General features: G+C 37.9%; 1 protein-coding gene and 2 pseudogenes across 1 annotated transcript; 2 read left to right on the plus strand and 1 right to left on the minus strand.

Annotated features, from left to right (window-relative positions):
• The first annotated feature begins 27343 nt into the window (after positions 1-27343).
• On the plus strand, positions 27344-34096 carry LOC144996992 (ATP-dependent 6-phosphofructokinase 5, chloroplastic-like). The gene is made up of 13 exons (XM_078956806.1): positions 27344-27797; positions 28498-28588; positions 28920-28993; positions 30566-30677; positions 31304-31396; positions 31550-31651; positions 31979-32053; positions 32158-32298; positions 32395-32511; positions 32600-32704; positions 33189-33269; positions 33443-33571; positions 33660-34096. Exons 1-13 carry the CDS (start codon positions 27484-27486, stop codon positions 33825-33827), a joined length of 1602 nt encoding a protein of 533 aa, XP_078812932.1. The 5' UTR covers positions 27344-27483; the 3' UTR covers positions 33828-34096.
• Positions 34097-35546: 1450 nt separating this feature from the next.
• On the plus strand, positions 35547-36542 carry LOC145045508 (uncharacterized; annotated as a pseudogene).
• A 33004-nt stretch (positions 36543-69546) lies between these two features.
• LOC144999342 (18S ribosomal RNA) lies at positions 69547-69949 on the minus strand (annotated as a pseudogene).
• Positions 69950-72089: the final 2140 nt, after the last annotated feature.

Here is a 72089-nt window from a genome sequence, read left to right on the forward strand (position 1 = left end):
TCAATCCTTTGAGTGTGTAAAAATATTATCTTTGAAACCATCAACTGTATAAGTGTAGTAATAGTCCTCAAGTGAGTAATATGGTTAAAGAAATGTTATGTCTGCTAACAGTAGTAGTGTTGTAACTTTAGTTAGTAATAGATCTTTAATTACCTCGGGATATTAGTTTAGACTTTAAGTCTTAGTGTTTTTATTTGGATATAAGTGTAACTTCTCATGTGACCAACTGTAACGTAGTAGAGTGCCCGATGACCTTCCCAGTCATGCGTAGTGAAGTAATGTAGTGCCACCCCTAGGCCTAGATGGCTCGAACTGTAGTTGACAGTCGGGATGTAATAGTGTCAGTTCCGTATAGATCTATACATATAGTGTTGCTTTCCTTTCGGGAAGACCTGGTCACATGATGTAAGTGCAATAGAGTACCATATAGAGAGACAGTGTGATTTACTTTGTATTAGTGAATTCTCTTATGCTTTAGTATGGTAGACTTTTAGTATAGTAAGTAGAGTGTTCTCTTATACTCGCATTAGCGTGTAGTATTAACAGATATATTGAGTATAGTAGTAGTAGAGGTAACGAGCAGTAGCCTTAACTATACCTATTATAGTTAACTAGAGTATGTGAATTCCTGCCTCTGATCAACAAAGGTAATGAATAAAATGAAAACTTTCATATCTAACATAAATATATATGATATATAACTAAGAATTCAACGATAGTTGAACGGACAACCAGTACCCTAAGACCACATCAAACAAGAACTGGAAATAAGGCGAGCTATCGATCCTAAGTCCTTCAAGTCTTACTTATATAAATATATTTGTGTGTGTGTGTATATATATATATATATAAAGGAAAGTAGTATAAACGTAGTTTGAAAATAGTTTTAACAACAATTTAACCTTAAAAACGCATTTGATAATTAGTTAAAACAGTTTTATCGATAAATATCTAAAAGTGTAGAGAGATCTCTTTTTGATGAAATGTTGTAAATCACATATGATTTGATAATAAAACATGTAGTATTGTACTTGTATCCCCCCCCCCCCCCTAAAACATGTAAAAAAATTTAAAAAGGTTCATTAAGGGGTATGAACTCACCTGCAATGAGTAGATCGGGTGGAAGTGTTGGGTGAACGTTTGGTGTCAAGTAGAGACTTGTACACCCTTTATGACCCTAGTAACATATGAAGACATATGTTTACAAATAATTAGTGATTTAAACCCTAATTAAACACATATAGGCATCCCAATGTGATTAAAGGTCTTATGGTTGAGTGCTAGAAGGCTAAAGGGTTGCAAGGAAAGAGTATAAGACCTCACCATGGAGTTTACTCTTCTAAAACTCACCTTAAGTGAGTTTACGGTTAGGGGACCTCATCCCCCATGAGTTTACGGCCGTAAACTCATGGGAGGAGTGTTAGTGATTGGTTTCAAGCCTTTGGTGGTTCTAGAAGTGGTTTTAAGGTAGTATACAAGGGTATAGGGGTGTTTAAGGTTCCAAGAGTGTACTCCCTTGGAGTTTACGGTCCAAAGACCACTCCTTGGGAGTTTACAGCCATAAACCCCATGGTTTACGGTAGTAAACTCTTGTACACCTCCAATCTTTGATTCTAAGGCTCTTGGCTCAATCCTAACATCTTCTAGTAAGGGTATAAGGCTCTTTAGGGGACTTAAACTCTCATTTGACATGGTTTAGGGGAGTTTATGGTCTAAGCATATGATTGGGCCGTAAACTCTAGTTTACCCCTCAAATGTTGATGTTTAGGTGTTCCAAGTCCGAAATAGCAAGTCCTTAAGCCATATCTTAAGTCTAAATGGGGTTTGGAAGTGTTTTGGGCTTGATTTATAAGCTTAGAGGGTGTTTACGGTCTAAGCATGTGATTGGACCGTAAAACCTCTTTCAATCCCTAAAAATGGATGATTCAAGGTCCAAACACTTCTAGGTTAAGTCCAAGGCTAGTTTCTAGGCTTAAGGGGAAGAAATTTGACACTTTTGGCCATTTTTGAGGGGTTTACGGCCTAAGGATGTTTTTAGGCCGTAAACTCCTTCTTTACAGCCTTTATGTTCGATTTTTGGGTTAATACTACAATAATTGATGTCTAGAACAAGTTAGGGTAAGAGATCTTATGTTTTGGAGACAGAAACTCGCGGTTTTGAGGCGAAAATGACTTGAAGAGAGAGAGTAGAGAGAGAAAGTGGGTCTAGAGTGGTAAAAGGTTCTTATGGAGTGTCCACCCTCCTTTATATAAGGCTTGGGTGTTGTACCCGGTATACGACTACCCGATACTTATGTTTAACGAGGTTTAAACTTTTTACCCGGTTAAATGGTCATAATTAAAAATAAACTTTTTCCATTTAAATGGAAATGTAAATTATGTGTTTTTATTTATTTTATTATGACGATAATAACACAAAATACAAATAAATAAAACATTTATTTATTTGTCGACCCCAATTTAACGGAACTTTTATCAAATAGATTATTCTATTAGCGGAAACGGGTTGTAAATGATGGAAAATTTTTTGGGTTGTCACATCATCCCCCCGTTAAGGAAATTTCGTCCCGAAATTTAGAATACAAGCAGTTAAGTTATTACAGTACTACTAATCAAAGAGATGGGGATATTTGAGTTTCATTTGATCTTCGCGCTCCCAAGTGAATTCTGGTCCTCATTTGGCGTTCCATCGAACCTTCACAATTGGGATGCGGCTTTGTTTCGTTCGTTTGACCTCCCTGTCCATAATCTCCACAGGCTCTTCCACGAAGTTGAGGCTCTCGTTGACTTCGATCTCGTCGGGTGGGATAACGAGAGTCTCGTCGGACAAGCATTTCTTCAAGTTTGAGACATGGAAGGTAGGATGTATGTTACTTAGCTCGTGGGGTAGGTTGAGTTTGTAAGCTACGGGGCCGATTCTAGCGAGAATCTCGAAAGGTCCTATGTACTTTGGGTTCAACTTTCCACGCTTTCCAAAGCGTATCGTGCCCTTCCAGTGTAAGATCTTCAACAGTACTCGGTCTCCCACCTAGAATTCCAAAGGTTTTCTTTGTTTGTCTGCATAGCTTTTCTGTTGATCCCTAACAGCTTTAATCGATCTCGAATCTGTACAATCTTCTCGATCGTTTCTCGAATGATCTCCGGACCCATGAGAGTGCTATCAGGAACTCGTTCTTTAGCTAACTGAGTGTCACCCACCTCAGCCCAGCACAGAGGGGATCTGCACTTCCGACCGTAGAGGGCTTCAAATGGAGCTGCCTTGATGCTCGTATGATAACTGTTGTTGTAGGAAAACTCCACAAGGGGTAAGTGTGTATCCCACGCCTTACCAAAGTTAATCGCACAGGCTCGCATCATATCCTCTAAGGTTTGGATCGTCCTCTCTCTTTGTCGATCAGTCTGCGGATGGTAGGTTGTACTCATGTCCAGCCTCGTCCCTAATGCTTTTTGCAGTGATTACCAAAATCTCAAAGTAAACCTACTATCTCTATCCGAGATAATAGATTTAGGGACACCATGCAGCCGAACTATCTCCTTAATGTATGTTCTTGTGAGTTTCTCCATCTTATATGTTTCCTTGATAGGTAGGAAGTGCGCGGACTTAGTTAATCTGTCGACGATGACCCATATGGTATCCAACCCACTCGTTGTCTTGGGTAGCTTAGTTATGAAGTCCATAGTGATCCGCTTCTACTTCCAGTCCGGTATCTCCGGTTGCTGTAAAAGACCTGATGGTTTCTGGTATTCGACCTTGACCTTCGCATTGGTAAGGCATTTACTCACGAAGGTAGCAATCTCTACTTTCATATTAGGCCACCAGTATAGCTTTTTGAGATCCAGATACATCTTATCTGAACCTGGGTGAACGGAGTATCGAGTGTTGTGTGATTCCTTCATGACCAAGTCTCTGAAACCTCCATGGTGCGGGGTCCAGATTCGGTCCATGAGATAATAGGCTCCATCACCCTTGACCTCCAAGTTCTTATCCATTCCATGCATGGATTCTCCCGCCACATTCTCAGGCTTTAAGGCTTCGAGCTGAGCCTCCTTAATCTGTGCGGATAGATGTGAATGGATAGTCATTGTTAATAACTTGACTCTTCGACCAGAATACTCTTTTCTACTTAGCGCGTCTGCTACTACATTGGCTTTCCCCGAGTGATAACGAATCTCGCAGTCATAATCATTGAGTAGTTCGACCCACCGTCTTTGTCTCATGTTAAGCTCTTTCAGGTTCAGTATGTGTTGGAGGCTTTTATGATCAGTGTATATTATGCTCTTGGTATCATACAGGTAATGTCTCCAGATCTTTAGAGCGAATACAACCGCTCCTAATTCGAGGTCGTGCGTGGTGTAGTTAACCTCATGTGTCTTCTGTTGTCTTGAGGCATAGGCGATGACCTTTCCTCGTTGCATCAAGACACAACCGAGCCCTTGGTTCGATGCGTTGCAGTATACCACAAAATGTTCGGTTCCTTCGGGAAGGGATAACACCGGTGCGGTGCATAGGGCTCGCTTCAGGGTCTGGAATGCCTTCTCCTGTTTCTCTTCCCACTCAAATGGTACGCCTTTCTGTGTTAACGTAGTGAGAGGTTTCGCAATCCGAGAGAAGTTCTGAATGAACCTGCGGTAGTAGCCAGCGAGGCCTAGAAATTGGCAAATTTCCGTAGGCGTCTTTGGTGCCGATCAGTTCTCGATAGCTTTAATCTTGGATGGGTCCACGTGGATTCCTTCCTTACTAACCACGTGTCCTTGGAATTCAACTCTTCGGATCCAAAATTCGCACTTAGAGAACTTTGCGTATAACTTCTCCGATCGTAGGGTTTCCAAGACTCATCGTAGATGATTCTTGTGCTCTTCCTCACTCCTAGAGTAGACGAGTATGTCATCAATAAAGATGATGACGAACTGATCTAAGTATGGACGACACACCCTATTCATCAAGTCCATGAACACTGCGGGTGCGTTAGTCAGCCCGAAGGGCATCACTACGAACTCGTAGTGCCCGTAACGAGTTCGGAAGGCTATCTGCGGAACATCCTCCTCAAGGACTCGTAACTGGTGATACCCGGACCTAAGATCAATCTTGGAAAAGTAACTAGCCCCTTTTAGTTGGTCGAATAGATCGTCTATACGAGGAAGAGGGTAGCGATTCTTGACCGTGAGTTTGTAGAGCTCCCTATAATCGATGCACATATGGAACGATCCGTCTTTCTTCTTCACAAACAAGACCGGAGCTCCCCAGGGTGAGAGGCTCGGTCTTATAAAGCCCTTGCTGAGCAGTTCGTTAAGTTGACCGGGTAGTTCTTGCATCTCGGCAGGCACTAAACGATAGGGCGACTTAGCTACGGGGGTAGCTCCTGGGACTAGGTCGATTCTGAACTCAACCTGACGTTTGGGAGGTAAACCTGGAAGCTCTTCTGGAAAGACATCCGGGAAATCGCATACAACAGGGATGTCTTTTGGATCTCTCGTCTTCTGGCTGGTATCGACGACGTGTGCAAGGAAGGCGCGATATTCCTTGCGCAAGTACTTCTGGGCTTGAATACTTGAAATGATACGAAGGTTCGTACCGGGTTTGTCTCCGTAGATTAACAGAGTTTCGCAATTCGGTGGATTTAGGCGGACGACTTTGTCGAAGCATAGAATATCAGCGTGATGAAGACTCAACCAGTTCATGCCAACAATGGCATCGAAACTCTTGATCGAGACCGGTATGAGATCAATTGGGAATGAATGATCGTCTAACGTGAGGGTACAACCTATGTAAATTTCGTTAGAGCTTTCGGTCTTTCCATTAGCCATTTCTATGATGAATGTTTCTTTTAGTGCTTGCGGGGATTGTTTAAGTAAGTGTTTAAAGTTTTGGTTTATGAAGCTTCTTTCTGCACCACTATAGAATAAGACACATGCATAAGAGTTGTTGAGAAGGAACGTACCCGTGACTACTGTAGGGTCCGCTACTGCTTCATTGTGGCCAATAGCGAGTAATCTTCTTGTTCCTCCTGTATTCCTGGCCTTCGGATAGTTTTTCTTGAAATGGCCAACTTCACCGCAGCCATAGCAGGCCTGGCTCACTCCCGAGCTAGAAACTTGAGAAATTGGTTTGGGTTGGGATTTGCAAAACCGGACGGTATGGCCCTTCCGGCCGCAGATGGTGCATTGCAATTCACGGCAGGGGCCGTTGTGATGGAAGGGGCACTTGGGGCACGTGGGCAGATTCCCAATATAAGTTTTGGTTGGTGCAGGGGTAGTAGGAGTGGTGGCAGCATGGACAGCCACGATTTGTTGGTCTTTGGAGGAGGTTTGAGTTTTCTTGCCCTTCTTTTGATCCCAACGCTTCCTCTTTTTGTCAATTGATTTGGGTGGTGCAGTGGCAGTTGTGGTTGCTGTTGCTGGAGTAGAAGGAGTCTCATGATCAATCAACCTGTGGGCCAACTCCTTGGCACTGTCGAAAGTTGCAGGATGTGAAGATAGGACGTTTCCTTGATACGGGGGCACTAAACCCCAGATGTATCGTTCGATTTTCTTACTTTTAGAAGGGATCATGTTAGGGCACATAGCCACCAGGTCGCAGAACCTGGCCGTATAAGCCACTATATCTTTTCCCTTCATATTGAGGTTCCAGAGTTCCTCTTCAAGCTTTTGAACCTCACCTCTAGGTCAGTGCTCCTTTCTCAATAGGTCCTTTAGTGTATCCCAGCCCATGGCGTTGGCTGTTACTAAGGAGAGTGCATTGACATGGCCATTCCACCATGTCAGGGCCCTTTCAGTGAAGGTGGCAGTAGCAAACTTGATTTTGCTCTCTTCGGGGCATGAGCACATTTTGAAAACAGCTTCCATTCTTTCGATCCATTGGGATAGAGCAAGGATTCCTCCGGTCCCAATGAAGAATGTTGGTTTACAGCTCATGAAGTCTTTATAAGTACAGCCCTGTGCACGTGGGGGATTTTCACCATGTCTGGAGTTGGTGCCCATTCCGGCTCCACTAGCATCGCCGGAATTCATTTGGGCCAACGCGGCTGTTACGGCTGCGATTACAGCCATTTGGAATACCACATGATCAATCTGTGGAGGAGGGGGTGGTGGAGGTGGAGTTTGAGCTGCAGGTCTGCCTCTGCTCGGGTGCTTGCGGGGAGGCATCTTTTATTGAAAGTTCATAGAGATAGTGACAATAGTAAGAGTCTATTGCAAGTATGATAAGAGTGTTTTATGGACTAAATCAACATAGTCCAAAATCAAATAGAGAGTCATAGCAATAGAGTAGTTAACTGCCAACATTACTGATATTAATGATGTAATATGAGTTTGGGTAGGGCTGGCAATTCTCGACACGACCCGCGACACGACACGAAATAAATGGGTTTGGGTTGAGTTTTTCAACCCACCAACCCGCTAACCCGCCAACCTGCCAACACGTTTATTAAACGGGTCATATATGGGTTTCTCAAAAAATAAACGGGTTGACCTGCCAACCCGTTTATATACTCAATAAAAAAATTATTTTATTTTTAAATGTATTTATATATCAAGTATTAATATTTAATAAGTATTATATAATATATACCATTGATTCATAGACCATTTGACTATTTTGACATTTTGACTCGTGGTGGATGGTCTAAGGTCGTAGGTCGTCACCTCTAAGGCTAAGTCTGTAACATGTTTCTATAAATGTTTTTAATTTTCATTTGGATGTTTAAGACTTAAATGTCTAAATTTGGACTCACGAACCCGCCAACCTGTGAACCCGTATAAATAAATGGGTTGGTGGGTCATATATGGGTTTATGTTCCAAACCCGCCAACCCGTGACCCGCCAACCCGTGACCTGTATATTTAAATGGGTCGTGTTTGGGTTGACATATTTTGACCCGACAACCCGCCAACCCGCGACACGCCAACCCGAACACGACACGATTACCAGACCTAAGTTTGGGAGAAGTGACCTAATAGTAGGTATTACATCAAATCATAAGGAAAATGTTGGCAGCCTAGAGGTCTAATTAGAGTACTTTCAAAGTCAGGAACGTTTACAAACAAGTGCTCTACCGAGCATAGAAAAAGAAAGGCTATTCCTTAACAAAAGAGAAAGACAAGTAGATATCTTCTACTGGTGACGAGTATTCGTTGGGCGAACCCTAAGATCATCCAATAGGCGAACAACTTCCTAAAGGTGTCTCTCCTGAACCCGCTGACGTGCTCGGAGTTCCCTAATTTCGGCTTGGGATGCAGCTAGTTGTTGCTGTAGAGCCTCGTTGGTCCTCCTTGTCCTATCCATAACTTTTTCCAGTTAGCGAATGCGAGCGGTGTTGAGGTTAGAGTTGGCATCAACCTCCACAACTCAGCCAATTGCTGCTTGACCTTGCTCGACATTCCTATGAATCCTTTAGACCATAATGGGCAAGAATCGGTCCGCTGATCCTTCTTCGCTTATGTTGTAGAATCTTCGGTCTCCGTCGTAAGGTACCGACTGACCCTGCTCATTGCTCCATCGGTTTAGGGTTATTGCCCACATGGGAGTAAGGCCTTGAAACAGTAGACGGGGGTTAGGGTTTGGAGCTACAGGGGGTAGGTTGTTAACTTCTGGCTCGGAGCTAGAGCTATCCGAGAAGCCTTCAGCATGGTGATCATCCAAAGGGCTCGAGTGATCATCTTCTGGCTCCTCGTCGAGCCATCCTCCATTGCCCTGGTTTGGATAATACAGATCGTCGGGATGGTGGAAGCCAGCCATGCTATCTACACGAGAAAGGGGGAAAGAAAGGTTAATAGACGTACTAATCTAGGATACTTCTAAGATGGATCGTTATTAGTCGACCCAATACTCGCGTAGTGCATACCAATTACATGTAACTGAAGCAAGATAGTCCTTCGAATAAGCAACCCTAACTTCAGATCCCCAATCAAACAAGAACAGGAAATGAAGCAAAGGCCACATATTCTGAGTCTATAGCGCCATAGTCACATGTAACCGTGATGTATCCACTTAGCAACTATTGTCCTACCAGTAACGACCCTTTTAGCTATCACATATGTAGTTAGTAGAGTGCAGAATACTCCTATAGTATTCTTGTTCTAACGAGCTTGTGGTAGTGTTGGTAAGTTTTTAGACTTGTTGCAACACCACAATCATTCTTAGGCATGCTACTCACTCCTAGAGAGATGTAGTTGATCAGGCTACATCCACCCAGATGTGACTATATGTCTCTAAGCCTAATTGTGCTGTTCAAAAATCTTTAACACTTATGTTATGTTCTAGAATGATATTGACCCTTTGTATTGGTGAACGTATATGTATGTACTTAATTAAGTATTTTAGTATTTAAAAGTATATATTCTTGGTCAGAGTGTTTTAGTCCCGAAGTGTTTATAGTTCGTATATCTTTTTATAGGTTGATATACTTGATTCACTATAAACAATGCTCTGATACCAATTTGTCACACCCCAAAACCGAGAACGGCGGAATACGTTCTGGGTTGGAGGACGTCATGTATAGTATCATTACAATTGCATAATAGTAAAAACAAGAAACCACAACCATTTCATATATATATATATATATATATATATATATATAGTGATAATAATTACAATTGTGTTTTGCACAATTAATAGACACCAAAAGTATAACAAAAATAAAAGATGAGTCTTGTATATGCTCCATCTTCTCCAAAAGTTGCCCTGACCATGTCTATCTTTGACCTGAGGACACAAGTTATTTTGAAAACGAGTATCAGCATAAAGCTGGTGAGTTCATAAGAATTTAGTGTCATTATAGTATAAAAGTGTTTGCAAACATATAGTATAAGAGCTAAAATTTGTATTTATGAGTAGTAGAAATCCCTAGAAAATCCTATATTTTCCAAAAAAGTACATTTGTAAGTCCATCCTTTGAGTGTGTAAAAATATTATCTTTGAAACCATCAATTGTATAAGTGTAGTAATAGTCCTCAAGTGAGTAATATGGTTAAAGAAAAGTTATGTCTGCTAACAGTAGTAGTGTTGTAACTTTAGTTAGTAATAGATCTTTGATTACTTCGGGATATTAGTTTAGACTTTAAGTCTTAGTGTTTTTATTTGGATATAAGTGTAACTTCTCATGTGACCAACTGTAACGTATTAGAGTGCCCGATGACCTTCCCAGTCATGCGTAGTGAAGTAATGTAGTGTCATCCCTAGGCCTAGACGGCTCGTACTGTAGTTAACAGTTGGGATGTAATAGTGTCAGTTCCGTATAGATCTATACATATAGTGTTGCTTTCCTTTCGGGAAGCCCTGGTCACATGATGTAAGTGCAGTAAAGTACCATATAGAGAGATAGTGTGATTTACTTTGTATTAGTGAATTCTCTTATGCTTTAGTATGCTAGACTTTTAGTATAGTAAGTAGAGTGTTCTCTTATACTCGCATTAGCTTGTAGTATTAACAGATATAGTGAGTATAGTAGTAGTAGAGGTAACGAGCAGTAGCCTTAACTATACCTATTATAGTTAACTAGAGTATGTGAAATCCTGCATTTGATCAACAAAGGTAATGAATAAAATGAAAACTTTCATATTTAACACAATATATATATATATATATATATATATATATATATATATATATATATATATATATATATATATATATATATAACTAAGAATTCAACGACAGTCGAACGGACAACCAGTACCCTAAGACCACATCAAACAAGAACCGGAAATAAGGCGAGCTATCGATCCTAAGTCCTTCAAGTTTTATTTATATGATGCATGTCTTGTGATATGATGCATGTCTTGTGATATGATGCATGTCTTGTGATACTAAACATAACATAAGTATTAAGGCGAGCTATCGATCCTAAGTCCTTCAAGTCTTACTTATATAAATATATTAGTGTGTGTGTATATATATATATATATATATATATATATATATATATATATATATATATATATATATATTTATAAAGGAAAGTAGTATAAACGTAGTTTGAAAATAGTTTAACAACAATTTAACCTTAAAAACGCATTTGATAATTAGTTAAAACAGTTTTATCGATAAATATCTAAAAGTGTAGAGAGATCTCTTTTTGATGAAATATTGTAAATCACATATGATTTGATAATAAAACATGTAGTATTGTACTTGTATCCCCCCTAAAACATGTAAAAACATTTAAAAAGGTTCATTAAGGGGTATGAACTCACCTGCAATGAGTAGATCGGGTGGAAGTGTCGGGTGAACGTTTGGTGTCAAGTAGAGACTTGTACACCCTTTATGACCCTAGTAACATATGAAGACATATGTTTACAAATAATTAGTGATTTAAACCCTAATTAAACACATATAGGCATCCCAATGTGATTAAAGGTCTTATGGTTGAGTGCTAGAAGGCTAAAGGGTTGCAAGGAAAGAGTATAAGACCTCACCATGGAGTTTACTCTTCTAAAACTCACCTTAAGTGAGTTTACGGTTAGGGGACCTCATCCCCCATGAGTTTATGGCCGTAAACTCATGGGAGGAGTGTTAGTGATTGGTTTCAAGCCTTTGGTGGTTCTAGAAGTGGTTCTAAGGTAGTATACAAGGGTATAGGGGTGTTTAAGGTTCCAAGAGTGTACTCCCTTGGAGTTTACGGTCCAAAGACCACTCCTTGGGAGTTTACGGCCGTAAACCCCATGGTTTACGGTAGTAAACTCTTGTACACCTCCAATCTTTGATTCTAAGGCTCTTGGCTCAATCCTAACATGTTCTAGTAAGGGTATACGGCTCTTTAGGGGACTTAAACTCTCATTTGACATGGTTTAGCGGAGTTTACGGTCTAAGCATATGCTTGGGCCGTAAACTCTAGTTTACCCCTCAAATGTTGATGTTTAGGTGTTCCAAGTCCGAAATAGCAAGTCCCTAAGCCATATATTAAATCTAAATGGGGTTTGGAAGTGTTTTGGGCTTGATTTATAAGCTTAGAGGGTGTTTACGGTCTAAGCATGTGATTGGACTGTAAACCCTCTTTCAATCCCTAAAAATGGATGATTCAAGGTCCAAACACTTCTAGGTTAAGTCCAAGGCTAGTTTCTAGGCTTAAGGGGAAGAAATTTGACACTTTTGGCCACTTTTTAGGGGTTTACAGCCTAAGGATGTTCTTAGGCCGTAAACTCCTTCTTTACAGCCTTTATGTTTGATTTTTGGGTTAATACTACAATAATTGATGTCTAGAACAAGTTAGGGTAAGAGATCTTACGTTTTGGAGGCGGAAAGTTGCGGTTTTGAGGCGAAAACGACTTGAAGAGAGAGAGAGAGAGAGTAGAGAGAGAAAGTGGGTCTAGAGTGGTAAAAGGTTCTTATGGAGTGTCCACCCTCCTTTATATACGGCTTGGGTGTTGTACCCGATATACGACTACCCAATACTTATGTTTGACGAGGTTTAAACTTTTTACCCGGTTAAATGGTTGTAATTAAAAATAAACTTTTTCCAATTAAATGGAAATGTAAATTAAGTGTTTTTATTTATTTTATTACGACGATAATAACATAAAATACAAATAAATAAAACATTTAGTTATTTGCCGACCCCAATTTAACGAAAGTTATATCGAATAGATTATTCTATTAACGGAAACAGGTTGTAAATGACAGGATTTTTTTTGGGTTGTCACACTATTGGGCCCACAGCTCACATTTGGCTTGCTCCTGAGCCCACAACATAAGTCTTTCTTGCCCTTGGGGCCCATAGCTTATGTCTCGCTTGATCCCTGTACCGATCAGTCATCAGACTGAATTATAAATGTTCAACCCTCAACTCGGGTCCTCAACTCGTATCTGGAATGCTATTGAGCTCTTAGTATGAGTATGTCATGCCCCAACCGACCCTCAACTCATACCTGGATTGCTCCAATACCCTCAAGCCCTGAGTACGAGTCAGGCATACATACCAAGTCCTTGGCTCGTATCTGGAATCCTATTGAGCCCTCAGTGTGAGTCTGGCATGCCCTACCCGACCCTCAGCTCATATCTGGAATGCCCCAGGGTTTGTTGGCTATAGCACGGAGCACTACAACCTCAACCCAACACAACATGCCGATATATAACAGATAAACATATAAACAATCTACAGGCAGACAGGCCGATCTACAGATCACTACTCATAGCATCATCTTATTGTAACAATTGGTAAAAATAGGAACAATCATACGATGCTATGTTTTGATTATTAAACAATGTGAGTATTTTATCAAGAATGGTTGAAAGAATTTAACCTCTTTTATTTAAATAAGTTCTTGTGAAATATAAAACAAGTAACTAACGATAATTTCGTTATGATGTATGACTACGAACCATCACCGGTTTGTGAAATTAGCTTATAACATCATTTAAACGCAACAAACTTAATTTTTGTATCAACATGTCTCTAGTTGATAAGTAAGTTAGGTTCTATGTAAAACGTTTGCTTAATAGATGTGAAGGATCTAAATTTGACAAATATACGAACCAAAGTGACAAAACGTGTTTAACGATATGGTTAACCGGTTAAATGTCACGAAGTTATACATTGCTCAATAAATTTTATATTTAAATAAATTAAAATATAAAACGAATTATTATAAGGTATAATTAAAATGTATTTAAGTGTTTTTGAATAAAAAGAATAAAACATAAACATTAAAGTTCAAATACACAAAAACTACATTGTTATTTTATACTAAGGCCCTGTTTGATATGGCATCTGACTGAGTCAGGTCAGACATTTTTGCTGACTCGGTCAGACAAAGGTGTTTGATAGATAAAATCTTGTCGTCTGACTCGGAAAGCAATGTCTGACCGAGAAAGAAGTTGGGAGTTGGCTGACTGAGAAAGAAAACAAGGCTTTCCAATAGTACCCTTGGCTTGGATAAAAATTCACAACTAATGAAGGCTACAAGAATAGAACTTGGGTCTCCCTTGTAAAAGCAATGGTGTTTACCAGCAAGCTGAAAGGTTTTTTGTGTTTTATCTTTAAAATAATATATTTAATGTCTATTATGGTGGAGGATTTTGTATAAATTATTATTATTATTATTACTACTACTACTACTATTATTATTATTATTATTATTATTAATGTCTATTATTATTATTATTATTATTATTATTATTATTATTATTAATGTCTATTATTATTATTATTATTATTATTATTATTATTATTATCATTATAATATTGCATAGAAACGTGTATAGCATCAGGGTAAAATGGTCATTTTACACCAGTCAGCACATTCGGTCAGATTTTCAATCAAACAACATGATTTCTTACTCAGTCAGAATTTCTTACTCAGACAGACCTTTCTCAGTCAGCACTTTCTCAGTCAGCAACTATCAAACGGGGCCTAAGTATACATGTATGTATTTGTATATATGTATTATTATCTAGTGAATGACTAGTTATGAGTCATGAATTAAAGTGATTTCATGTAAGTTTTATGATGTCTAAATCAGTTAAGATAAGAGAATTGGTGGAGATAAGTGCCAACTTAACTAATAAGTGCTTAATCACTTAAGACATTTTACTAAGAATGCTTATTAATCCCTCTTCTAATTTTCGAGATTAAGACCTTCCCTCTCCTTAACTAGAACTCCTAACTAACTAAATAACTAGTAGTTAGTTAGTTAACTAACTCTATCTCTAAACAACCACCCAAGCAAGTGGCTAGACAAGATCACATCACTTAAACTCACATCCCATCACAAGCTAGTCTAGGTTTTGCCCCTTATCCTCTTCCACTCTCTTCTCCTTCATAATCACGAAATTTCATCTTCATTTTACCCTCATTTGACCAGCAAATACTCCATGGAATTTCTCTCAACCTTCATCTCATTTTCAAGCACAAGAACTTCCTTCCAAAGCCATCAAAACCATGAACTAAAGGGCTGCTATCCCTTTTGTGTTTCAGCCACCATTTCATCCATCTACACCTTCCTTTTGCTTGATATTTTTACCACCAAATACCCCTGGAAGTTACTTGTTTTGATACTCAAAATTATTGATTCAAAACAGTGAGTAAACTACCCTTTTTCTTGCTCTTTTGCTGTGAAATTTTCGTGACAGCAACATAGCCAAAAGAGTGGCTGTTTTGGAGCATCAAACCAACAACCAAAAGTTCATCTTCAACCTTCCATTCTTCAAGTATTCACATAAGGTGAGTTCATACCCCTACATTTTCATGTTTTCTTCAAGTTTTAAGGGGGGGGGGGGGGGAATACAAGTTAGAACACTAAACATAACTTAAATTTTAATGATAGCTTTCTATAGAAAAGTTGAGTCCTGTTCACGGACTGTTTTGACCATATTAAACTTAATATCTTTCAAAACTGTACAATATGCAAATAGTTCAAGTTTATACCTTTCTAATGACTACTCGCATGCGTTCATACGATTTTTCTACAATTTATGGCGATTTTTATAAAACTGCCTGTCATTTCAGAAGTGATTTCGGACCAGTCTGTGAAGATGTTCATTTTCACACTAGTTTGAGACCACTAAAAATCATAATAAAAATTAGGAACAAAGTACACTCATTTTATAAACTCTCAGAGGTGATGGATTCAGTTTTTGACTTACGAGGATTTTTCTATGAGCTTTCTAAAAACAGGGACAGTAAAGGGTAAAACTGTCAAAAGTGGTTTATAGATTTATTAACACCTTCTAACATTTTTGAGCAATGTTTATACATTAAGGAAGTTAAAACACAATCATTTATATATGTTTAATTACCATTTTTACAAAAGTGATAAGTACAAAAAGGTCTTTAGTATCAAACTTAAGGATTATTTCATGCAAAGTTTCTAATAAAAACGTAAGAATACGAACAACAATTACGAAACATACCAAATCATCTTTTAAAACTTATACATATATATATATATATAACCATATACATATATAGGTTTTGTTTACAAACTTGTCTTCTACATCAAAAATTTCACTTTACTCGTTTTTATCAAATGAATCACTTGTGATTTATTACTACTATGTGAAAACTCTTGTCATACTTTGTGTGCATTAGACTTACGCAAAGTATATAATGATTTCAAAGTACCTTTCATTGTTAAGTTGTTTTATACATTCTAAAAACTTATGATTTATGCTTTGTCAAACATTGTGAAAAAGGATAAACTTTGCATACAAAAACTATTACTTTAATACAGGCTTAGTTGAGAATCCATGAGACGTGTATATCTTCAAACGTTACTTTTCTTTATTAGAAAGTAATGCTGCAAGTCCTGTCTATAACCAGAGTCTCCCGTTCGGAGAACGTGTCAAATGTGTATAGATCTATACGGGAAGTCATGATCCCGCGCCCTGACTGTTAGCTACAGTCCGTCCTTTGGGGTGACAGTTTGTCATAACGCTACGACGCCTGAAGAACGTCACTACAGGCATATTATGTTTAGTATGGTTATAAAACTCACCGGATATACAATTAATACGGTATTATGCTTTTATGAACGAGTAGCTATTAAAACTATGCTACAACTTTTAAGCATGTCGGTTGCTTGCGATTTTCGGTCTTAGAGACTGCTAGTTATGTTAGGAAAATAAGGGTTTTTCCTGGATACAAACCAAACAACTAATAGGAAAATAAGGAATTTTCCTGGTGCAATTAGTTACAACTTATAACACGAACATTCATATACATTTCATACTTTTATAAGAAAATAAGGGTTTTTCTTGGAAAACACAACAGTTCGTATCTCAACCATTAGGGAAAATATGGGATTTTCTGGATCTAATACATTCATTGTCAACACAACGAATCATAACTCTTTACATTTGAAATACTGCGTTTTCTGGAAAACATACACGAACTTTCGAATGGCGTACATTTTCTCAAACCACTACTTATGAACTCGCCAACTTAATTGTTGACACTTTTTCTTTGAAATAACTTGTATTCTCAGGGAACCGCTAAGCAGGTTTGGAGATCAACTTTTGGGGATTAACGTGCTGACGTTAATTACTTCTTTTGAAAGATGTTTATGTATTTATCTTTTGATCGTGTAATGAATACAATTATGTAAACATTTTGAAAAACTTAATATATATGGTGGTGTGTACTTTCCTTTCTATGAACTGTTATGATACTGAATATGACGTCCTCCGTCCTCGAACGTTTCCGCCGTTCTGGTTTGGGGGTGTGACACTTATAAACCAGAATACCGATCTAACAGATCATTACTGCACAATAACATACTATCACATAATAGGATATCTAATCCAATGGGTCGGCCTTGGTGCCTTTGACCCAAAAGTACAGTGAGAAAAACTCACCTTGACTGCAGAAACTCAGTGAAGAAATCCATAGTTGTTGTCTTACCGGCTTCAAGCTATCAATACCAATCAACACACCAAATTAGCAATTGGGTTCCATGCCAAAATCCATAATCCATACTTGGGGTAAAATGACCATTTTACCCCTGACCCAACATGCACCAAAACTAAGGCACAAACCAAAAGATCCACAAAGGCCCACAAATGGCCCAATTTTCCAAATTGGTCCCAACCCCATATAAATCTTATTGTAAGCCCATATTTTCCTTAAATCCAAATCAGGTCACCACAAACACCCCTTGGGACAAACTTGGTCAAAGACATAAGTCCAAAAGTCAAAGTCAATGGTCCCGGTTGACCCACCTCGCCGAGTTGTCCTTTAACTCGTCGAGTTTTCCCGTCAATCTGCACAGATCGAGAAAACCCAAGTCAACTCACCGAGTTTACCCACCAACTCGTCGAGTTCCTCTATTCATCTAAAAATATTGAGGAAAATTGAGTCAATTCGTTGAGTTCATCCATAAACTCGCCGAGTTCACTCAAAGCCCAACAACTTAATTCATTAAGCACCTAATCTATAAAGGCATGGCAACAAAGCATAGATCTGACTTCCTTGAGCTGGAAAACCATGTAAAGTTTCTAACTTTACGTACATATATGTCTAGATGAAGCTCTTAGGCTTCAAATGAACTTAACACTCGACTTAATGCATGGCATGGCATCAATATCCTCCTAAAGCTTGCACCTTTTAGCTAAAGGGTAGCAAAACAAACTTAGATTTGAAAGGATGAACCTTTACACCACCTATCTTATCCATAAAATCAAAACGGAGGCCAAAATCACAATAAAACCCAAATGAGAAGATCTAAGCTGTTAATCACCAAGTTCCAGACTTTTTACCTCAAACGGTTACCAAAAGTGTGATAGATTCTAGATTCCAAAACTTCCCTCCAAGCTAAACAACTTCAAGCTCTTCCAAACCTTCACCAAGCACCAAAAACACACAAAAATCCACTTAAAACCGCAAGATTCCTAACAAGAGGCTCACAACTCGATTTAGGGTTTCAGGAGGTCAAGGAGGCTGATAAAGAGGCTGATCAAGGAAGTTTAAGGTCTTTAAATAGGGTGCAAAACCTTGGAAATTAGTATTTCCTTCCTAACTGCCAACTTGTCAAGTTGGGGCTCCTTAACTCATCGAGTTGGTTCATTAAACCCTCACGATCCATCCATCTTTAATGCGACGAGTTGTTCCCTCCAACTCATCAAGTTGACCTAGAATTAGGGTTTTTTCTCAACAATTACTCTTCAAGATTTCAGATGTTACAGGGGCAATCTAGTCTTTTTGTTGCGGACCCCATACATGTTGCTATTTTAAATATGTTATTTATTCTTGTGTTGGTATTTTGGAGGAACTCACTAAGCTTCGTACTTACAGTTTTGGTTTATGGTTTCAGGTACGTCAGTGGACCTTGGCAAGGCGAATACGTGACCCTACACATCCTTGGTTTTACAACTAACTGGATCTTGGAAGACTCAGATTTTAAATAATGTCTTGAAATAATGCTTTTGTAACACTTCTATTAGACAAAAGGGTTGTTTTGAAAAGTTTTAAATTTATTGAATTTTTGGGATGTTACAAAAAAAAATTATGGATCATCATATGTTTTGAATCATTTAATTTTAAATCATACAATATATAATTAAGGATTATAAAATATTTGATTATATATATTTTTAGATCATAACAAAGTTAATGATCATAAACAAGTTGAATCAAAAGTTTTTTTTTTAATCATAAATATTTTGAATCAAATTAGTTCATATTACGTCCAACATTTAAAAAAACTAATATTACTTAAAATTAAAAATAAATACTTCAAAAAATTATTTTTGAAAAACTATTTTCACAAAGTCACTAGCATATTAAGTAGAAGTTTACCTTAAATTTTTATGATTTTTGAAGAATTTTCTTTTTCTGGGTTTTGTATAAATTTTTTTTTTTCAAAATTTCATGATTGTGCTCATTATGTAGAGAAATTTTAAGAACTTTGATTTCTTCATTTTATAAATAGTTAGATTTTTTTTCAAACATATTATGTGTGTGTGTGTGTGTGTGTGTGTATATATATATATATATATATATATATATATATATATATATATATAGGGTTTTAAACGGTATGGATAGTACAATACCCGTTTCGGGTAAGATATGTAATACCCATCCCAATCCGTTACCGGCTAAGGCAAAGAATCACTGTTCCGTGACGGTCGGGTCCCCATAGGTAGCGGGGAATCCCCGATCCTTTTTGCATCCCTAGTTAATGCTAAGGTGTTTCATGAACATACCACTCATATGTTCGTTATCATAAATGATACCTTGGTTTAGCGGGTGTCCTCAGGTATTTTGTGTTTTATATCTGAAAAATATGTAACAAAAATTTGCAAAATAACCTCATGATATCTTTTATCATTGTCCTGAATTCAATAACTTGCAATATTTATATTGTGAAAAGAATTGACCTCTTTTTGTAGCCATGATTTTCATAGATGATATTTGAGAAAATGATAAGCGGCACACGAAACTCATTTTAGTACCCAAGGTTCATATAAATGGGAGAATTTCACATATAACATCTATAAAATTCTTTCCTATCCATCTACAAAGAAATGGATTTCTTCAAATGCCATTTGCGAAAAAATGAATCCTCATTTTGCAATCTGCGAAAAACTAGATGGTTTTTTTGTTAAGCTGTACGGTGGTATGAAAGTTTCACCGACAGTAAACATCGTGTCGGACGTGTTTTTTCACCACCAATATAATACCGAAGATTGGCTTCCACCGATGGCAAAATTCGAAAAATTGGACCATTGGGAAGAAATGGAATGTTAGCATACGGCTTTTTGACCGTTTTCTTTTTTTATTCTTATATATATATATATATATATATATATATATATATATATATATATATATATATTAATTTAATGTAATTAGAGTGAAAATTTCGAAATTTGAAATGGAGAATCAATAGGTTGACAAGTTGCATGACATTATTGAGGAGCCTAATAGGGGACAAATAATAAAAAGGGAATAAACATATTCTTTTATTAGAATAGGAAATGAATCACATAAACCCCATATCAACTTCAGATTGAATAAACCCTAATCCCAAATCGTACATGGTAGCCGGTAAGTCCTTAATTTCATTAATCTTTCTCCCTCTTTGCGTATATATTGCAAGGTCTTCACTTTCCAATGATAGCTACATATCCACATGACATATTTCTTCTGTGATTTGCTAAAGTTCTTACAATTTTGACCTAAAATTACATCATCTCTTACTCAAATAACACACACAATCAAAATGTCTTCCAGTAGTCTCAACTCTTCCAACCAAAATGCTTCTAACCTATTTGCACTTTTCGGTTACGATCCGACATCACCACCACCTTATCGGCCAAAATGGATCCATCAAGTTTATCTCCAAACCAAATGTTTTTAGGTGGTGTTCCTAGCTATTATTCACAATTCCAAATCCCACGACAATTCCAATTCCAATCCCCACCATCCCGAACAACATCCCAAACCCAAACGCAAACCCAATTCCAATTTCAATGCCAACCACCTTTCACACCCGCAATCGAAAATCTTTCCGATTTCAAGCCTGAAGAACAACCTAAAAAAAGGAAGGTCAATTCGAGAAGATGGAGTAGAAAAGAAGAGACAAAATTATCGAAGGCATGGGTTGACATATTCAAAGATAGCAACATAGGAAACGGTTAATCGTATGATCAATTTTCGTTACGTGTTACAGGGCAGTTTTGTAAGGGTATGAGTTGAGATCTAGATTACTGGACTTCCGACCAATGTAACTCGAAATGGAATCTTGTAAATAAACCCATGACACATCGAAATGAAATTTACACAAACTTTGAAAAGCAATGGGCCAGCGGAGAACGTGAAGTGAGTTTGTTGAAAAAAACACATGCGGGCATTCCAAGATGACATGTTACTTTGAAAACAATGGGTTAGTGGAGAAAGTGAAGCGAGTTTGTTGAAAAACGCACGTGTCATTCCAAGATGACATTTTAAAGCCTTTTAAGTTCATTCATGTGTGAGAAGTTGTCAAAAAGGTATTACGTGGAAGGAGCATGTAACACATGAAGACATTGCTAATCTGCCAAAAAGAAGCCATACATCTTCATATTCGAGATCACAACAAATGTCATCAGATGGTCACATAGGCGTTGATCTTAATGATAATAACGACGACATCGAAGAAATATGCTTGCCTCCGCTTCCCATAGGAAGGGGAAAGCAAAAGCCTAATCAAAAGCAAAAGAAAAAGGAAAAGCGAAATCGTCAAATTCGTTGGTTGGAACAGAGAGGTTTACTAGATCATAGGATGGAAATTATGGCACAAATGACATGATTGAATACAAATTTGGAGAAACATATGGCTGAAACCCTTTGACTCACAAAATATTCGTTAATGCAAGACGTGAGACACCTCGACCCCGAAGATCGAGAGGTGGCTAAAGTGGTGAAGACGTCGATTCAAGAAAAGTTGTAATGCCCCGTTTATTTAAATAAATTAATAAATGTAAGTCCCAGACTAATTTGTGAATAATTTAGAAGTTGGAGGTTAAAAGTGTAAAATCCAGATTTAATTTATAAGTATTATGGAAGGCAGGGACTAAATGGTAATTATTGGGACTTCATTAAAGAGATTTTGGAGGCCTAGGGGATGTTTGGTAAATCAGGTATTAAATTTGAAGGGAATTTCCGAAGCTGGGGTATAAAAGGTAAATTAAGGATCTATTTTGAAAGAAATAGGGAAAAGTGGGACTGATGTTGTTAATATGGATGGAAGTTTCATAGGGACGGGATATATAAACTCGCATCCCCGATTGCCCTAACCCTAACCAACTATGCAGTCGCTATCCTCTCTACCCATAACCTTCAGCCGCCTCCTCCTTTTGCTGCTATGTCCGGCCGCCTCCTTGACAACCGGTGTCGCCGATCGAAGCCAACCATCGGTTTAGCCACGACAACGATGAAGACCTTTTGGCGCCGCTGCTGTCGAGTCGAACTCCGGTAAAGGTGCATCATCCATCTCTTGCTGCAACAACCTCCTTCTACGACTCATGCCACCGCTATGGATGTTCCAAACCACGAAGCTTGTTGCCATGCTGAGAAGACGGGACTACCGACTGGACTCGAGCGGGTGCCTCTCTTCCGCTGCTGTTGCTCATGGGTGGTCTACCGCCTTACCTTGAAGCGTCATCGCCCACCGCCGGTCGGAACACCGTTGTTGCTGTCATCACTAGATGGTGGCAGCATTCGCGGTTCGTGGTGCAAACAAGAAAGCATGTGGGTATTTGTTTTTGTTGTGGTATGTGTTGTGTGTGTAGTTTGTTTAGCTAGAAAAACTAAGAACCATCACCACCACCGTAAGGTGGTGGCTGCTACCATGCACCACAGTGTGTATGTGTGTGTGTTCGTAGGTGTGTGTGTTCGTAGGTGTGTGTGTGTGTGTTCGATTCTTCATTCCCTTTGGTGGTGAGTGGTGCCCCTCTTGGTGGCCCACCAGGCATTCCTGATCTATCTCGTCGGGTTACCCTCTATCTATTTGTCGGTTAAAAAAAAGTAGGTGTGTATGTGTATTTGAGTTTTAGCATTTTAAAGTGTAATTACAATTGGAATAATGAAAGGAAAACTAAAAACCACCACCATGAGGTGGTGGCTGCCGCCTCCTGTTGTCACTGGCCGCCGTGTCGGGTGGCGGTGTGCTTTGAAGGTGTTTTGACTCGCTTGGATGGTTGGACAAAGGGACTAAGAAACCGTAATGGGACCAATGAGACTAAATGGGCTTAATAAATCCTAATGGGCCTAATGATATTCTAGTCGGCCTAATAGACCCAATAAAGCCCTAATTGACCTAAAAGCCCAACAAATTGATAAATGGGCTAGTATTTGGGTTGGAAAACCCTAATGCCAATAAAACCCTATTATGGGGAATTAATCAGGACACACGGGAATTATTTAATAACTTGATATATTAAATAATAATCATTGGTAAAAAATTATTCTAAGCAATATTAGACTTAATGGATTAAGTCCTTAATGGTTTAAGTGGGAAACACTTAACCCTAATCGTGATTTTATGTGAAACCCTAATTTCACTTAGTTTTATTATTGGGACTCTCTATTGGGCTTTGATGATTGGGATAATAATAGGCCATCCAAGAACAAGCTAAGGGGTTAATAATTTAATGGGCCCAGGGTAAGGCCCATGTAAGGGGTTTGGGCCCAATTTGGAAAATTAGGCCATAATTTGGGCCTTTATGATTATATGATATTGGGCCATTAGAATGTTAAATATTAGACTGGACCAAACGGTTGGGCCTAATGGTAAGACCTTATAAAGGTTTGGGCCCAATTTGGAAAATTGGGCCATGTGTTGGGCTTTGATTTCCTACTTGACTTTGGGCCTATGGATTGGTCCTTGGGCTTGCGTAAAGCCAAGTTTGGGGTAATATAGTAATTATCCAAAGTATGTACTGATGGTTATGTAGTGGAACCCAATTATTAATTTGGTGTTATTTTGGTGTTGATAGTTCGGTAATCTGTCATCCAACAGCTGGGGTTGAGTCTGCGGGACTTCAGCAGTGTCGGATTGTGTCTACGAGACTTCAGCAGTGAGAGGTGAGTTACCTTCCAATAGGGGTGGGTCTAAGGCCACAATGCCGATCCACCAACAGGAGTTATTGGTAGATAATTGTCTTTGTGATAATTATCTTGGTATGCTTATGTGATATGCTTATGAGATATGCTTATGTGATATGCTTATGAGATATGCTTATGGATATGCTATGTGTGTTAGTGGTAGTAGCAGAGAATAGCTTTTCCCTGACTCGGTCGTTAAGATCGAAGGGTAGGTTAGTACCCAATATATGCCTGACCGTATGATTATTTTTGTTATTGTATGATAGAGGTATGGTGAAATAGTCCACGTTGCCGGTTGAGATAGACCGGAGGGTAGTCGGTACCCCAGAACGGCCTGACATGGGTAGGTCATCACCCCAGAATGGCCTGACATGGGTAGGTCAACACCCTAGAATGACTTGACATGGGTAGGTCGGGCACCCCAAAATTGTCTGGAAGTACGTATGTTGTTTGTTATGTGGTATGATGGGGGAACTCACTAAGCTATGTGCTTACGGTTTTAGTTTTGGTTTCAGGTACCTCGTTTTCAAAAGGAAGGAGACGGCTTGATCGCAGCGCATCACACCATGTTTTCCACACACGGGATCATTGGGATTACACTCTGGTATGGTTTTATGATTCTATATTTTGATTATTGACACTCTGGTTTTGATATGAGATATTATTATGAACATTTTTATACTGGTGGTTTCATGTAATAACTTAATTGAAAACGAAAATTTTGCCCTTTTGGATGTTACAAAAATATAATCTAAAAGGCAAATGAAATTTCTATTTTATGTTTTTCGTCTAAGTTTTTGAATTTTTGACTTCATGTTTTTTTAGGCTTTTAATGTAATTTTTAATTTCATGTTCTTTTAGGATTTCTAAAATGTAATTTTTAGTTTCAGTATAGTTTTTATTTAAAAAGTTCGTATTTTTTTTATTGAAATTAAAAAAGTTCATAGGTAAAATCATCACCACACCCTAATTCAGAAGTAAAAATTATTAAAAATGTAAAAACTGATGTGACGTCTATGCGGCATAGTTTTACTATTTACTAAAACATCGCGATACCCCTTAGCCTTAGAACACTTCAAAAACCATTTCAACACCAAAAGAAAACTTAATATTGTAATTCTAACCAACAAAATTATCAAAAAAAAAAAAAAAATTGACTTTTCACACAAATGTAACACAATGATTTTTCACCTCATTTTTTTAAACAATATTTAAAATATTTAAGCAACGAAAGTCTTAATATTTTAATGATCACCAATATTACTTTAAAAAAAATCCATCAAAAGTTCAAAGTTGCAAAACAATATCAAAACAAATAACGCAAACCAATATCAAAACAAATAATTAAAACCAAGTACAAATGAAACATCACAAAAACCCTCAAACTAATATCATTTGTAAATAACACAAAGAAAACTACCCCAAAAAGTCTCAACCTCACAAAGCCATTAATATCAAGTTACTTATACCAATGAAAGCCACAACAACAAGCAAGAAACAAGTATCAACATCAGCACAGTAAATCAATCCAAAACACATGGATAGAAAAATAAACATAATTTATACAAGATGTTTAATCAAACAATCAAAATCACTTCAATCAACATTCATTGCTAATTATTTTTAATATATGTAGTATATATTATGAGAAAATTCATCAAATAACCAAAATTGAGAGAGGGGGGGGGGGGGGTTGTTAAGCATTTAACCATGAAAATATGAGTTTTGAAGAATGACCACGAGATCCACTGAGGGGGCTCTCCGGATCTCTTTAACCCTCTGCAAAAAGATGAATAGTAATGAGGAAATGATGTGGCATCACTAAAAGACAAAAAATATGGTGGGTATCATGGTTCCGCAAATGTGACTATGCGGATCCATTTAACTCTCTGCTGAAGTTTAAATTCTCTCAGGAAATGGTAGTTGTTTATCTCCGACAGATCCACAGAGCCGTCTCCACGGATCCGTTCAACACCTTTACGGAATTGTTGATTTCTTTGCGGATCCCACAATATTTTGTGTCTTTTAGTGATACCACGTCATTTTCTCGTTACTATTTATCTTTCCACAGAGGGTTAAAGGGATTCGGAAGCCTTCTATGTGGATCTCGTGGTCATTTTCCAAAACTCACATTTTCATGGTTAAATGCTTACCCCCCTTCCCCCTCTTTCCCCTTCTCAATTTTGATTATTTGAAGAATTTTCTCATATATTATTATGAACATTCTTTCACCGTAGTAGTGTTATTTTATAGAAAATCATAACAATTATAAAAATGTTATATTTAATTGAATTTATCACTGTATACGACTTTTATATTTATCATTTTACCCTATCTTTTTGTTGTTGTTATTATTGTATATAAGTTTTTATATATTTTGAATGAAAACTAAACGTGTGTTTAGTTGCGGAAAAATGAGTCGTTTTTCGGAAATTTCCCAATAAAAATGAGAATTTTGAAAACGCGTTTAGTTCGTCTATTTTTCTAAATTTTTCATGGAAAATGAAAATTTTCTGTTTTTTAAAATTACAAAGAAGTTGGAAATTTTTGGAAAATAGATAATCATTGTTTTCCACATTTTTTTGATTCCAAATTTTTTCTAAAGTATAAACACTCACTCCCACCCCATCCACCTCTACCTACCCTCACTTTAATACCCCCAACCCACTACACCCGTACCTACTTACACACACTCCCCACGAACACACACACCCCAACCCAAACCCCACAAACACACACACACACACACACTAACCCCCACAAACACACACACGCACACACATACTCACACCCACTTACATCCACACAAACACACAGACCCACACCTATAAACGGGCACACACACATACACAAGCTCACACCTATAAACACATACACACCCAACACCACTATCACAATCACCGACATACCATCACCATCACCACCACCACTACCCCATCACCAGCACTACCACCGTCGCCATCACCACTACTGCCACAATTGTCACCACCACCACCATCGCGACCACCTCGCTGCCATCGCTACCACCACCACCACCACCGTCACCATCATCGACACTACCACTGCCCGGCCGTTCCCCCACTCAATAGAAAAATAAACATCTAAACACGTTTTCTAATTTTCTAAAACTGAAAATAAAAAATAAATAAATTTTAACTAAAAGCATTTTTAAAATTTTTCAATGAAAACTGAAAACAGGAAACAAAAACTGAAAAGAAAAAAACGAAAAGCAAAAAAGAAACTGTTTTCCTACAACTATTTGAATGGAAAACTAAATATTGAAGATACAATCCTACTTATATTCCGATATCGACAACCATGAGTCAAGTTCAATAAAAGAAAGCGGCTTTTAGGAGTACGCTGAAGCTGAGACGGAAGAAAACCCCCCTCTGACTATTTCGCCCAAAGGTCATTTTCCTTGCGATCTCTCCATTTTCTCTGTCCCGACAACTGTTCAACAATGGGATCGTTGTCGCCGGCGATCAGCTCCAAGCTGCTTCTTCCGACGACAACCAGTGATCGAACTTCTTTTCATGCATTGATCCGGTCAAGTTTCCCGTGTCGCGGAGAGAGACCAAACATGATCGGAGTTTACAAGAGAACTCGTTGCGTAGCATCTGCGGAGAAGAATTCAAAGTCCGCCATCGATTTTAGCGATCCCGAGTGGAAAACGAAATTCGAAGAAGACTTTGAGAAGCGATTCAACATCCCTCACATGCGCGATTTCTTCCCTGACGCCGTTTCATACCCCTCCACTTTTTGTCTCAGAATGAGGTACTTGAAAGTTAATTGTTTTTGTACTCTTTTTATTTATATCCGTTTAGTTCATTTTTCCTTGAATTCGAATTATAGTTACCTAGTTCCGTTTCTACTGTTGCACCGGCTAAGATGACCTTTGGGCGAAGTAGAGGAGTTCCTCTAATGACTTTTTCGCCTACTTAAACAGATCGTTCATGCATCAAGATTCTGCATCATTGAATTTAGTTATGACTAGTGATTTCCTGATTCCTCACTTTCATTTTTTTAGGGTACTAGTTTTATGGGTTACATTGACGCAGTGAATTACACTATAATTCCAAAACTGATAAATAATTTTTTAGCTTATTGGACTATGAAAATATAGCTGCATTGAATTACAAAGAAGTATATAATGCTAGATTAATTTGGAACAAAATGCTAATGACATCCATCTTTAATTTTAAAATAGAAAAGCACGAGTCACAAACTCTCAAAATCACTTGTGGAACGGAGAGACCATGGGAGTAGTAGTTCAGGACCAATTTGCTGTATAAAAACTTTGTATGAATTATATACACAATTGCTTTAATCTTAGCACATGATTGATTTAATCTTAGTCCACACACAATCAATATATGATACTATTTTATAACCTTGACATTTAGATGACACTTGTTTGAAAGTGCAATATGAATTTTGCTCCACCTCCACTCATTTGTTATATTTTGGGATATAGGACTCCAGTGAGTGAAGAATTTGCACAAGGGTATCCTTCTGATGAGGAGTGGCATGGATACATCAATAATAACGATAGAGTTCTACTTAAGGTATATGAGTTACAACTTACAACTTACAACACTCTTTGATGGTTGGTTACCACATACTAATCATGTTCATGGATCATAAGTATCTGTGTCTCCCCATAAGCATATGTATATAATATATATATTGCATGCAGTTTATGTATGCTAAAATATGAATAATTTGTGGTCATTGCTAGCATAAATTAGTGGGCATATTATGTAAGCACAACATCACTTAAACTATGTGATATGACTTGATTAACATTATTATTTGATGCATTTAACTTCATTAGATAGCATGCATCATCAATTTTTTATTTATTTATAGTGATTAACTTGTATGGCGACATTACAGGTTATTCGGTATTCTTCCCCTACATCTGCTGGGGCTGAGTGTATTGATCCTAATTGTACATGGGTGGAACAATGGTAAGCACTAAGCACTAAACCTTGTCTTGTTATTTACTTACTCAAGACAGATAGCAAAGCAACCTGGAATTTTTTGGTTAATACATCCAATGATAATGATATAACAGCCACAAAACTCTAAATGTAATTGTTTGCAGCAAAAAAATTGTCTCAACAATCATTATACCATACCATCCACTTAATTCTCATCTATCCTATATATAGAATGCCTCTGTATCTATCAAATGCTGCTATCTTTCACATCCTTTTACCAAAGGTATATCCTCAGAATTCAGTGAGTCCACAATAGTTGTGCTAAGATTTCATAATCAGTTAAAGAATGACGTGTCCCCAAATCTTTCACTTTTGAGTTTCCAAACAAGTTTTAACTAAAAACCCCATATCATTCTAACACATTCTAAAACATATAACAAGTATTTTTCATCATTTATCCAATTCCAGATCACCTCTAGCCTCTAGGGTGACACTTGCACCATTCATATCATATCCGATAAAATGATTTGAACTACTTATTTGGTGATTTTCTCTCTTATTTTTTTGAATCGATGGTGAATCGATGAGGCGATGACCTATTCATAATTATTCCCCTTCATAAACGTGTCACTTTGGCATTTATTGAGCTGAATACTAATAAAATGACATCTCTAAGAATTTATTACTCTTCTACACTGTTACATGTATGCAAGATTTATAACAAATCAGGTCAAACGAATGTTCACCTAAAATTTGGGAGAATTCGTTTTGCAAGATCCACGACTTTGGTTTAGATTTGTCTTCTGAACTTTAACTTTAAAGTTTCGATCTTGAGAGCAAAAGTATATAACTTTTGAGATATTTTTTGATGAAATGAAGAAAACTGACTTCAAACACTCTTTTCATCTTCTCTTCCTTTTCACTCACATGCCCCAGCTATAAACTTAAGATATCCCATTAAGTTTATCATTTTAAATTCTTAATCCCCACATAAATTTCTTACACCTTGAATAAATATTCATCTTCCAAAATATCATTTGTTACAACAGAATCTGAAATTTAGGATGTTACATACATAATACATTACATGGTATAATATTGGGGCAGAAAAGATCCCTTATTTAATCTTGCATCTGAATATTAAATATATAATGTTCAGTTGTCTTTCTTGTCATTCAAATTGCTAATTGGTGTATGCTGAAAAGGTGTGCGCAAGTGAAACCTGTATCCAACATGCAAAACTATTGAATGAAATGAAATCACTTTTCGATCAGAAAATAAAACTTGTAATTCTTACTTAACAGAAAAAAATAATCATCTTCAAGTACTCTTATTTCATCATAATGATCCTGCTGAAAAGGCGAGTAAAGCAACCCATCTATTTGTAAGCTTTATATACTTGAGGGTAAAAAATAGTTATCTTATTTTATAAATAATTCAGGTACTCTAATTTCATCTCAAGGATCGTTTTTTATTGCTTAAATGCATAATACAATTGAATAACATAATTTTAGAGATATTAAAAGTAGGTATGCAGAGTCATATATTTTTTTAGTATTTAGAAATATTAAGAAAATGATGTGTGAAAATGATACATAGGATTCACCGTGCTGGGCCTCGTGAGAAAATATACTTCAAACCAGAAGATGTGAAGGCTGCAATTATAACTTGTGGCGGACTCTGTCCTGGGCTTAATGATGTCATACGACAGGTGGTTTCTTTATATTTTTTCACTTCTAAAAATATGCTCATTTTATATTTTTAGCTAAGTTGGGGAATGGGAGGGAATTAACTAATCAATTGTCTTAAGACTATTACGTGGCTGGATAATTGTTAGCCCAGTTAAATTTTATATTATATATATATATATTTTTTAACCTAATTCAAAATAATATTCCCTCCAAAACTAACATGAACTAGTTGTCGTTTATAATGAAAAGAAAAATCATTGTTACATTCCTAAAAACATTTGTTAATAATAAGATCCATTATATTCACATTGTCTAGAATAACCAATATTTAGATATTTAAATAAATGTCTATGGCTTGAACACAACAATGTCATTTGACAACCTAGATTCACTAACCGTTTTTCATAACACTGTATGATCATTTCTTTCTATTACAAAATCGTACCCAATTATAGCATTGTCATCCAGATATAAAACATTTTTCACTTGTACAATTAGATTTTTCAGAGTATAGAAAACTGAAATTACAATGCTGTAACTGGTACAATTCCTTGTAATAAGTAGAGTGGTATTATAGAAATATAAATGAGAGCATTTAGAAGATTTGAGTAACATGTAGACAATTTAATTATTGAATTCTTTACAGATTGTCATCACCCTGGAGATTTATGGCGTGAAAAAGATTGTGGGGATCCCTTTTGGATATCGTGGATTTGGCAATAAATTATCTGAAATACCAGTGAGTTTGGTTTATGCATTTTCCCTATTTTTTTATTTTTTTATTTTTACCACTATGGTCCTTCCATGCCTTATATACTTATTTGACACCACCCACCCACCTTCTCATTGATTGTTTATGAGTGAATAACTGAATCTGGTTGTTGATTGTTAGTTGTCCAGGAAGGTTGTTCAAAATGTCCATCTTTCTGGTGGAAGCTTGTTAGGAGTTTCTCGTGGAGGCCCAAATGTCAGTGAAATTGTCGATAGCATGCAGGTGTTTCTCTTTCTCATTCATCATCTAAAAATATTTTCTCTTTGTTACTTACAGTTATATAGCAACATACTTTCACTTAATCATTTACATCTTTGCTCCTCAGCAACTAACAACCGAAGAAAAATACAAGTAGAAATAGAATGTTATTAGGTAGATTTTTCCAAGAACAACAACTAATAGAAAGACATGTACATGTAGATAGGTAGGTAGGTAGAAATAGAATGTTATGATAAACAAATACTTAATATTGGTATTTCTTGCATTTATCATTAAATTACTTAAGTCAAGGGTGTGACTTGCGAGTGATATCATATGAATTGGTGGCAGGAAAGAGGAATCAACATGCTTTTTGTGCTGGGTGGTAATGGAACACATGCAGGTGCTAATGCAATACACGATGAGGTAGGTTATTAAGAATCTATCTGTTTGCAGTTTTATGATTTAGCATATATATGTTTATCAGGTGAGATTGCTCAATTATCATTTGAATTGTTTGTTGTGGTTAGTTGATAAAACGAGGGTTAAAGGTGGCTGTAGTCGGGGTTCCCAAAACTATAGATAATGATATTTTGCTGATGGATAAGACATTTGGTTTTGATACTGCTGTAGAGGAAGCACAAAGAGCCATCAATTCTGCATACATTGAGGTACTAATTTCATTTCATCATATTATTGTTTCTTTAAATTCTCCTCTGTGGGTACAACACATAATAATTTATTGTTATTATTTTTTTTTTTTGCAGGCGCATAGTGCTTATCGTGGTGTTGGAATTGTAAAATTGATGGGGCGTAGTAGTGGTTTTATAGCTATGCAAGCAGCTCTTGCTAGTGGCCAGATTGATATATGTTTGATTCCTGAGGTATTTTGCTTGAATTGTTTCACATACTTATTTTTTTATCTAGTCATTAACACAAAATGTATATTTTTTTTTTAATCAAAAATTAAAGGTACCCTTTGAGTTGCATGGGCCACATGGTGTCCTAAAACACCTAAAGTATCTACTTGAGACAAAGGGATCAGCTGTCATCTGTGTAGCAGAGGGAGCCGGTCAGGTTAGTTCTAACTGCATATAATTTAATTATAGTTTTTCATTTACAAAAAACAAATAAGATTATAATAAAATGTATATATATTGTTTTTAGAAAATAGATTAAAAATTGAGTAAATTACTGAATCGTTCCTATGGTTTGGTTAAAATTGCACGTTTGGTCCCTAACTTTTCTTTTGCACTCGGATCGTCCCTGTGGTTTGATTTTGTTGCATTTTTCGTCCTTGTGGTTTGATTTTGTTGCGTTTTTTGTCCCTTACATACATAAAGTTAGGGACCAAACATGCAATTTTGACCAAACCACAGGGACGAAAAATGCAACAAAATCAAACCACAGGGATGATCCGAGTGCAAAATAAAAGTTAGGGACCAAATATGCAATTTTAACCAAACCACAGGGACGATTTCAGTAATTTACTCTTAAAAATTTGTAAAAACAGACACCTTGTCATTTCTCAACTTACAATTTGTAATATTGTTTTGTATAGAACTTTGTGGAGAAAACAAATGCTAAGGATGCATCTGGGAACGTTGTACTTGGAGATATTGGCGTTCATATACAACAGGAGGTACTTTGGAAACTCCTTTACATCCATTTTTTTTTTTGAATAAATTTACTTGATCGTAGCAGTGAAATTGGCTATGACTTTGCTATAAATATAACTGGACAGGAAGAAGCAAAAGTCAGATAGTAGATGTTGCTATTTCTAAGCCTGTGATGAAATGATATTTGTTTTTTTAGATAAAAAAATATTTCAAGGAGATTGGGGATCCAGCTGATGTGAAATACATTGATCCTACATACATGATCCGTGCCTGCCGAGCAAACGCATCAGACGGAATCCTCTGCACTGTGCTGGGTCAAAATGCTGTAAGTTTAGTTTATTTTCAATCATCCAGTCCTTGACCTTGTTTGTAAGTTGTACATATATATAATTTTTGATGGTTTGTTGCTACAGGTCCATGGTGCATTTGCTGGATATAGTGGCATTACAGTGGGCATATGCAACACTCACTACGTCTACCTTCCTATTCCTCAAGTCATATCTTATCCCAGGACAGTCGACCCAAACAGCCGCATGTGGCATCGTTGCTTGACATCTACTGGCCAGCCCGATTTTATTTAATCCAACAATCAATTTTGTTCCTTCATTACATTTACATAAATGATAAACAAGACTCAGAAATAATACACATTCATTGTGCTTCCGACAACTAACGGCAAATAATTTACACTAGCAGACCCAACCAACTATGGGAAGTGCACTGCAGTGTTGGTTGATGTAGAATTTTGTTTACTTAGTAGTTAGGTGTATCCTTTATCCTTTTTGTAATAAGGATTATTTTTGTTGTAATAAGGATTATTTTTGTTTAACAAAACTAACTTGTTTCATTATTTGCTTGCTTCAACAAGTAACTATATTTTCATCGTATGCTGTTGATGTACTAAATATTCAGGTTATTAGACCATCCATACAACTGCAATACAATGATGTTGCTTTTTTAACCACTTTATATACTTTAACAAATGTTTTACTCATTTATAATTAACAATTTTTCTATAGTTACTAACATGAATATATTGTTTATCACGATGAACATTTTTTTTAATATAAATAAAATTAATTTTTATTTTTTATTTTTTATTATTTTTTTGTATATAGCACAAGTTATTTCTAAAAATGTTGTGTATATATATATATATATATATATATATATATATATATATATATATATATATATATATATATATATATATATATATATATATATATAGGGAAAAGTGAATATACCTTTAAGGGTATATAAACTTAGGTACCCAAACACACCATATTAAGTCGTTTTGTATAATATAATATATTTTAATTGTCCAATGTTCTTATAATTTAACTTCCAACTTGATGTACTTTCAAGATTTTTGTAAATTACACATTTATGTTCCTCTTACATAGTTTTCATTTTCAACTATAATATATATAGCCTAGTAGATGTTCGACAAAAAAGTGTGATTCTTTTTTTTTTTTGGGAAAGAGGCCGAAGCCCCGGCAAAGAAAAAAGTGTGATTCAAGAGAAAGATAATAGTAAAATTTCGAATATCTTAAAAGTAAATCAAGTTAAGGCTGAAGTTTAAGAGCATTATAATAAATATATCAAAGAAAATTACGTATTATGATATGTTTGTGTATCTAAGCTTATATACCTTTAAGGGTATATATATATATATATATATATATATATATATATATATATATATATATATATATATATATATATATATATATATATATATATATATATATATATATATATATATATATATATGGGTTCATCACATAACCAGAAAACATGATCTAAACATATAACCACCTACATCACCATTAAATCAAATTGAGGGCATAACCAGAAAACATGATCTAAACATACAACCACGTGCATCACCATTAAATCAAATTGAGGGCATAAGGGCAATGATCATCAAAAACTTTGATGTTCATAAATGAACAAAAGTTAATATTCCAAAATGAAATTACACATGTTCATTAATGTAAAATCCATTATTATATGCCGTTTAAAAATACTAAAACGACAAAATTGCAAAAATGTTCCTGTGATATGCATTTTTTTGGGGTTTTAGTTCAAACCCCAACTTTTTTGGATTCGTGGTGCTTTTGGATATGTTTGTACGTAAATTTGGTTCCTCATAAAATTGAAATGACTATAATGACGTTCATATATATATATATATATATATATATATATATATATATATATATATATATATATATATATATATATATATATATATATATATATATAATGTTTTTTCTATTTTTTTTTTATGTTTGTATGCAATTTACAACTCTCTTAGATTAACAAATCTCAAACCTAAACTCCCTTCATCTCTCATCTTCAAATCGCAGACACCAAAACCACTTACCCAAAAACCCAACAGAAGATACTAGATAACATCCCTCTTCACCGGAATCATGTAAGATATGGGAAAAGTCAGGGAACTAGGTTTCGACGAATCTAACGAATCATTCGACATGGAAATCCATTCGCTGATCGTCCATGAAGACGTCAACCTCGGCGGCAACATAATGGTAAATGGCACTTGTTTAACAGTCACAGAATTCAACTCCGAGCGATTAAAATTCAAAGTCGGGTTGGCTCTTGAAACATTCATTAATCGAATTGGAAAAGGTTGCAGTTGTTAATTTGGAGAGAGCTGTGAAACCATCGACACGAATAGGTGGATGTTTCTTGCAGGGGCATGTGGATGGAACAGGTGAGATTGTTTCAATGGAGGTGGAAGGGGATTCGTTGTGGATTAAGGCGAAGATGTCACCAGAGATTTTAAATTTTATAATGGCGAAGGGGTTCATTGCTGGGGATGGAACTAGTTTGACGGTGGTGGATATGCTTGATGAAAAGGAGTATTTCAAATTCCTGTTGGTGGAGTATACACAACAAAAAGTTGTGATTCCACTGAAGAAAATTGGGTTGAAGGTGAATCTTGAAATGGATATATTGGGGAAATATGTAGAGAGGCTTCTTGGCAATGGATTTGTAGAGTGTATAGAATCACCATGATCAGGTGCTCCATTTTCTTTCCAGGTTGTAGTTTGAATATGATATGCAATGTTTATTTTGTGTAACAAGTGTGAGTTTCTTTCATTTATAGAGAGAGATATGTGTTTATAGTTTGTTTATCTTTTATGGGTTGATATACTCAGTTCACTATAAACAATACTCTGATACCAATCTATCACGCCCCCAAACTGAATTAGCGGAAACATTCGGGGGCGGAGGACGTCATGTACAATATCGTAACAATGCATAATAGTAAACAAGCAACAACATCATCCATTGCATTAATAGTATAATTCAATACAAGTGTGTTCTGTGCAATAATTATAAGACACCAAAAATGAATAATCAAAATAAAGACGAGTCTTGAAAGTGCTCCATCTTCTCTAAAACCTTCCATCTGTACCTGTCTACTGGTGGCTTGAGAATACAAGTTATTTTGAAAGAAAGGACTAGCATTTAAACTGGTGAGTTCATAAGTATTTAGTGTCAAATGTTGTATAAAGCTTGAAAAAAGTGTTTGTAAATGTTTGTATCCTCTAGAAAATCCTATATTTTCTACTAGAAATGTAGCCTTCTACCAAGGCCTGAATGTTCTTTATGTTGTTTGTTTGTAAAAGTGAATGTTTTTCCCTAGTATGACTATCATTACCAACATATAGTTTTATATTACCATTTATGTGAGAATATCACAAAGTGAATGCAATGGGAAAATAATAATATACTGTAATATTGTATATAGTAACTACTGTTGTACTAACTACCTTAAAACAATTGTTAATTAAGGTATAATGTGATATGATTGTAACCATGCTTGACCGACTAGTAGAAAACATGACGCTCGAAGACATCGAAATGTTATGACATTCATCACTTGTAGACCTGTAGATCCTACTATAGCTAGCAGCAAGGTGTATGATGGTCAATCCAATATATACACAAATTCACGCTCTCCCTCCAGGAGACTCCGGTTACAAAACGTGACACAACAGTATGATTCCATGCCACGAAGTAGTGGCTCACATTAATGTTATAGTATTCTTGTATCTGTATAGTATGTTCTCTCTGTCCTAGTCTATTGTATGTTCTCTTTGTATAGTATATATTATGTTCTATTTGTATAGTGTATAGTATGTTCCTCCTTGTTTCTCATTATAGTATGTTCTTTCTGTTTCTCGTTATAGTATGTTCTTTCTGTTTCTTATTATAGTATGTTTGAACTGAATCATGTATGAACTGACTCTTGTATGTTTCATTGTAGTAGAAATAGTGAGTAGTAATCTCCTAAACTATACCTATTATAGTTTACTAGTAATGTTATTTGGATGACTGAGTATGTTTGTACACCTTTGTTACCTAGAGGCATTGAACTAATGTAAGAACTTTTATGTCTATACATATATACACAATATATAACTAAGATTCAAATGACATTCAGACAAATAACCGATACCCTAAGTCCACAACCAAACAAGGAGCAGGAAATAAAGCGAGTTATCAGCCCTAAGTCCTTTCAACCTTATTTATATAACTATATCTGAATAGACATGATTTTGACAATATATATGTTTAAAAGAGTCTGATAAAGAGTTTTAGCATATAAAAGAGTTTGATAAAATGTTTTGAAATAGTTGTTTGATAACATAGTTTTGAAGTATAAGAAATCCTTCTGTTTGATAGTTATTAATCACATGTGATTGATATAATAACTATAATGTTTCAACTTGTATTCCCCCCATAAAAGCATTTAAAATCATTTAAAAGGTAAATTAGGGGTATGAACTTACCTGTAGTGAGTGGTTTGATTGTAATATCGGAAAAGGATGTTGAATGCTAAGTGGAATCTCGGGAACAATCGGATCCTATTAAGCATATAAAGACACATATATGGACATAATTAGTGTATATACAACTAATCATGCAAGGAAACCACCTTAGGGACTAGGGAACACTTAGATTGAAGTGTTACAATCACATATGATTGCATCAAAGGGAGTTTACAGCCACACCAAGGGGTTCACGACCATGGAGTTTACGGCCATGGTGTTTACGGCCAAGGGGAGTTTTTGGTCATGGAGTGTACGGCCGAACACTAATTTAAAGAGCTTGCAAAGAGTTTCTTTATGGTCCTATCTAGCATCCAATAAGTGTTCACGGTCCTAGGTTTGGACATAAAGTGAGTTTGAGGCCAAAACATGCACCGGCACAAGGGTTTACGACCATGCAAGGGTTTACGGCTGTAAACTCTTGATGTTCACGCACTATATGATGATTCAAGGCTAGAATCAATTGTTTATCAAGCCTAACTAGGAGATAGAAGAGATACTTACACTTTTGGAGGTTCATAGGTAGTTCACGGCCCAAGAACAAGTGTGTGTTTGTGACAACCCGATATTTCGAGACAATGAAATGTAACACCAGTCAAATATAGGTAAAAAATTTAACTTACCTAAAATCTTATTTGGGTTAAATAAAGTGGTGGGAATCGTATCAAGGTGTTCGTGCATATAAAGAACACTAAAATCCGAGTTATAACGAAGAAGTTATGACCAATCTGAGATTCACAGCAAAAACCGGCAACACTGATAGAAGTAAAACGCGAAGTTTCAATATAATAATTTTTAGCCTTAGGTATCTAAATGAAAGTTTTATATATCCCAAAACCGTAAGCATACATAAAAAAGAATGCCCAAATCTGATTTCATATGAGGAAGTTATGATTTTTCGAAGTTTCAGACATAACAGTAGACAACTAAAAACTCGAAATCGAGATCGAGCGGCTTTTTGCCAACATGACCTAAACGAGAATCGAAGATCTCATCAATGGTATTACAACGGTAAAAAGTCTGGCAAAAACGGACATCAGATGAAGGAGTTATGGAATTTTAACGGACTTTTCCTGTCCCGGCCTATTAAAAATATAATATTAAAAATAAAGTCAAATTTAGCCGACGGAGTCTAAACGAAAGTTGTAAATCGTAGTATCACCTACGCGTGGATATAAAGAAGAAAACGGAGTTCGTATGAGGAAGATATGAATTTTTGAAGTTTATTAAATAATTAAAATATTAAATTTAATTATAAATACCCGATATTATCCGTAGGAGGAGGAGTCACCAGTCTGATCCGGATTACGCCCAACGTAATGCCTCAGTACGCCCAGCGTAATCCAAGGATTCAGACCCTATATAAAGGGTGCGAGGGTTCCGGGGTTATTTGCTAATTTCTTCTCTTTCTCGTGCTGAAGCTCTGCGTTTAAACCCACGGAGCCATCCCGAAGTCCCGGTTGTCATATTCAAGTTTGGAAGGAAGTTTTATGTAACATCCCGGAATCGCAAGAGTAGAGTTGAAGGGATAAAAGTGTAAGTTTCGGAGGGCGACTCGATGAGTTCATGGATGGACTCGGCGAGTCAGGTCGCGACTTTGGTCGCGTATCAAGTGGCCTACTCGGCGAGTCCACAGATGGACTCGGCGAGTAGGTGCTGTGTGGAGAAAACCCTAATCCTCGGGGTTGAGCCATATATAAAGATCATTAAGTTCCTCCACAGCCTCCTTTATCACCCCCCTTGAGTCCCAGAAACCCTAAAATCGTGGAGAGCACCATTGTTGAGCAAATTGGAGCTTGGAGAGGTGTGGGTTGAAGAAATCTTGAAGGAGAAGAGGCTTGGATCAAAGGGCTTTGCTTGGATTCGAGTTTCATTGCTGTTGAGGCATTCTTTGGAGGTAATACTTTCGTTCTTGGGCTGTGTTTTCCTAGATTCTCATTTTGGGGTTGTGTGGGAAGCTTAGTTGGGTGACATCTTGAGTTTGAAGGATGGATCTGAGGTTGCTACCTCAGATCTGGAGTGGAGAAGATCTTAAGAGCATTAAAGCCCCTGTTCTTGTGTTGTTAATGGAGCTATCATGCCCCAAACCTTAGTTCTAAGGTGAATAAGGCCTAGATCTCTTTAGATTCACGTAAAGTTTGCCACTTTACGTGATGGATGGATTGTAGGAGGTTGGATCTATGTTTTGGATCAATTGCATGGCCTGGAGTGCTTCTGAATTGATTCAGACCGGGTTGACTCGGCGAGTCACATGGGTGGACTCGACGAGTTGCTTGAAGATGGCCTGGAACTCGACGAGTTGGAAGAACAACTCGGCGAGTAGGTTGAAGATAGCCTTAGACTCGGCGAGTCTGTTCTTGGACTCGGCGAGTATTGTCGAAGAGTCCTAATATTTCCTGGTTGAGTCGAGAATCAGTGAGTCAAGGGATGACTCGGTGAGTTGGGTGCGAGTGGACTCAGAGTTGTTGGACTCGACGAGTCTTGGGGTGACTCGGCGAGTTGGGTCACTGATTGAGGGAAGTTCTGAGCATAGGGACTCAGCGAGTCATCGGGTTGACTCGGCGAGTAGGGTCAGTCAGGGTTGACTTTGACTTTGTCCAAGGTTGACCAGTTGTCTTCCAGGGGTATTTTGGTAATTAAGGATATTTAATGAATTGAATGTTTCGGTGTTCAGTGGAGGAGTTCATGTCAGGGTTGGAGCAGCGGGATCTTATCCTTTCAGCCGGCTTTCGAGGTGAGTTATCCTCACTATATCAACAGGGTCTAAGGCACCAAGGCCGGCCCTTTATTGGATTGAGATTCGGATATGGTTATTATGTTACTGTTTGATGTGTCTGCATCCTGGTAGCTAGGATGGTACATGCTAGGAGACCTTGTTAAGGTCAGTTTCCCGATATGTAGAGTGATGCTATGCTAGTGACCGATTAGGTCGGAAACCTGGTTAGGGTAATGATATGCTAAGTGATCTGCTTACTCGGTTGTTGACTATGACTGTTATATGATTGTATGTTATGTGCACATGGTTGTTTGGATGGGAGATGGGTTGAGGCGGGTCCTGCTTTGTGCTGTAGGCCAAGATACCTAGGGCGGACCGGTTATTTCGAAGGCCCAGCGAGCGGTCCGGATAGGCTGTAGGCCCCACGAGGGCGGACCAGATGTGCCGAGGCTCGGAGAGTGGACCAGGCCGACTGAAGGCCCGATGCGGGCGGACCAGTCATACTGTAGACTCAGAGAGAGGACTAGGTGAGTTGAAGGCCCAGTGCGGGCGGACCAACCACACTGTAGACTCGAAGGCCATGACTAGACTCGGAGGATGGATCCGATGGACTGAAGGCCGATACGGCGGACCAGTCACACAGTAGTCCCGATATGCATGGCTGTTCTATGTTCTGTTATGTTATGTATGTTTTATATGTAATGGGCCGGAAGGCAATATGTTTTGGATCGGAAGGTCATAGCCTGGAAGGGCGTATACGTGGTTGGTATTTTGGGGGTATCTCACTAAGCTTTCGGGCTTACAGTTGTGGTTTAATGTTTTTCAGGTTCTTCAGGAGACTGCGGCCGGGCGAAGGCGCGATCGTACCGCTCCTCATGATTTTGCAGCAATGTGATTCTGGGAATACTCTAAATGATTTGTATTGAAAACCTTTTTGTAAACAATTTAATGAAAATCGGGTTGTTTTTGAAAAATTTAAATTGGTTGTATTTTTCGGTCGTTACATTTTACGCTCCTGATATTCCCGAGAATCCTGAGAAATCCGCTTTCTCGAGTAGAAGTTCTGCTCGGTTTTCGTCTCGCTTTCTTCAATCTATCAGATGAGTTCATACCCCTACAACTATATTTTTCAAATACTTTATAAATGCTTTTATACACTTTTAAGGGCGGGAGGGGGGGGGGGGATACAAGTAAACATATGATTATCCTCGTGCGAAAAACATCAATATTTTGCTATACTTTCTGTTAATTAATCAATCATATGGGATTTATAACTAGTATACAAATGGACATACTACACGTTTAGCTGTTTTACCAAACATATTACTTCAAATGACTTTCTCAAGCATTTATACATGTTAAAACTCCTTATTAAACTTTCTTACATATTGTGTGTTTCCTTTTAAACCCTGTTACAATTGTGTTTCAAACAAAGGATTTCTTATACTTTAAACTGTTCTTATCAAACAAACTACTTTCAAATCGTTTTATAAACTGACATCAAGTCATCATTTCTTCATTATTAATCTTTTCAAAGGTATTACAAAACTTCTTTTATACTTTTATATTGTAAAATGCATGCCCATATATGCATAGTTATATAAGTAATGTTTAAAGGACTTAGGACGGCTAGCTCGCTTTATTTCCTTTTCCTCGTTGGGATGTGGCCTTAGGGCATCGGTTATTCGTCCGAATGTCGTCTAAATATTAGTTACATATATCATGTATACATATATAGACATAAAAGTTCCGTCAGTTGGTTCAGTACCTTCGGGTAGCAAAGGCATACTTTGGTTATACACGTACAATACTAGTAACTATAATAGGTATAGTTAGGAGATACTACTTACTATTCCAAATACAAGGAATCACACAAGATTCAGTTCATTCATGAGTCTATACTCATACATTACATACTATATGAAATACGAACACATTACATACTATATGAAGAGATACGATTACATAGATAGTTTACTAGCTAGTCATGAAATTTTACGTACTACAAGTACTATATCATAGAAATATTTTCATATACAAGAACAAATGGACATTTTCATACGTAAATCTATTTTATACTAAATTTTGTGAGACATTCCGCATACTTTCGAGTATGCATTTTAAGTCCTGTATTATATACCATAATCCCTTGTACGGGGAGCGTGATACTTGTGTATAGATCTATACGGGATTGACAATCCCACACCTAAGCTGTTAGCTATAGCTAGGCCGGCAGGCCTGGGGTGACAAACGTCATAACTTTCCAACGCCTAAAGAACGTTGTTACAGGCATCTGGGTCATTAGTATGGTTATAAAGCTCACATGGAGTGTTAAGAACACGTTGATTTATGGGGTTATCAATTGCCTTAACGATTTATTAGATATACAAATCTACTATTTTAGACATGAAAAATACTATTGCATTTCAGTTTTGGGACTTTTAGACTACCACCCACTTATGGACCAATATTGGATTTCTAAAAGCAAACATTCAAAACAGTCGGGTCTTGGTAGAAGGCTACTTTTTATACTAGTAGGAAATATTTGATTTTCTAGGGTTTTTAACCATTTACAATTACTTACAAACATGTTCATTGATACAAACTTACATTCAAACATTTACAGGTCTTTCTTTACAGATTTACAAATCAAAGTCACTTAAATACTTATAAATTCACCAGCTTTATTGCTGATACTCGCTTTCAAAATAACTTGTATTCCCAGGACACAAATAAGACAGGTACGACGACCAAGTTTTGTGAAGACGGAGCAGTCAAGACTCGTCTTTTATTTTGAATAGTCATTATGTAGATTTATACTATGAAAGAACTCACATGTACTTAAAACTTATATTATTAATGCAATGGATGATGTTGTTGCTTGTTTACTACTTTGCATTGTTGTGATACATTACATGACGTCCTCCACCCCAGAACGTTTCCGCCGTTCTTGGTTTTGGGGTGTGACAGTGTTCTTGGTGAAAGATGATGAACTTGAAGATCTAACCCAAAAAGATAATTTCATGGATGAAATCATGGATCTTCACTAGATAAATCAATGTATCAACTAATCAAAGGAAGGAATACTTACATTTTTGGAAGATCAAGGTGAAAAATTAGATGATAGTTGAGATACAACTCAAGTTCTTGAGTTGAAAGTGGGAAAAAGTGGTGAAAAAAAGAAGGAATATCATATAAGAGGGGAAGAGTTCACGGCCAGCCAAGGTTTTACGGCCGTAAACCTTAGTTTACGACCGTAAACTCCAATCCTTGGAGTTTTCCGTCTTGTATGCTGAACACTGAACTCTAGATTATATTTCCTAACACTTTATTCTTGAAGGTACTAGGCTTAGAACACTCAAACAGACCTTTTTAAAGTCTAAAAGATAGCAAAAAAACAAGCCTGACTTTGATTGAGTTGAAGGAATTGTACAAGATAGAAATCTCGATTGTCACACAAACCACCAAACCTAATGGGTAGGGAAGCAATTGGCTATTGTATGTCGCAAAAGAAAGGGCCACCACAAACCATAATGTTCTCAATCGCCCCGTGCAACCCATTGTCAAAGAACAATGCCACATCATCCATGTGAATGGATTAGCACGTCAAGCCCAAAGAAAAGTTTAGTAATACCCATACAAGACCGAAGCAGAAGGATCTCACTCTAGGGTTAAGACAATTTTGGAAGAAGGCGCATCAAATTCACGGCGTTTTCGGCCCTCTTTATGGCTAAGTTTATAATGAAACTAGCATCTCTACTAATAGCTCCCCCAAGAAGTTTCACCCCTAAAGGCGGCCTCCCAATGCCAACCGGGAATAGCCCATCACGTAGCTTCCTACCATCACATGAGGACCAAAAGTGTGACAACCATAAAATATTGATCAACCAAGGTCTACGGTGTATCTATGTATAATGTAAAACCACATCACAACATTGTTATAATAAAACTTTGAAAACCAAAAGAGGTATCAATTGTGTATATATATATATATATATATATATATATATATATATATATATATATATATATATATATATAAGGATATATGCATACTTTGAAAACCATGTTGGTAGTAAGCACTTAAAGGTAAAGCAAAGCCAAATCGTTGGAACATAAAACCATGAAATTTAAAACATTATCTTATAGTTTTTAGCCTAGAAACACCAAAAACGAAATCACCCTTTTATAGGTGATACCAAAACTGAAAACACAATAAAGGAATGAGATAGGACCGAAATCATCAACATAGAACCCCTTAGGCTGAAAACACCTAAGAACCCAAGCCACTAGGACTGAGAACATATTGTGGATGACTTAGGACTGAAATCACCAAAGGGAAAGGTGATTTTGGTTTAGGGAGTAAAGGGGTAGGAGTTGACCTAGTGACTCGATGTTTCCACTTTGCCACTTTTTATCCAAGACATATCAATGCAACCCAAGCCTTTACCCCACAAGGTAGCAATCTCTACTTTCATGTTAGGCCACCAATATAGCCTTTTGAGATCCAAATACAATTTATTTGAACCTGGGTGGACGGAATATCAAGTGTTGTGTGCTTCAGTCATGACCAAGTATCTAAAGCCACCGTGCTTTGGTGTCCAGATCCGGTCCATGAGATATAAGGCTCCGCCACCCTTTACTTCAAAATTTTTATCCATCCCTCTCAGGGATTCACCCGACACATTTTCAGGTTTCAAGGCTTCAAGTTGAGCCTCCTAATTTGTGTGGACAGATGCGAATGTATAGTCTTTGTCAATGATTTGACTCTACGACCAGAATATTCTTTCCGACTTAGGGCATCCGCTAATACGTTGTCTTTACCCGGATGATAATGAATTTTGCATTCGTAGTCATTGAGTAGTTCGACCCACCGTCGTTGTTTCATATTGAGCTCCTTCTGGTTGAATATGTGTTGCAAGCTTTTGTGGTCTGTAAAGATAGTGCTTTTTGTACCATACAGGTAGTGTCTCCAGATCTTCAGAGCAAATACCACTGCTCATAATACAAGATCGTGTGTGGTGTAGTTGACCTTGTGCGTCTTTAGCTGTCTTGAGGCGAAGACAATAACCATACCTCATTGCATCAGGACACAGTCGAGCCCTTGGTTGGATGCATCGTAATAAACCATGAAGTCTTCTATCCCTTCTGGGAGGGATAGTATCGGTGCGCTGCATAAGGCTCGCTTTAGTGTTTGAAACGCTTTTTCTTGTTTCTCCTCCCAGTCAAAGGCCACGCCCTTCTGGGTCAATATAGTAAGCGGTTTCGCGATCCTAGAGAAGTTCTGAATGAACCTGCGATAGTAGCCAGTGAGGCCTAGAAATTGACGAATTTATGTAGGCGTCTTCAGTGCTAACCATTTCTCAATGGCCTTAATTTTGGAAGGGTCCACGTGAATTCCCTCTTTACTGACAAAGTGACCCAAGAATTCAACTCTTCGGATCCAAAATTCGCATTTAGAGAACTTCGCGTAGAGCTTCTTTGAACGTAGTGTTTCTAAAACATGTCATAGATGTTTACTATGCTCCTCCTTACTACGAGAGTATATAAGTATGTCATCGATGAATACAATGATGTACTGATCCAAGTAAGGACGACACACCCTATTCATTAAGTCCATGAATACTGCGGGCGCATTAGTCAACCCAAATGACATCACTGCAAACTCGTAGTGTCCATAACGAGTTCAGAGGGCTGTCTTTGGAACATCCTCCTCTAACACTCGTAACTGGTGATACTTGGATCTCAGATCAATCTTTGCAAAGTAATTTGCTCCTTACAATTGGCCGAACAAATCGTCTATGCGAGGCAGAGGGTAATGATTTTTGACGGTAAGTTTGTTCAGTTCTCTATAGTCGATGCACATACGGAACGATCCGTCTTTCTTCTTCACAAATAAGACCGGTGCTCCCCAGGGCGAGAAGATTGGTCTAATAAATCCCTTGCTGAGCAATTCATTAAGTTGACTGGATAGTTCCTGCATCTTAGCTGGTGCTAGACATAGGGCAATTTGGCTACTGGGTAGCACCTGGAACTAAGTTGATTCTGAACTCAACTTGACGTTGTGGTGGTAATCCTGGTAGTTCGTCTGGAAAGATGTCGGGAAAGTCGCGTACTTCTGGGATGCTCTTTAGGTCTTTTGTTTCTTGGCTTGTATCGACCACATGAGCAAGGAATGCATGACATTCATTTCGTAAGTACTTCTAGGCTTGTATACTCGAGATGATACGAAGGTTCGTGTCGGGTTTGTCGCCATAGATAACTAGAGTTTCGTTGGACGATAGATTAAGACGAATGGCTTTTTCAAAACATCTGATGTCGGTGCGAAGAAGACTCAACCAATCCATGCTGATTATAACGTCAGAACTTTTAATTGAGACTGGCATGAGGTCGATTGGAAAGGAATGACTATCTAGAGTTAGAGTACATCCTATGTACATACTGCTAATGCTCTCAGTTTTTTCCATTAGCGATTTCTATGCTGAATGGTTCTTTAAGTTCATGTGATTATTGTTTAAGTAAGTGAGCAAATTTCTGGTTCATGAAACTCCTCTCGTTTCGGTATCAAACAGTATGTGTCACACCCCCGAACCAGACGAAGGAAACGTCCGAGGGCTCGCATGAATTAAATTGAATATCATCACAATGAATACACATGAATCATAACATAAACATCACCATGCATCAATGCATTACAACTGACATTGTTCACATCAAGTACATTGTTTAAACATTACATATCCTTGGAATAAATTGTTTGATAGTTTTCAAAAGCATAACACCCTAACATACTTGGTATTACTCCTCAGCTTACCTATTACCTGAGAATACAAGTTATTTTGAAAAACGTCAACATATGGAATGTTGGTGAGTTCATAAGCATGGTTGTTATGAAAATGTTTTATGTAGTTTGTAAAACCCAGAAAATCCGATATTTTATGAAAAAGACAATTGTTTATATCAAAGTGTGAAGATCCATAGATTTCTGTGTGAATGATTACAAAGCGCGTATAAATGAAAAGTTTTGCATTATAGTTATTGAAAAGTACAAATGAATGGTGTTGATTTCCTTGAAAAACCCGATGTTTTCCGATCAGAAAAATATAATTGTTTCAAATTGTTATACCGTCACAACGAATGATTATGATTTTCCTTGATTACTCGGATAATATTGGATTTGATTATGTGAGTTGTTATAACTTATAACCATGCATGATAATGACTAGTTCTTCTGTCTTGGCATTCTTACGAACGCTGAAATTGATCTTAATATTTTGTCACCTTAGACTGGCCGAGTCTAACTGTAGCGAACAACTGAGGTGTGGGGGAGTCACCCCCGTATAGATCTATACACAAACTCTCGCTCTCCCTCCAGGAGACTTTGATTATAACTACAGACTACAAACGACCCATAGAGGTGCTGTCACACCCCGAAAACTGAAGGTGGAAACATTTCCGAGGTTTACTCCACGTTGTGTATCGAATCCAATGTACATAGTAAGTAAAGTAAAACAACCATTACATTACATATTTAATGGTTTACATTTGTTTGAAAGTGACGTTGTACAGGAGTGATACATAGTATATACGAACAAAAGTAAGACGAGTCTCCAACGCACTCCGTCTTTGCCAAAAAGAAATCATCGGGTACCCTGAGAGTACAAGCAGTTTGAAAATTTGTAAAGTGTAAAGTAAAAGATGTATACTGAAAACCTGTTACCCTTGTAAATTTGTAAAGTTTAGTTGTCTAATTCTGTTATACGAAACTAGTTATGTACGAGTATTACCCCAGGAAAATCCCATATTTTCCTAAATGTTGGTTACTAATGTGAAAGATGTATACTGAAAACCTAGTTGTTCTTGTGAGTGGTATTAGTTTTAACACGTATATAAAACTAATGTATGTAAAGTAAACATAGTTACTTGTTCATTATTACAATTTAGTAAATCTCTGTTATCCAAATTGCGAGTTCCATAACCATATGATAGACTAGATATGACAATAAGTAGTCCACATCACCTTATGACTTTCGTCACCCTTGAACCTTTTGGTTCGGCTGTAGCTAGCAGCCAGGTGTGGGGTAGTCAGCCCCGTATAGATCTATACACTCAAGTCACGTTCTCCCTCCAGGAGATTCTGATTACGGGGGCGGTACTCCACTCGTGTATCTCTGTGGAGTGTTACCGAGGACTTGTCTCCAATTTATAGGAATAACAAATTCACTAGTAATAATATAGAAAGGTACTGATGCAAACGATGATCCTCCACTCGCGTATCTCTGTGGAGTGTTACCGAGGACAAAACATTGTACTATGTTACATGTATCCAGATCAAAGGTTATGCTTTTAACTGATATAATGTGGAAAACCATTTGTGAAAATATAAAATACAACATTTTATAATGTTTTTCACAATTAATACGATAGTGTGTTCTGCGAGTTCAAACTGTTATTTGTTATGATTATCAGTGTTAAAAGCATATGAATTATGGAACGCAACACATGTAAAAACAAGTTTAAAGTACAAGTATTCCTTGTACTTTGCTTGTACCCCCTGAAAACAGTGAAAAACATTGAAAAGAGTATGAACTCACCGCTTAATGTAGGGTTCGATTGTCAACGGATGCCCTGAACGCCTATGGCCCTTATTATTCATGTGACGACACATAAATGAGTTAGAAATAAGGTGTTTCATGACTAAACATGGTGGGAAAACATACTTAGGGCTTGGAATTACTAAGAATAAGTGTCCTATGATCCAGACTTAATGATTTATGCAAGTTTAGGGCCAAATATGGGCATTAGAGTGGGTGTATGTTCTTGAAAATGAGTGTGCAACTGGGGAGTCCAGCTAGGAATGTGTGTGAGGCAGCGCACAAGAGTGTACGGCCGTACAGAGGGTGTGTGCGGCCGTACACTCCTCATTTGAGTCCATATGATGATTTTGAAGTGTTTGCTCTTCACACTTGGGAGATTTGAATGTATGCTGCCCCCATATGAAGGTGTGCGGCCGTACACCTTCAAGGGATGATGAACATGATGAGTTTTAAGCTTGGGATTCAAGTGTTTGCCACTATACTTAGCTTGAAGATGGAGTAGATCATAATTATGAAGCCTTCCAAGTGTTCTTGGTTGATGATTTTAGAGAGAGAAAGTAGAGAGAGGGAAGAGAAACATCCAAATGAATGAATGAAGGGGTATCCATCCATATAAGGGATTGAGTGTGAGGTTGAGGGTGAGTGAGGTTGGGTGTGCGGCCGTACACACAGGTGTGTGGCCGCACACACAAGTGTGTGGCTGCACACACCTTATTTGGTGTGTTTGGCCCGATTTTCTGATACTAAATCACTTTCCAACCTTTCCTAGGACTTATATCCAGGTTATACTAAGTTTAGAGCACCCATATGGAACCACAAGATGTAAGAAAAGATAATGAACTCAAGTTTTAGTGCTGAACACAGATCAATTACATGGTTAGAAGTTTCAGGTTGTCACATTATCCCTCCGTTAGAGGGAATTTCGTTCTGAAATTTAGAGTTAAGATACAAATCATGGATTTGGAAAGAGATGCGGATACTTCTATCTCATTGAGTCTTGACTCTCCCAAGTGAATTCCGGTCCTCTCTTGGCATTCCAGCGAACCTTCACTATCGGGATGCGACTTTGTTTCATGCGTTTGATCTCTCGATCCATGATTTCGATTGGTTCTTCCACAAAGTTCAGGTTCTCATTGATCTCGATTTCATCAAGAGGGATCACAAGAGTTTCATCAGATAAACAATTCTTAAGATTAGAGATGTGAAAGACGAGATGAATGTTTCTGAGTTCATGGGGTAATCGGAGTTTATAGGCTACCGGACCGATCCTGGCGAGGATCTCGAAGGGTCCAATGTACCTCGGATTAAGTTTCCCACATTTCCCAAAGCGTACCATGCCATTCCAGGGTGAGACCATCAGCAGGACACGGTCTCGAACCTGGAGCTCTAGAGGTTTTCGTCGGTTATCAGCATAACTCTTCTGTCGGTCTCGTGAAGCTTTCAGTCGTTCTCGGATCTGGATGATTTTCTCGGTGGTTTCATGGATTATTTCAGGACCAATGAGAGTTGATACACATCCGAAAGGATCCATCTTTCTTCTTCACAAACAAAACCGGAGCTCCCCAGGGTGAGGAACTCGGTCTGATGAACCCTTTACTGAGTAACTCGTTGAGTTGGCTGGATAACTCCTGCATTTCTGCTGGAGCTAAGCGATATGGAGACTTGGCTACGGGGGTAGCTCTAGGAATTAGGTCAATGCAAAATTCAACCTGATGTTCGGGAGGAATTCCTGGAAGCTCTTCTGGAAATACATCAGGAAAGTTACAGTCTTCGGGGATGCTCGGGAGATCTTTAACTTCATGTTTCTCGTTGATTACATGGGCTAAGAATGCAATGCACTCTTTTCGTAGGAGCTTTTGAGCTTTGATGCAGGAATGATACGAAGATTGGAACTGAGTTATCGCCATAGATTACGAGAGTTTGACCCGAAGGAAGGTTTAGACGGATGGCTTTCTTGTAACAAAGGATATCAGCATGATTGGGACTCAACCAATCCATGCCAATGATAACATCAAAGCTCTTAATGGAAACTGGCATAAGATCTATAGGAAATGAATGGTCATTCAGGGTAAGGGTACATCCTATGAATACATCGTTAGCGCTTTCTTTCTCACCGCTAGCCATCTCGACAGTAAACGTTTTGGTTAATAGTTGGGGGGTTAGGTTTTAGATTATGTTTGAACGAATGACTAACAAAACTGCTTTCAGCACCTGAATCGAAAAGAATACTAGCATAAGAGTTGTCGAGAAGGAACGTACCCAAAACAACAGTGGGATCGACGACTGCCTCCTCCCGTCCCATGGCTAGGACTCTCCCGGTGTTATCAACTGTCGCCTTCTTGGGGCAGTTCCTCTTGTAATGCCCAACTTCTCCACAATTGTAGTAGGCTTGACCAACACCTGCTCCAGAAGATTGGTTGGCTGACTGGGCTGGTGTCTTACAGAATCGGACCGTGTGCCCCTTTTTCCCATAGTTGGTGCATGTTAGGTCACGGCAGGGGCCAGGGTTATGGTGGTACTTGCACTTTTCACATTGGGGTAGGTTACCAACATACCTACTGGTAGGGGTCTGAGCTGTAGATCCCCCAATAGAAGAAGCAGCAACGGGGGTAGTAGCAGCATGGACTGCTACAGTCTGCTGTTTCTTTGAGGATCCTTGGGAAGGTTGGCCTTTCTTCATCTTCCAGAACTTTCTCTTTTTCACCACTAGATTTGGTCGGTTTGGGAGTGGCGGTTGTTTCCTCAACTTCATCACTGTGATCAATCAGGATCTGGGCTAAACTTTTGGCACTATCATAAGTATCCGATCGTGCAGATAAGATGTTTCCTTTGGTCGGTTGGGTCAGCCCCCAAATAAATCTCTCTATTTTCTTACTCTCCGGGGTAACCATTCCCGGACAGAGCAGTGCCAGATCGTCAAACCTCGAGATGTATGCTGCAAGATCGGAACCCTTTATCTTTAGATTCCAGAGCTCGTGCTCTAACTTCTGTATTTCGCCCCGAGGGCAGTACTCAGACAGAAGGAGTTCTTTCATGGCTTCCCAAACCATAGCATTAGCTACAGGTAGGGTTAGGGAGTTGACTCGGCTGTTCCACCAAGTCAGGGCTTTGTCACTGAAGGTACAGGCTGCGAACTTTACTTTATCAGACTCCGAACAAGCACATATTTCAAAGATGGATTCGATTTTCTCGAACCATCGGGTGAGGGAAATGACACCTCCAGTGCCATCAAAGGAAGTGGGTTTTGCGCTCATGAAGTCTTTATAAGAACCCCCTTTTCGGTGTCCTTGACTATCTTCGAGGTTTTGGGGTTAGGGACCACCTCCTGAATTTCTGGGGTTCATTTGTGACACGGGGACAGTAATAGCTGTTTGAAGCATTGCGAGGTCAATTTGAGGAGAAGGTGGTGGCGGAGGGTTGTTGGTCTTTGGGTTGGGTCTCTTTCTTGGAGGCATCTTGATCTAATAAGATCAGGAAAGAGATGATGATAAGTCCTCCAAATTGAATCGAGAGATATGACATATATATATTTCGAATAAGCGATAAAGCAGGAAAGAGTTATCAAAACAAGTAATTTATTGCTAAGGAATGATCAGGAAACAACGCTCGATTGAGGATTTCTACAAAGGATTGGCTCGAGAAATACTTCCATAGTATTTCATGATTCGCTACGACCAAGGTTCAATGTTTGGGATATTAGGGTGAGTTTTAGGCATGCTGCACACCACAGCCACTCCCAAGCACATGTTGGTTGTGTCTCGAATGAATATAGTTGGCCAGGCTATATTGATCCTTGACACAACTACATAACTGCCCAGGTTTAACCGCAACATACAACACCCATTTACTTATGTTTTGTTCTACTTGTAGTTACGGATCTCGACGGTAAGGTATACTTGTATACTTTTTTAAAATACTTATATTTTGAAGTATACTTTAGTTAAGAGCACTTAGGCCCCCTTAGTGATTATAGTTTTATACCATGTAAGGTTTGGTATACTTCATTCACTATAAACAAGGGCTCTGATACCAATCTGTCATACCCCGAAAACCGAAGGCGGAAACATTTCCGGGGTTGACTCCACGTTGTGTATCGAATCCAATGTACATAGTAAGTAAAGTAAAACAACCATTATATTACATATTTAATGGTTTACATTTGTTTGAAAGTGACGTTGTACAGGAGTGATACATAGTATATACGAACAAAAGTAAGACGAATCTCCAACGCACTCCGTCTTTGCCAAAAAGAAATCATCGGGTACCTTTCTAATGCGGACCTGAGAATACAAGAAGTTTGAAAATCAACATAACGCTGGTGAGTTCATAAGCGGTTTTGTTTTCTGAAAATGTACAAGTTCCTTTTTGTTTCTGTTTCTGAAAAAGTTACACACCAAGAAAATCCCATATTTTCTTAAAAGTTGGTTATCAAATCCAAAGTGTAAAGTAAAACCTGTTACCCTTGTAAATTTGTAAAGTTTAGTTGTCTAAATCTGTTATACGAATCTAGTTATGTACGAGTATTACCCCAGGAAAATCCCATATTTTCCTAAATGTTGGTTACTAATGTGAAAGATGTATACTGAAAACCTGGTTGTTCTTGTGAGTGGTATTAGTTTTAACATGTATATAAAACTAATGTATGTAAAGTAAACATAGTTACTTGTTCATTATTACAATTTAGTAAATATCTGTTATCCAAATTGCGAGTTCCATAACCATATGATAGACTAGATATGACAATAAGTAGTCCACGTCACCTTATGACTTTCGTCACCCTTGAACCTTTTGGTTCGGCTGTAGCTAGCAGCCAGGTGTGGGGTAGTCAGCCCCGTATAGATCTATACACTCAAGTCACGTTCTCCCTCCAGGAGATTCTGATTACGGGGGCGGTACTCCACTCGTGTATCTCTGTGGAGTGTTACCGAGGACTTGTCTCCAATTTATAGGAATAACAAATTCACTAGTAATAATATAGAAAGGTACTGATGCAAACGATGATCCTCCACTCGCGTATCTCTGTGGAGTGTTACCGAGGAAAAAACCATTGTACTATGTTACATGTATCCAGATCAAAGGTTATGCTTTTAACTGATATAATGTGGAAAACCATTTGTGAAAATATAAAATACAACATTTTATAATGTTTTTCACAATTAATACGATAGTGTGTTCTGCGAGTTCAAACTGTTATTTGTTATGATTATCAGTGTTAAAAGCATATGAATTATGGAACGCAACACATGTAAAAAAAAGTTTAAAGTACAAGTATTCCTTGTACTTTGCTTGTATCCCCCCTGAAAACAGTGAAAAACATTGAAAAGAGTAGGGGTACGAACTCACCGCTTAATGTAGGGTTCGAGTGTCAACGGATGCCCTGAACGCCTATGGCCCCTATTATTCATGTGACGACACATAAATGAGTTAGAACTAAGGTGTTTCATGACTAAACATGATGGGAGAACATCCTTAGGGCTTGGAATTACTAAGAATAAGTGTCCTATGATCCAGACTTAATGATTTATGCAAGTTTAGGGCCAAATATGGGCATTAGAGTGGGTGTATGGTCTTGAAAATGAGTGTGCGGCTGGGGAGTGCGGCCAGGAGTGTGTGTGAGGCAGGACACAAGAGTGTGCGGCCGTACAGAGGGTTTGTGCGGCCGTACACAGGAGTGTGCGGCTGTACACTCCTCATTTGAGTCCATATGATGATTTTGAAGTGTTTGCTCTTCACACTTGGGAGATTTGAATGTATGCTGCCCCCATATGAAGGTGTGCGGCCGTACACCTTCCAGGGATGATGAACATGATGAGTTTTAAGCTTGGGATTCAAGTGTTTGCCACTATACTTAGCTTGAAGATGGAGTAGATCATAATTATGAAGCCTTCCAAGTGTTCTTGGTTGATGATTTTAGAGAGAGAAAGTAGAGAGAGGGAAGAGAAACATCCAAATGAATGAATGAAGGGGTATCCATCCATATAAGGGATTGAGTGTGAGGTTGAGGGTGAGCGCGGTTGGGTGTGCGGCCGTACACACAGGTGTGTGGCCGCACACACCTTATTTGGTGTGTTTGGCCCGATTTTGTGATACTAAAGCACTTTCCAACCTTTCCTAGGACTTATATCCAGGTTATACTAAGTCTAGAGCACCCATATGGAACCACAAGATGTAACAAAAGATAATGAACTCAAGTTTTAGTGCTGAACACATATCAATTACATGGTTAGAAGTTTCGGGTTGTCACAGGTGCCACCTGTTATTACTCACTGAATCCAACATGAATTTGATTACCATTGATTAACGTCCTGTATATGTTTACTGAATTGAAGGTAGGCCTAATAAACGAGGAGAAGAGGATTACAAGGTCCTACTAATCCCACATATTATTTGTGGCTATTGGGCATACGAAGGACACGTTGGACCGTTTTGCATTTGATTTATTTGGACCTTACTAGCAATGCTAATGGTCCACTGAGGCCCAATAGCACTTGAAAGCCATTGAGGGCCCCTTAAATATGAAATTGGGTCACAGGAGGCCCAATAAACACTTATTATTATCATTGGGCCCTAAAGTCATGTTAATGGGTCACGAAGGCCCAATAAACATGTTTAGGAAGTTTCAAGCCCAAAGATTTGAATATTTACTTGTTTTAGGTATTGTATAATTGTCGGAAAGATTGATTTAATGATGTTTAGATTTGTAACGGCACAAGGCCGGTCGGTTGTTTATAACGATATTTGAGAATTATATGTATATTCGTCTTTCTATTTTCGTAAGTTGAAATTTGGTGTTTTTCACTCAATATCTTAAAAATAAAATAATTGAATCAAAAATATTGGTTTGACCCCTTTTTTCTCTTCTTTAATAAAAATGACAATTTTAGTCCTAAAAAAAGACATTTTGGACCCTTAACCCATTTTCTTGACACTTTTGACCCATAGACTTGTTCAAGTGATGTTTTTAGCTCAAAATTTATTCTTTGGCAGTTTCAGCCCCTCCAGAAAAGTGTTTTTCAGTTAATGCCCAAACTTTTTGCAACTTTTACAATTTTGGCCCTAAATCCAAAAACTTTACATTTTTTTATCCTTGTTTGGAAAAAAATATCATTTTAACCCCTGAATTAGTTTTTTACCCTTTTCCCCTTGTTTTGAGAATTTTACCATTTCAATCCCTTGGAAAACACCTTTTTCACAATTTTTGGGCCTATGGGCCGAAAAATCCAAAATTTGGCCCGTTAAGCTACAAATTACATTTCTAGCCCTTTAAAGACTATGTTATTCATAAAAAAATTTATTTTTATAGTTTTGACTCTTTTGGTCCTTAAGAAAACCGTGAATGACAATCTTTCCCCAAACTTTTTCTTATTTGACAAAAATAGTCCAACAATGAGTCTTATGTTGTAACTTGTTTATTTTAACCCTTATATGGTAGATTTTCTTAACTTGTTATGTGTAATAGATCCTAGATCACATGTTTTTCTTCTTTGATCTACACATAACACACAAACACACATAGATCTACACATTTTTACTTGTATTCTCCCCCATAAAACATGTGAGACCGAAAATAGAGGGGTATGAACTCACCTTGGTTTTGTTGTTTTGATTTTTAAGGAAGAAATGGAGAGATATTGGCCTTTAGCAAGCTTCTTTGAGTGGATTTCGAACTCAAGAAGTTCTAGGAGGCTAAATCATGAATTTTAGGTGGTAAGAGGAGTGAATGAGTGTAGAAACAAAATATGTTACATAGGTTTGTGAGATCTTACCATTAGAATGTAACTTGAAGTGAGTTTTGAATGAAAAACTCCTTGGAATGCTTCTGATTCTCAAAAATTTGGATGAAAAGAAGGAGGGTGTTCTTATGTGTTTGAGAGAGATTTTTGAGAGTGTGTGGGTGCTCTTGAGTTAGTGTCGGCCAAGAGTAGGGGAAGGAGGAAGAAAAAGAGGGATTTTGCATAGATATATGTGGTTACATAGTTATATGTTGTATAATAAGCTTGGTTCTCCCATAAACAAAGATGAGGTGTCATCTTCCCCTTAATCCTCCACTAATCTCTCTTTTTTTTAAACTTTGGGTCGAGAGTGAGAAAGAGGAGAAGTGCTTCGGGCCTTTTGTGCTTGATTTCGATAGTATGAGGCCCAATTTGATGGTTTTCGGCCCAATTGGTCTTTGGAGATGGTTCACGGCCCAAAATAAATCAAAGTACGAGTTTTATGGCTCATTAGGGCTAATTAGATTTGTTATGGCCCAATAAGGCCTATTAGAGATAAACTAGTCCATTCTAGGCTTATGAGGCCCAAAATGCTAAGTTTCATGCAAATGGGTCCAATTAGGGTACATTTAAGAGTTATAAGCCCAAAATAGTCAAATTGGAAGCTTATTGGTCCATTAGGCCCAATGTGAAAATCCTAGTCCAAAATGGACTTAAACCGGGATTTTTAGGGTTTCCAACTTTTGTTGATTATTTGAAAGTTTGTATAGGGTATTTGATGGAATTTTGTCGTCATTGAATAAATACCATACATGTTTTAGCTACAATGTCATTCTTTGTTAAGTGTTTACAATGTATTAGAATTCCTAGTTGTGACAGTATGCATGCATAAGAGTTATCGAGGAGAAACTTACCAGTGACCATAGTAGGGTCGACTATTGCTTCCTCGTGGCCTATAGCCAAAACTCTTCATACGCTACCCGCACTCCCTGACTTCGGGCAGTTCCTTTTGTAGTGACCCACCTCGCCACATCTTTAGCAAGCCTGGCCCACACCAGCACCAAGGACTTGGTTAATTGTCCTAGTTGGAGATTTGCAGAAATAGCCAGTGTGCCCCTTCCTATTGAAGTTAGAGCACTGCATTCTTGGCAGGGTCCATTGTGGTGGAAGTTGCACTTGTTGCACTTGGGCAAGCTCCCAACATACTGCTTCATTCGTGTGATAGTAGTAGGTGTTATCGTAGCATGAACAGCCACGACCTGCTGCTTTTTGGCAGAGTTTTGCGCCACTTTTTCCTTATTGTTACCCCTGAACTTCCACTTGTCGTCAGCGGATTTGGATGGTTCTAGGATGGCCAGAGTTGTTGTTGTTGTCGGGATGCAGACTACATGATCAATGAGCCGCTGTGCGAGCCGGTTGGCACTGTCGAAGGCTGTAGGATTTGAAGCTAAGACATTCCCTGGATATGGAGGCACCAGCCCCCAAATATACCTCTCAATTTCCTTTCCCTTAGTAGGGACCATTCCCAGACATAGTTCCACCAGATCGCTGAATCTGGTAGTATAGTCCACTATGTCGGAGCCCTTCATGGTTAGGCTCCAATGTTCCTGTTCGAGATTCTGTACCTCACCCCTTGGGCAGTATTCTTCAATCATGAGCTCCTTTAGAGCTTCCCAGCCCATAACATTAGCCACTATTAGAGATACTGACTTGACATGGCTATTCCACTATGTGAGGGCTCTGTCCGAGAAGGTGCAGGTAGCAAATTTTACTTTGCTTCCTTCTGGAAAGGAGTAGATCTTAAAGATCAATTCCGTTTTCTCGAACCATTGCAAGAGGGCAATGATTCCACCAGTCCCATTAAAGGACATGGGCTTGCAGTTGGTGAAGTCCTTGTACGATCACTCCCTAGAGCGTACCGGAACATCAACCTGAGTAGAATGTATTTCTGTTCCACCCCCGCTAGTACCGTTCGTACTCAACTGTGCTAAAGCTGCCGCAACAGCTGCAAATACCGCATCTTGGAGAGCTGCAGGATTGCATTGCGGAGGTGGTGGTGGTTGAGTTGGAGTTATTGGAGGGTTGCATCTCGTCCCACTTCGTGGAGGCATTGTTCAACTAAAAGTTTTACAAGGATGAAGATGATAGTAAGAATCACTTGTGAGTATATTGAGAGTGGCCCATGGACTAAATCTCCGTAGCCCAACAAAACAGATGAGAATATGATTAAAATAAAGATTTAATAATAGAAAGATGAAAGCATTTGGATAAAGATTCCCCCTAAGATTAGATGTCTGTCAATAATATTGGCATTAATGATGTAAAACGTTCGGGGAAAATGACCTAAACGTAGGTCTTACATCAAACCATATAAACAAAATTTCGACAACACTAAGACTTTAATAAACTAACAAGTTCAAAGTCTTATCATAGAGATGAAATTAAAACTAGAGCTTTTACATAGACCTAAATTATATCCAAAAGAGAAAGTAGAGTAGACTCTACTCGCGAAGAGAACGACTCGGATGAGTCCTTGAGTCAGCCAGACGACGCTCCATGTCTCGCATGTGCCTTTCAAATGTTGCTTGACGATCTCGAAGTTCCCTGAATTCAGCTTGGGTTGTAGATAGCTCTCTCTACAGGGATGCATTATGGTTCAGGGTTCTTCCCTGAGCAGACTCTAGATGGCGAATGCGAACGGTATTGACTCCTGCATAACATCAACTGTCAGACCCCCAAACCAAGGATGGCGGAAACATCCGGGGGTGGAGGACTTCATGTATAGTATCATAACAACATTTGCAATAGTGATTAAAGTAAACACAGCCAACATAAATATAATTGAAAGAGTTACATCATTGTTTGAGTTTACATGTTTCCAAATCAATTACATTATGTTGACAAAAATGAAATGTTTGATGCCTTAACGTCCCATCCTCAAAGCACTTGGTTACCTGTTTAGTGATTTCCTGAGAATTCAAGTTGTTTGAAAAAGTGTTAACACAAAGGTTGGTGAGTTCATAAGCATTAGTATGTAGTTATGAAAACCTTTTCTTGTAAAAGTAGTGTTCGTTCTAGAAAATCCAATATTTTCTTTAACACGTAAAATGTAGTCTTCAAACCCAAGACCAAAATGTATAAGTAACGTTCCTTACTTATAGTAAATAATGCAAGTTGAAATTGACATAAACTCATTTGATTTAAATGAAATCCCCGTAAATCCTATGTTTGTTAATACTTAATGTGAGTTATTATAACCATGTTATGACCTAGATGGCCTGAAACGATGTTCTTCAGGCGTCGGAAATGTTATGACATTTGTCACCCCAGACCTGCCGGTCTAGCTGTTGCATGCAGCTAAGGTGTGAGTTTGTCAGACCCAATATAGATCTATATACAACTATCATGCTCTCCCTCCAGGAGACTCTGGTTACAATACAAGACTTATTTGTAAAGTGAAGCAAATGTCTCACAAAAGTCACTAACGAATTTATGTGTAATGTAATGAAAACCCCTTTTGTATAAATGTCCCCTTTTGTAATGAGTTTGTTATGTAAATGTATCATAAACTATACCTATTATAATTTACTCAAAATGTTTGTAATGCAAAGGAACTCCATTTTATGTGATTCGAATGTATAGCAAAAACATAACTATGTATATCATGCCTTATCTTGTATTATTTGTAATGACAAAGGACTCTTACAAATCACTGAGTATTTCCTTTTATATAAATATTCAATAACAGAAAACATAGGTAAAATATGAAACCATCAAATATTAACACTTTGCTCAACATGTTACAATGTGTGATGAAAGTTGTAAGCTGTCAACTTGTTTTTAACATTTCTCCACTGTTTTGAAAAAATCGCAGAAAAATCATAAGAAGTCAAACACTAAATCCGTAAACTCTAGGAGTTTTGAAAATCTGTCTAGTTTTTTCACAAGTTTTATCATGATTTTTAGATGTGTCTAACTTGTGTGAAAATGTCTATATTCACAGACTGGTCCGGATTTGTAGCTACAGTGATAGGCAGTTTTGTAAAAATCGCCATAAATTGTAGAAAAATCGTATGAACATGTGAAAGTAGTCATTTTAAAGGTATAATCCTGAACTATTTCCATATAATATATTTTTGAAAAGTAAAATGTTTAAGTTGACCAAAATAGTCCGTGAATGGAATTAAACTTTTATGATTAAAGCTGGTGGATAAGTTTAGTTATGTTCTTGGGTTTTAACTTGTATCCCCCCCCCCCCCCCCCCCCCCCCGAAAACTTAAGAAAACATGAAAATATAGGGGTATGAACTCACCTTATGTGTTTCTTAGTGGATGGATGTTGAAGAAAAGGAGTGTTCTACCCAAGAACACTTAAGAGAATGCCTTGAAGATTCGAGGATCTAACACAAATATGATAAAGTTTGTGTCAGGACTCTATGATTTGAGTAGAAAGATGTGTAATAATCATAACAAGAATGAATTATACTTACCAAGGGTGGGAGAAAGCTTGATGATCAGCCTTGGAAGTATCGAAATTGAGAGAGAATGGTGAGAGAGTTTGAAGTGTGATCCTTGGAGGAAAAATGAGAGAATGAAGGAAGTGTTAGGAGAGAGGGTGGATTGTCCAGCTCTTAGAACGTGGGAATGGCTGGAGATTGATGGAAAAGTACAAGGAAGTGACTAGGTATGGTGGGGAGGGGTGTGGGTTGGTCAAGGAGTGGGTATGGGTGGTTGCTTGTGTCATAAACTAAAGAAAAGTCAACACTCCACCTTTGTACTTCACCCACTCTTCTTCGATAAGATTTATCCCCAAAAACGTGATTAATTAATAAATATGGGGCCTAATATGTTAAAATAAACTTTTGGGTGAAAAATCCCACGTAAAATGATGAAGAACGGGCCTAAAACGAAGTCGTAGTCGAAAACCGGGAAGAAAAGGCTTTTCTGCAAGGCCTCTCGCATGAGGGACCGAAAGTGACCAGGTTCGGTCCTTAGAGGCTGGAACCGAAGGCGAAGGTGGGCTAGGAGCAAAATGGACCGAAGGGATCAAAAGCGAAATGACATGTGAGGTTCGGGCTCGAAAGGAGGTTCGGTCCAAAAGAGAGGGTTTGGGTTCGATCCATTGGGGTTTTGGGTTCGGTTCCTTGGTTCGCAGGGGCTTCGAGTCAGCAGGGTTTGGTCCATATAGGGGGCTTTCGGCTCTAAGACGCTTCGGCCCAAAAGGATGGGTTTCGGGTCCTTAAGCCTATTTTACCCATTTTTACCCCGTTTTAAGCGGGTTTTGACCCGGTTAAGGGTCGGGATGGCCCCAATGTTTACAAAAAGTCACGAGAACTTTTGAGTGAGATTCGGCAGAGATTTGGGAGAGATTTCAAATAGAGAGAGGTAAAGTGAAAAACGATCGAGAGAGGTTTTGTTTGTGACATTTTTGAGTGTCTGGATTCACAATGCAATGTTCGTAAACCCTGTTAAGCCATGTTTAAGGGTCCTACACATTCCCGATGAGTATGCAACATTGTTTTATCGGTTTGGTTCATTACTTACCACCTTTTTAGGTTAAGGAAATCTAGATATATGAAGTTTTCAATTGATGATTTCTCATTAGAATAGTGAGTTGTATAGTAATTACATAACGTAAACCCTAGTATACAAGGGTTAATTGAGTTGATCAGTTTGATTTGTTGACTTTGTTTGACTTTGACTTGACCATAATTTGACGGTTGTCACATCAACCTCCATGACCCGGTCGATGGATGCCCTGCCCTTCCCTATTCCTCATTGTGAGAAAGCCTGCGAACTAGAATAAGCAGGACTCTGTCTGCTGAGCCTCCCTTGCTTAGATTGTAGAAGCTTCGGTCTCCGTTTTAGGGTAAGGGTTAACCCTTCTCGTGACTCCATCGGTTCAAGTTTGTTGCCCATGGAGGTGTGGGGCCTTGAAATCCTGGATGAGGATTAGGATTTGGGATAGGAGCCACTAGGGAGGTTATTGACTTCTGGCTCGGAGTCAGAATCGTCCAGAAAGTTCTCTGCGATGTCATCATCCAATGGGATTGCCTGATTCTCTTCTAGCTCTGCATTGAGCCATCCACCATTGCCTTGGTTGGGGAAGTACGGGTCGCCAGGGGGATGGAATCCAACCATGTTATCTACGTGAGAATAGGGATAAAAGAGATAGTTAATAGACATACTACTTCAAATAATTATAAAATGATCCTTACCAGTTACTTCAATACTTGTGTAATACATACCAGTCATATGTAACCAAAATAGAATAGACCTTCGAATAAGTGACCCTAACTCCAAATCCACAACCAAACAAGGAACATGAAATAAAGCAAAGGTCATAAATTCTAAGTCTATGACACCTTGGTCACATATAACCTTAACGTATCCACTCAACAACTATTAACATACTAGTAAAGATCTTTTTAGTTCTCAAATAAGTAATTAAAGTATCACAAAAATACTCCTATAGTATTTTAAGTTTATGTTCTATTCTAAAGTTTTCATTGTAGTAGTGTTGGTAAGTTTTTAGACTTGTTGCCACACCATAACCATTCTTAGGAACATGATAATCACTTCTCGGAAAGATATAGTTGGTCAGGCTATATCACCCCCAGATCTAATTATATGTCCCCAAGCCTACTTATGGTGTCTAACAATCGCAATACTTTTGTTCTCTCCTAGTGACACTGATTTTAGTATGAATGCAGACATGTATACATAGTTGAATATTTTATTGTTTAAAAGTATAAATTCTTGGTCAGAGTATTTTAATTCCGATGTGTTTATAGTTTGTATATCTTTTATGGGTTTATATACTCAATTCACTATAAACAATTCTATGATACCAATCTATCATGACCCCAAACCGAATTGGCAGAAATATTCAGGGCCGGAGGATGTTATATACAGTATCGTAACAATGCATAATAGTAAACAAGCGACAACATCATCCATTGCATTAATAGTATAATTCAATACAAGTGTGTTCTATGCAATAATTATAAGACACCAAAAATGAATAATCAAAATAAAGACGAGTCTTGAAAGTGCTCCGTCTTCTCCAAAACCTGCCATCTGTACCTGTCTACTAGTGGTCTGAGAATACAAGTTATTTTGAAAGAGAGGATTAGCATTTAAGCTGGTGAGCTCATAAGTATTTAGTGTCAAATGTTGTATAAGTTTGAAGAAAGTGTTTGTAAATGTTTGTTGTAAATGTTTGTAGTAAATGTTTGTATCCTCTAGAAAATCCTATATTTGCTACTAGAAATGTAGCCTTCTACCAAGGCCCAAATGTTCTGTATGTTGTTTGTTTGTAAAAGTGAATGCTTTTCCCAAGTATGACTATCATTACCAAAATATAGTTTTACATTACCGTTTATGTGAGAAGATCACAAAGTGAATGAAATGGGAAAATAATAATGTACTATAGTATTGTATATAGTAACTACTGTTGTACTAACTACCTTAAACCAATTATTAGTTAAGGTATATTGTGATATGATTTTAACCATGCTTGTGTTGGATAAAGTGTCTAAGTCCATAACTATTTCTAGTATGTACTTGACCCGACCCGGCATGGTCCATTTGGGTTGCATGGCACCAAGCAATTGGATAAACTAAATGAGAGAAATAACACTTGTGGACTGTTAATATATTATAAGTTCTAATATATTAATAGTATTATTTAATTAGTTTGATCAAGAATTAATTTAGAATTAATTAAGTGATCAAAAGATAACTAATTAAATATATGGATTGATTGTGTAAATCATCCATAACTTGTATAGTGGGCTAAGAGGCTCCATGGATTATCAAGTTGGGTTAAACCCATGGGTCATGGAAATGAAGAGTCATGACACATTAGGGTTTACATGGTGTAACCCTAAATGTGTCACACTATATAAGGAACATACTATCCACCAAAATCGGTGACACACTAAGGAAAGAAGAGGGCTAGGCCAATTTTTAGAGTTTGTATTCTCTCAAAAGTCATTCCAAAAGCATTTGGTGTTGTGTGAAGCATTTGAGGCATCACACATGGGGTGCTAGGCTCTCAAGGTTTCAAGGAATCAAAATCAACTACAAGGTATGTAATTCTAGCCATCCTTTTAAGATAAAAGTTCCCCATGTATGTTAGATAGGATTATGAACCTTAGAAACCAAATTGTGCATGTATTTAGACAAACATAGATCCATGGTTTATTAGGGTTGCATGTACACTTTGAAGTGTTAGAATGCTCAAAACTCATCAGTGGTATCAGAGCCTAGGCTTGTTTGTTAAATACTTGATGCAAACTTATTTTTCAAAGGCCAAAAACTATCCAGACAGGAAAAATCGACTAGTTCTGGCGAAAAACTCGTTGATTTTGTGTGTTATAGCATGAACTCGACAAGTTCCCAGGTGAACTCGACGAGTTTGTCACCCAATGAGCAGTTTTTGGAGCTTGACTGCTGGAAATGGACCAGAAACATTACCCTGAACTGTTTTGATGTTATAAAACTTGTTTTCGATGGTGTAATGGTGGTTCTAATCCATTTACAATGGCTAATATCAACTTTTCATGATTATATGTGTTCATATGTTCTTGAAATTTTGATATGAATGGTCATGCTCTTATGAGTTCTTGATAGATCATATGAGTTACTTGTTTATATGATTAATTCATGATCTTTATGTGTTTTAATGGAGTCCATAACTTGTCCTCAAGTTATGGATAACCAAAAGTCTCTTTGTGTGGAGCATTGAAGAAATTATGGACTCCATTAAAACACATAAAGATGATGAATTAATCATATAAACATGTAAGTGATATTTGTATTTGTTCTGATTTGCAGGGACTAAGAAGAAGTTATGGACTCCATTAAAACACATAAAGATCATGGATAACCAATCTTGGTTTACCGGCACATCGATTAAGTGATAAACTTTAAGGGTACCAGGTGATTTGCATGGTTACTTCACACCTCGTTTTGTGATCCTCGGTATCCCAGTCACAAAACTTGGAGGGCACACTTGAGATTGAAACATGCCATTGAAAAGTTCAATGAATCTCAAAGAATCTAGGAATTTCTAATAACCAATTAAAACCAAATATGTTATAGCTTGGATTACGGCATACCTCTTCTAAGTTATAATATATTGTGATTGGATCCTAGCCTTAATATTACATTTGTGTGTTTTATGATGGACTCTTTTAATATCTAAACTAATCTTGTTCTCTTCATTCAGATGTCTTCAAACAACGTTGCTTCTGGCTCTAATACTAATAGCTCCTTTACCCTTATGAACTTATGTGCGAAAGTCACTTTTGATGGATCCAACTTCAATGAATGGATTAGAAACATCAGGATGATTACCCGCTATGAGGACAAAGAATATGTCCTTGATAAGGAGCTTAAGGAGATTGATGAGACCACTGCAACTCCCTAGGAGATCGCTGACTTCTAGGCACATGAAATGGATGCTACCAAAGTAGCATGCATCATGATGGCCACCATGACAGCGGAACTCCAAAAGTCCTATGAGGACTTCTACCCTTTTGAAATGCACCAAGATCTGATGGAAAGATACCATCAAAGTGCATGACAAGAGAGGTATGAAATCATTTGCTCCATGATAACAACCATGATGAAGGACGGAGAGTCCGTCATGAGCCACATGCAGAAAATGCAAAGGTATGTGGATCGGTTGCTGAAGCTTAATGTGAACTTCCTCAAGGAGCTTACAATAGATATCATTTTTCACTCCTTACCATCGTGCTATGATCAATTCTACATGACATATCACATGAATAAGGAAGAGGTCACACTCAGCAAACTTCAGGGACACCTCAAGACCGCAGAAACAGGTCTTAAGGGTAAGTCAGTTGTTAACACTCCTACTCCAAACTCCGCCCCTATCTTGGCAATCGGGAAAGGTCGAGGGAAGAAGAGAAAGAGATCTTCGAAGGGTACCAAGGCTAGGACCCTTGATGGATCTTCTTCAAGTGGAACCAAGAAAGGTTTCGTCACTCCTTCTTCTGACCCAAAAGAAGCGGAATGCTTCTATTGCCATGAAAAGTCACATTGGAAGCGGAACTGCCCAAAATACCAGCAAGATGTGAAGGATGGGAAAGTTAAACCCAACCATGCAGGTATTTACACTATCTTATCTAACAACTCACCCCATTCTAACTCTTGGGTCCTTGATACCGGTTGTGGTATTCGTATTTGTTCTGATTTGTAGGGACTATGAAGAAGTGAGAATGTGGAGCATGGAAGAATAAACTTAATCATGGGGAATAGGAAAGCTTTACCTATCACCAAGATTGGAGTTTATACATTATCGCTAAGTAGCGGGTTTAGTTTAGATTTTAATAAATGTTGTTATTTGCCAGAAATGGCAAGAAATATTATTTCCTTTCATGCATTGTATAAACAAGGTTTTACCTTTTCATTTGATAATGAAATTGATTCGATTAATGCTTTCTTTTATAATGTTCTTTATTTTAATGCATTATCTTGTGATGGTGTGTATGAAACTGTATCTGCGGTTGATAACTTAGGAAATAATGTTTTGTGTATTGATTATGTTAATAATAATAACTTCGATAAAGCGTCATTATGGCGTTGTCGTCTTGGACATATAAGCAAGAAACACATAGGCCAACTCCAAAAGGATGGAGTCTTGGAGTCATTTGACCTAAGGTCAGATGATAGTTGCGAATCATGCTTACTTGGAAAAATGACAAAGTCACCCTTCACAGGTTCGTGTGAGAGGGGTGAAGGTTTGTTGGATCTCGTACACACGGATGTGTGTGGACCCTTCAAACATGCCACAAGGGATGCTAATCATTATTATTTGACTTTTACTGATGATTACAATAGATATGGATATGTCTACTTAATCAAGCATAAGTCAGAGACTTTCAAAAGGTTTAAAGAGTTTAAACAGGAAGTCGGGAATTAATTGGGCAGGAACATTAAGATGCTTTGATCCGATCGAGGTGGTGAGTATCTTAGTTCAGAGTTCCTCGACTATCTTAGGGAATGTGGGATTGTCTCACAATTGACACCTCCCAGGACACCACAGTTGAATGGTGTGGCTGAGAGGCATAATTGAACCTTGTTGGACATGGTTCGTTCCATGATGAGTCAAGCTTCGCTACCAATCTCATTTTGAGGGTATGCCTTAGAGATTGCCACCCGTATCCTTAATCTAGTCCCTACAAAGAAAGTTGCCAAAACTCCTCTTGAGATGTGGACTGGTAAAGTACCCAAACTAGACCACATCAAGATTTGGGGTTGCGAGGCTTTCGTGAGACGCGAGACTCATGATAAGCTCGAACCCTGAAGCGAGAGGTGTATTTTCATCGGCTACCCACAACAATCTTTTGGTTACCTCTTCTACAGACCTAGTGAAAATGTGGTCTTTGTAGCAAGAAGGGCTGTCTTGAGAGAGAGAGAGAGAGAGAGAGAGAGAGAGAGAGTTCATAAGCCAAGGAAACAATGGGAGGCAAGTTGATCTTGAAGAAATTCAAGAGTCAAGTGGTGAAGGAACTTCAAACCCTAGCACTCAACTTGAGGAGGAAACTTCTGTTGAGCCAATTGACATGTCTGTACCTATGAGGCATTCCACAAGGGTTAGGAATGCACCTGAGCATTACTATGGATTCCATATTACTGCGGAAGGTGATACAATTATCAGTGATGAGACCCTGATAGGTATGGATGAACCTAACAGTTACGCAGAAGCCATGGTAGGCCTTGAGTCAGCCAAATGGAAAGAGGCAATGGACAACGAGATACAATCCATGTATGACAATCAAGTTTGGAACTTGGTTGAGATTGTACCAGGTCGTAAGACTGTAGGGTGCAAATGGATTTTCAAGAAGAAGACTGACATGGATGGTAATGTACACACTTATAAGGCACGATTGGTTGCAAAGGGTTTCTCACAAACTCCGGGAGTTGATTATGATGAGACTTTTTCTCCAGTGGCCAAGATTAAGTCTATTAGGGTTCATTGTTGGAATGTGCTTCATTGGAACGTAGGCCCAGCTTGTGTCGTGAGATGCAGGGCTTAGGGCTTAGGGCAGCCTCGGTAATTGTTCGAATGTGCTTCATTGGAACGTAGGCACAAGTCATCCTCGTACCGGGCTTGGACCATGTCTCCCGAACAATCTCAGTACATAAGGCGCAAGACAATTCCACATATCGAGGTCGGAATGGGATCAGGTGTTTTCACGTCTCATCGTAGTGCCCGGTTTGTCTTGATTTCCGATTAATGAACAAGAAGGAAAATGGAATTCTTGGATTTTCTAACTCGCCCCCGGCTACGTGTCCTTTGGACCCTTCGCCCGCCCGCCACCAGTGGAAGCAAGCACCTTGAAGGGAATTTCCATCGCGAAGGATTCAATCCAGCCACAGGTTCCCCTACGGCTACCTTGTTACGACTTCACCCCAGTCGAAGACCCCACCGTGGTATGCACCAATAAGACCACCAAAAGCCTTTGTGGCATTAGTGGTACATAGAAGTCATGGGTGATCATTGGTCCGATGCTTCGGGCGAAACCTATTCCTAGGGTGTGACGGTTGGTGTGTACAGGGCCCGGGTACATATTCACCGCGGCATGCTGATCCGCGATTACTAGCGATTCCAACTTCATGTTCCCGAGTTGCAGAGAACAATCCGAACTGAGGCAATCTTTCCAAATTCGCTCCGCCTTACTGTCACACCCCCAAACCAGAATGGCGGAAACATTCGGGGGTGGATGACTTCACGTAGTATCACAACGATTGAATATTGCAAAGAAAGTAACACAACCATCATATATATAACAATGAAAACGTGTATTGTTGCGTTATACATGTTATCAAAAGAATATTACAATATGATGAATAAATGTTTAATGATAAAATCATCCTTTGTGTTTCTTCTTCCAAAAGCTGGTAGTTTACCTGTATCACTGATTCCCTGAGAAATACAAGTGGTTTTGAAAAGTGTCAACATTTAAGTTGGTGAGTTCATGAGTGTTCCGAGTTGAAAAGTATATTCCTTTTGGTAGTAATTTGGTAAACGAGATCTTTAGAAAATCCAATATTTTCTTGAAAAATGTAAAAGGTTCCAAAGTTGGACTGTGTTAGTAACTTTTATAAACAATTGATAACAATAATTTAGTTTGTAAATATAATGTAGAAATACTGCGATGCACATATGAACCGTGTAAATCAATCTTGTTTTATACTTTTTATGTGAGTTTTATAACCATACTATTGACACTGACGGCCTGTAACAACATTCTTCAAGTGTTGCAGTGTTATGACATTTGTCACCCCAGACCTGCCGGTCTAACTATAGCTAGTAGTTTAGGTGCGGGATTGTCAATCTCGTATAGATCTATACACAAGTATCACGCTCTCCCTCCAAGAGATTATGGTATATAATACAGGACTTGAAATGCATACAAAAATGTACGTTGAAGTTTAAATGTCTCACATTTACCTAGTATAAATAGATTTACAATGAAATGACTTTACTCCTTTTTGAAAGTGTTTCGTTTTTCAAATTGTATAAAAATGTAGGATTGACTTGCTAACTATACCCATTATAGTTCTTCAGATAGTATGTTCCATTTCGTAGACATAACTTAGTGATATAATTGCCCTTGTATACATAAGATGTTTGTATCGATATTCGAAGTTAGAAATTGCATTTATGTTTAGAAAACGATACTTTTAACGTGTAATGTACTTGTATTTCCCCCCCTAAAACATGTAAAAGAATTGAAAAGTAGGGGTATGAACTCACTCGTTAAGTTTGAAGAGAGGGGCTAGAGTTGAGCAGAGTTTCGATCTCGGATAGTTGCGTCGTCGGGCTCTTCGGGAACTTCTGCAACGGAAATCTTTCGTCGGGGCTCGAGTGCGGAAACCGAGGTGAGAAAAGGGTCTCTGGAGCTGGGAGAATGTCTGAGAAATGGTGAAGGTGTGCCAAAACTCGAGCCTTATGCCCTCTATTTATAGGGCTGAAAACCCCCGTACGCGGCGCGTACTGCCGGAGTACGCGGGGCGTAGTCAGTACGCGGGGCGTAATAAGGCGTCATGGCTTACGACTCCTGGCTAGCTAGGCGTAGCTTGGGCGGGCCGATGGGACTCGACCCTGGGTCTAGTACGCGGGGCGTACTCCCAGATTACGCGGGGCGTAATCCCTGCTTCCAACTTCTAAATTCCGTAACTTTCGCGTACGAGCTCCGTTTTTCGCGTTCTTTATATCCACGCGTAGGTGAGATTATGCTCTACAACTTTCATTTAGACTCCGTCGGCTAGTTTTGACTTTATTTTTAATGATATAATTTTAATAGGCCGGGACTCCTAAAGTTCGTTAAAATTTCATAGGTTCTTTATTCGACGTCGGTTTTCGTTTGTCTTTTTATTGTTTTATTACCACCGAGGAGATCTTCAACTTCCGTTTAGGTGGCGATAGCTAAATAATACTCGATCTTCAATCCGAGTTTTTAGCCCTTTACTACTGTTACGAAACTTTGAAAATTCGTAACTTCTACATACGAGGTCCAAATTGGGCGATCTTTTTATGCACGCTCATCTTTCAACGAGATCTACGACTTTTGTTTAGATACTTTAAGGCTAAAATGTATTTTATTGAGATTCCACTTTTTACGTCAAATAATGTTTTAACGTTGTGTCGTAATTATACGAGTGGTTATAATTTCTTCAATATAACTCGGTTTTGAGTGTTCTTTATGTTTTTGGAAACCTGGGCATGATATCTAATATTCGATGCATCCTAACTTAGATATCTGAACACTTTATTTTCGAGGTTAATTTCGTTGTTTTTAGCTTTCGAGTGTTTACAATGTTTTTGGGAAAAATAGGGTTGTCACATCATCCCCCTGTTAAGGGAATTTCGTCCCGAAATTTAATCTAGGATTAATATTACAATTTAG

Source organism: Lactuca saligna, chromosome 5 (genome assembly GCF_052625555.1).
Source record: "Lactuca saligna cultivar CGN05327 chromosome 5, ASM5262555v1, whole genome shotgun sequence".
Lineage (NCBI taxonomy): Eukaryota > Viridiplantae > Streptophyta > Magnoliopsida > Asterales > Asteraceae > Lactuca > Lactuca saligna.

Excerpts from the sequence above, each read along its gene's own strand:
- LOC144996992 (XM_078956806.1), top strand. The coding sequence starts at position 27,484 with ATGGGATCGTTGTCGCCGGCGATCAGCTCCAAGCTGCTTCTTCCGACG. Across the intron at positions 31,397-31,549 it reads ATAAATTATCTGAAATACCA|TTGTCCAGGAAGGTTGTTCA; the intron begins GTGAGTTTGGTT and ends GTTGATTGTTAG. Across the intron at positions 32,299-32,394 it reads TCAATTCTGCATACATTGAG|GCGCATAGTGCTTATCGTGG; the intron begins GTACTAATTTCA and ends TTTTTTTTGCAG.